The 72,089-nt window shown below is 28.3% G+C and overlaps 1 protein-coding gene and 1 long non-coding RNA gene across 2 annotated transcripts; one reads left to right on the plus strand and one right to left on the minus strand.

Moving 5' to 3' along the window:
• Nucleotides 1–15,507: 15,507 nt before the first annotated feature.
• On the plus strand, nucleotides 15,508–51,545 carry LOC136091491 (uncharacterized). Its single transcript, XM_065819113.1, has 3 exons — nucleotides 15,508–15,643; nucleotides 39,848–39,909; nucleotides 49,222–51,545. Exons 2-3 carry the CDS (start codon nucleotides 39,870–39,872, stop codon nucleotides 51,528–51,530), a joined length of 2,349 nt encoding a protein of 782 aa, XP_065675185.1. The 5' UTR covers nucleotides 15,508–15,643; nucleotides 39,848–39,869; the 3' UTR covers nucleotides 51,531–51,545.
• On the minus strand, nucleotides 33,742–36,618 carry LOC136091645 (uncharacterized). The gene is made up of 5 exons (XR_010644155.1): nucleotides 36,091–36,618; nucleotides 35,293–35,391; nucleotides 34,464–34,622; nucleotides 34,097–34,159; nucleotides 33,742–34,011 (listed from the first exon to the last, which is right to left on the minus strand). It is a non-coding gene; the product is annotated as an uncharacterized LOC136091645 (long non-coding RNA).
• Nucleotides 51,546–72,089: the final 20,544 nt, after the last annotated feature.

The following is a 72,089-nucleotide window of genomic DNA, read 5'->3' on the forward strand; positions in this document are numbered from 1 at the left end:
AAGGCACTTAGTTTTACTGATATTCAAAGAGAGTTTGTTTGATTTAATCCAGCCATTAAGGTTTTCCAGTGCACGATTAACTGTAAAGAAAATTGTTTTTATATTAGAATGGATATAAAATAAAGTTAGTGTCATCAGCCAAAAGAACAAAATTAAGCATGTTTGAAGATAGGTAGATATCATTTACAGAAATAGTAAGGGTCCAGGAATTGAGCCTTGAGGAACCCTGCAACTTATTGTTTTTAACTTTGTATACGTTGAATCATGAGATACTCCTTGTTTTCTATTTTAAGTTAACTTTGCAGCCATTTTAAGTAGCTATTTATTACTCCATAAGTTTCTAGTTTGTACAAGAGAATTTTATAATCAACAGTGTCAAAATCTTTTGCCAAATTGATGAACAAGCCAAGAGTATAACTTTTTTTAGCAAACCCATCCAGATCTTGACTGGCTAAATCAGTTACGATGTGTTAAATGCTCTTTTCAAAAACCAAGCTGTTTGCTGAATAAGATATTGTGTTTTTTAAGATAAATATACAGCCTGTTATATATAATACGCTCATGTAACTCTGAAATACAAGAAAGGATAGATATAGGTCTGTAGTTAGATGTTATAGAAATGTCGCCATTTTTGAAAAATACTAGTTGTTATCGAGAGATTGAAGATAAACAAAAGAGGTAATTTAATAACATTAAAAACAGATTTAACAGTAATATCATCAAACCCGGCCCTTTTATTTGTTTTAAGCGCATTACAGGATGCCTGAAGTTCATTTAGAGACAGTTCCGGCTTATCCATTACATAGTGAATTTTTTAAAATAGGATTGGAATGTTTTATTTTCAGAAGTTTTAACTGCTGCTAATTTTATTCCTATGTTTATAAAAAATTTGTTGAAGTTTTCAGCTATTTCTTTCTTATAAGATATTTGTTTGTGCAAGTTTAGTTTTAATCTATTTGGAACAATGGTGTTTTTTTGTATTGTAACTTCTTTAATTATTTCCCACGCTTTTTACTACTTCCTATTGAATTTCCCTTAAATAGCCCTGTCTTTGGCTCGTGGTTGAGTTAAGGCTAGAAATGGTGTCTCAAAAAAATACTCTTTTTGGGCAAATGTTAACTCCATCCAGCTACTGTATCGTAGAAGGCTTCCGAAGCAAAGACTTTAGGAGTAAGGAGAATCTGCTTACTCCTAAAGTCTTGCACCCTTTTCTTCATCTATTAGGCTGGTGTTGGTGTAAACCTGTATTATTATATTATTTCATGCCTAGGATGATGAATCTTCTGTAAAATATCACAGTATTAATGGTGCCACGAAATGGTGTCCCTGGTAGTGTTTTTGAAATTCCATTGTTGTGGCTACATAAAAAGTAAGGAATTAACCCTTGGTTACAACCTTCGGTTATTTAGCAGGACCAAGGCAAATGCATATCTTATTGCTTGGGATGCTGTGCTCAATTTTTTAGGGTATCAAGTTATATCTATGATTGCATTAAGTACCTCTTTAATTAATCACCTAGCTTTTATTTATCTTTTATCATTCTTTTTTTTTCTTAGGCTAACGTCTTTAGTCTCTCTGCTCCATGGGCTGATTTCTTTTGTCTCTCAGTATATGTGTTCGGCTCCAAACTCAAAACTACTTTGCAAACCCAGGCAGGTATAGAAGCATTTATTACAATCTGTATTACACATAAACATTAGAAGCATGCAGCAAAATTTTGATAAACTTAAAGAATTTTTAAATATTTTAAACTACACGTTCGACATCATATCTATTTCAGAGACTTGGCATGATACAGAAAGTTCTCTTGAATTAAATTCTAATTATATATTACCATTTTATAAACTAATAAGTCAATCAAGAGGAAATGGGAAAAAAGGAGGAGGATTAGGAATTTATGTCTTAGAAAAATATGCTTTCAAGATAAAAAATATACTATGCTTTTCAAATGATAATTATGAAAGCCTTTTCATTGAAATTATTAATAAAAAATACCGAAACATTTTAGTTGGATGTGTTTATCGTCCACCGAGTGGAAAAATAAAAAATTTCGAAACTTTTATCAAAAATACGATTATGAAAATAAATAAAGAAAATAAGACATTATATATAACTGGTGACATAAATCTTGATGCTCTTTCTAACACAAAATTTCCAAAAATAAAATCTTTTTTTGATATGCTTTTTAAATTTAATGTCTTGTCAACTATTAATAAACCAACGCGAGTAACAAAAACCTCTGCAACAGCAATAGACAATATTTTTATCAATAATTATTTAGAAACGACATTTGAAACCGGTATATTTTTGACAGATATTAGCGATCATTTCCCGATATTCATAAAAATAAAAAACTTTAAATCTATGTCTGATTGTCATTCAAAAATTATACATTTAAAAAAATGAAATTTAAAATTGAGTAACACTAATAAATTAACAAGTAGACTAAAACAAGAAACATGGAACAACGTATATAAATGTAAAGATACTAATGAAGCTTACAATGCCTTTTTAAGTACATTTTTGGAGTACTTTAATGAAACCTGTCCAAAAGAGATAATAACAATTAAGTCAAAAGCAATTGCTAATCCGTGGATGGATAAATCGTTATTAAAGTGCTCAAAAAAAAAGCAAAAACTTTACAATAAATTTTTGAAAAATAGAAACAATGATAATGAAAAAAATTACAAAAATTATAAATTTTTTTACCAAGATCTCATTAAAAATGCAAAAAAAAAATATTACAGTAATCAAATTAACAAATGCAAATTTGATAGCAAAAAAACATGGTCCATCATTAATCTCTTAATGGGAAGAGAAAAACTAAATTCACCTTCTCTTCCTAAACGAATTGTTATTGAAAATAACGATATATTTTGTCAAAAACTAATTTCAGAAGAATTCAATAAATATTTTACAAATATTGGTCCAAATCTTGTAAAATTGTACCAACATCTGTATCATTTAAAACCTATCTTAAAAACACGAATAATGTTACCATGCTTGATTATGAATTAGGCTATGAAGAATTAGAGGCAGCCTTTGCCTCCTTAAAAAAAAAAAGGCTCCAGAATTTAATGAGATATCTAGTGATATAGTTATTGCAAACAAACACAGTCTTAATAGACCCCTGTTTCATATACTTAAGCTCTCATTAAATTCTGGGATATTTCCGGATGTACTTAAATTGGCAAAAGTAATTCCATTATACAAATGTAATGATCATTCTGACATTACAAACTACAGGCCTATATCAATACTTTCTGTATTTTCAAAACTCTTCGAACGTGTAGTTTATAATAGAATCTATGATTACTTCATTAAAAACAATTTTTTTTACCCAAATCAGTTTGGCTTTCAAAAAATCTCTCTACAGAGCATGCAATCATTGAAATAGTAAATCAAGTAACTAATGGTTTTGAAAATAATAAATTTACTTTAGGAGTGTTTCTTGATTTATCAAAAGCATTCGATACAGTGGACCATTGCATTCTATTAGATAAATTAAGGCATTACGGAATAATAAATAAAAGTTATTATTGGATTAAAAGCTATCTTACAAACAGAAAACAATATGTAAATAATGTCCAATCTGGAGTATTAAATGTCTTATGTGGAGTCCCGCAAGGATCGATTCTTGGTCCACTTCTTTTTCTAATATATATAAATGACTTTTGTAATGCATCTTTAAAAATGAACTCGGTCATGTTTGCAGATGACACAAACTTATTTCTCACCAACAATGATATCAAGAAATTATATGCAGACATGAATATTGAACTGTGTAAAGTAAAAAACTGGTTTAAGGCAAACAAACTCTCACTTAACGCTGAGAAAACAAAGTATATACTATTTCACAAAAAAACACAAGAAGAAAATCTTCCTCTCAAGTTGCCTAACCTATCTCTAAATGATAAACTAGTAAATAAGCAATCCAATATAAAATTCTTAGGAATCATTGTTGATGAAAAATTATCCTGGCTTCCACATATAATATATATCCAGTCAAAAATCACCAAAATAATAGGTTTGATGTATCGAGTTCGCTCCTACGTCAATAAAAATAGTCTTAAGTTAATCTACTTTGGGCTAATTCATAGCTTCATCAGCTATGCAAACATTTCATGGGCAAGTACTCAAGCGGCAAAGATTAAAAAAATTTATAGTCTACAAAAACATGCCTGCAGAATCATTTACTCAAAAAATAGGCGTGAACACGCTAAGCCCTTAATGAAAGATATGAAAATGATGAATGTGTTTGAAATTAATATCTACCAGCATTTAATTTTCATGTATCGTTATAATCACAATATCTCTCCTATAAGCTTTAATAACAAGTTTAAAATAAATAAAAATGATAGCTATAATCTTAGAGCGAATATGTCCAACACATATAAACTGCCTCGGATAATAAACAAATATTCATAGTACAGCATTCTATATCGAGGTCCAAAAGTATGGAATACTTTTCAAAAAGGATTCAAAGGCACGGTAAATTCGTTAAGTTCCTTCAAGTTTTTAACAAAAAAAGAAATTTTTAAAATATAAGAAATGTTTTTGGTTAATCATACTTTGAATAATTTCTCATAAATCTGTTTTTGTTTTATTTCTACTTTTGTTGGTTGCTTATCAATTTTATTAGCGAATTACGCGTTTTATTACGATATTTTATTGAAATTTTATTACGCATTAACATATTACGATATTTTTTTGAAATCTTGTTATAGGGGCTCTATGAAAAGATTGCGATAACGTACTGTCATCCTCATCTTCTTTGAGCCCCTATCTGTTTTACTTATTTTATTTATTGAAATTTTATATTACGAAGTTGTAAAATCTTATATTATATTAAAACAGAGAAAGAAAAAAAAAAAAAAAAAAAAAAAAATTACTTCTACTTGGATTTTTATAAAGTGTAGCATGAGGATCTACTCCGTCAGCTTGCCTAACATGGTGTAGCTGAAAAAGATGATTAAATCATGTCTTTAGTATCAAACCGTGGTATAAAAGTCATTCTTGAAGGCTTGCAATCTTCATTCTCTTTGTTCCTGTGTTGTTTTTTACCTAAATTAATGATCTTTCTAACAATTTTTTATCTAAAGTAGCACTATCTTTTATCTAAAGTTGATCTTAAACTTGATCTGTCATGCGGTACGCAGATTATTTAATACAAACACATACATACGCAACTCCGGGTAGTCGAGACAAAAAGAGACTAAACTAAGATATATTCTTGATTAAATCCTTTTGATGATATCTAATACAACAATCAATCTTATTCAATACTCGTCTTTAATGTTTTTTCGTTTATTAATTGTTTATTAACCAACAATCAAACTACACTCTCCTTTTCTTTCTCTTCTGTATATATATTTTTATATAACACATGTATCTCATCGTCATCTAAATCTTTGTTTATTCTTTCCTGTCTATATATATTCCTCAAAATTGCTTTATGGTTCATATATCAAAATGCTTCACCTAATTGGTTTGTTTTTAAACACTTTACGTGTGAATAGGCTTACTTTGTAATAGATCTCTTTTTTATAACAGCTTGAGGCTTACAGTGTCTAATATTGAGGCCTAGAATGGCTCAAGAATTTTAACTCCAGCAAAACTTTGTTAATACTGCAAATAATTATCACATATATATTAAACAATTATAACATAATATTATTGGCACTCCTATATTGATTAAAAGTAACTCTCTCACTGAATCCTCTGCTTTACATTTTCTCAGATTATCATTCACTTCTGACCTCTATATATGATGCTATATAAACAATCCATTACAAAGTTAGCACCTGTTGAAGTTTTTCCTCTTTATCATGTTCGCAAATAATCTTCTACTAATTTCAATTTCTACCTCTACAAATCTTTTATTTGTCCCTGTTTGAAATACTGTAATCATTTTAAGGCCAGTTTTCCTAATGACGCCCAAAATCCTAATGATGTCCCAAAACTCATAGTAAGTTTAATTGAACCTGCTTTATCAGCCAACCTTGACCCACTGTCTCATTTTGGTAATATTGCATCCCTTTTTTTATAGCAACTATGGTTGCTGCTTACATAAGTTATCATCTCTAATTCCATTAACTCTTGCTTGACTCCTCATTCAGCAAAGTAGCATTCTTTTACTGTATCTGTTTCTTCATGCTCTAAAAAACTTTTATTTATGTAGTTTCTTTCCTCACACATCAATGCTTTGAAATTTTCTCCCATCTTAAGGGGCTATCCCCCCTTAAAATTTCAATATTTTCAAAAAAAAAAAAAATGTTTTTAACTACTTTTACCTGTGTATGATTATAAAAATTGTTTTAAAAGTAGCAAATTAACCTATAGCTATCTTAATTTGTCTATTTAAATAAACTATCTTAACGTGATATCCCTAGCAACGCCTTAGCAACGCACTTGTTTAACTGTATGCATCCTATATTTTATCTTTATTCAACCCTAAGGTGTGTTATAATAGTCGAGTACAAGCTTGAACAGCTTCTTTATGAATTTTTCGAGAATTTTTGTAAAGGTTGCTACATCAAGTACGACAATTTAAATCAGTTATAGTGTTATTTTATCAGCTTAGTTTTATTAGTGAAAATGGGAAAAGATTATCGAGTGAAGCAACGTACACAAACTCACCGTAAAAGAAAAGGATTTATTGGAAATCTTAATAAATCTGTGAACATTGATAGTTTTTCTGATAATGTTAGTATTGAGTTGCCAACAATTAATTTAAATGCTGCTAACAGCACTTGTGTTTTGGAACAAAATAATGAAAACTCACTTAATTTGTCAGCTTCGTCTCGATAAGTTGAAGACTTAGAAGATACACTTGTTTTGAAACCTTGTATATCTGGTTATCGTATCATTGATGTTGCTGTTTTGATTTCTGTCTTTAGTTCTTTTCTGTGTCCAGAATGTGGTAGTCCCACACTCTCATTAGGTGAGAGATATAATAAACGACATGGTTTATCTTCCTTGTTATATCTTTAGTGTCAAAAAAAAGATTGCAACTATCTTCATCAGTTCTACACCTCTATCAATGATAATAATAAAAAAGGATTTGATATTAATAAGCGAATAATTTATTGCATGCGACTATTGGGCCATGGATATGCAGGCATAAAAAAGTTTTGCACTTTTATGAGTTTACCTAAGCCTATGACCAAAAACAACTTTGAAAAACTACTGAAAATAATTGCAACAGCTGTTAAAACTGTAGCAGAACAAAAACAATGATAAATGCTGCAAATAAATTGCAAAAAACATCTTTGGCACCGACTGATATTTGTGTATCTTGCGATGGTACATGGCACAAACGAGGATATTCATCACTGAATGGAGTCTTTTCTGTTATCTCTACTGTTAGTGGCAAAGTGTTAGATGTTGAAGTCATGTCTAGATATTGTAAAGGTTGTAGTATTAATAAATTCCCATGTTTGTAAGTATAATTACCAAGGTTCTGCTGGTGGTATGGAGCCAGAAGGAGCAAAACGTGTTTTTCAGCGTTCTATTGATAATCGCCAGTTAAGATATATTCAATATTTAGGTGATGGAGACAATAAAAGTTATGTGAATGTTAAAAGTACATACCCTGATATAAAAGTTGAAAAGCTGGAATGCGTTGGACATTATCAAAAGAGAGTTGGAACACGGCTGCGGAATTTAAAGAAAAGAGAAAAAGCCCTTGGTGGTAAAGGGCGTCTTACAGATGCGACAATTGATCGCTTACAAAATTTTGTTGGAGTTGCAATCAGACAAAATGTAGGTAACCTAAAGGAAATAAAGACATGAGTGTTAGCATCGCTATTTCATGTGGCTTCATCGAAAAATAATAGTTTACATTTTCCACACTGCCCTACTGGTTCAGACAGCTGGTGCAAATACAATGCTGATAAAATAAATAAAACAACAACATATAAGCCAGGACCGGGTTTACCAATGGACGTTATTATGAAAGTGAGATATATATTTGAAGAGTTAAGTAAAGACAGTGAGTTACAAAAATGTTTGCACGGCAAAACACAAAATGCTAATGAATCATTTAATAGAATGATTTGGGACCGTATACCAAAACAAACATTTGTCTTGCTTACCCAATTAGAAATTGGTGTATATGATGCTTTTGCTTACTTTAATATTGGAACAAAAGCATCATTTGATATTTTTAAAGAACTGAAGATGGAACCAGGCTTTCATATGATTGCAGGATGCAAAATATTAAATAATGAAAGAAAAAGAAATGCTGAATATCGAATAAACCTTGATAATAAGTCAAGACGGCAATTTTTACGTGCCAAAAAGTTAAAAAAAAATGACAAAATAATTGAAAAGATGGTGACTTGTATGTACCTGGTGGATTTTGAAAGTTTGGATTATTATTTTTACCTATTTTATGAATAAAATATTAGTGTATTTAAAGTTTTTACTTTAATCGGTTTTTTCTCAGAATTGCATTTTGTGGACGCCGGCCAATATATTTGGAGAACGGTATGATATTTTTTTATGAAATTTTCATGAAGTGTTGTCCTTATTATACTCTATGATATAAATGGAATGGATTTTATTTAAATTAAAAAAAAAAAGTTTTGGGTCAATAAATAGATAAAAAATTTGACCTTAAACTTCGGTCGTCCTGTTGAGGTGGTGAGAAAAAGTTATGAAAAATCTGTTTCACTCATATCATAGACCTGCCTTATAAAAACACTATGGTTCAGTATGGAAAGGTGGAAATGACTCAATTTCTTTGTATTTTGGCCGGCGTAAAGTCATTTTTTGGTCATTTTAGGGGTATTTTGTGGTTACCATGGCAACAATATGGACTTTCAAAAAAAAAGTTATTCCATTATTCTTAATTTAATATAAGCATGTTACCAAAAATCATTTTTTGTAAAAATGCTTACATTTAAAATCAGAGGGGGGTACCCCCTTATTGTTTTCCAGACTTGAACTAACGACAACTTTTCAAATCCGCTGTCAACCGTTTCATTGCGCTTAAACAATATTCTTTTTTTCTAGTAGCTTCCAAGCTTTTCAGTTGCAGAAAAAACCTGAAGCAAATAAGGAAGAGATTATACCAATAATCTGTGGAGCAATCGTAACAAACAAGAATTTTAAAGACTTTGAAGCAGTGAATAGTTTGGGTGAAGAGTGTTTGTCATAATTAAGCTATAATGATTCTAATCAGTATTTGTTTCCTTTACTGTATTTAGTAATAGATGCTAGAAAACAATTAAGATTAGATACCAGTCAGCTTCATTTAAAACTCAAAAAATGGGATAGAAAAAGAAAACATGATTCAGAAATTGAAACACTGCGCGAGTTATTAGTAAAAAGGTATTAAATTTGGTGAAAATTATTAAACATTTTCATTAGCAAGCTATTTACTATTTTATCAGCATAGATGATCATTTAGTATTTAACAAGTTACATTGGTGAAGAGTCCATACTTAACAAGCATAGGTGAGCAATGTATGTTTTACTAGCATAGGTACGCAATACATATTTAATAAGTTGATTATTTTAGCATTTTTAGCATCATTACTTTTTTAACTTTTTTATCTTATCAATTTTTTTTTTAAACTTGGATTTTTTTAATGCATTTTATACGTAATATTGATGTTATGACTTTTTTTTCAACAGATAATGCAGCTTTAGCATCCGTAGCGCAGTGGTAGCGCACTTGCCTCAGAAATAAAGGATCTTTGGTTCGAACCCCACCTTTGGGCAAGTTTTGCGTCATCGGTAAGGAACGAGGTGTGAACTTCCAATTAAAGGCTTATCCGCGGTGGTCTATAATAAGACCGTAAGGACTTCTTGGGGTAACTAAGTAAATTAAGGAAAACAAAAAAAACTTTTTTTTTTTTGTTCTATCATAAAGTAGATCAAAATTCATCGACAGATTTCAAATTTCATCAAAAAATCTCTTTTCGTTTAAGATTTATAACAATGCAAAGCCTAAAATTACCCCCTGAAATAACCTTAAATGGTCTCAACTTTTAAACGAAAAATTTTTTTTTGATGTAATTTGAAATCTGTCGATGAACTTTGATCTAGTTTAATATAAAACAAGCAAAAAGTTGAAAAGTGTTTTTTGGAACCATACCCTGGGGAGGGTTATAAGGGGTCGAGAAGGGTTTGCTACAATTATTTATTACAGTAAAAAAAAAAACTCTGATTTTTATGGTTACATTATGATTGATATTTTACATTTCAAAGTCATACTAAACGTTTGTTCATAGGAGATTTAACACTTTACTTTTTACAAACTACAAAATAGAAAGCTACTTTAAAAGTGCTTGTAGTTGTAAGCAACAACCGCGTTTTTCAGCGCCTCTATATAGTTTGAGCTGTGCTCTGCAACTTTTCTCATTCGCCAAAACTGATTGAAATCCTGATGAATGGATTCGAGAGCTTGTTCAGTCCAGTAATCTAAGCCTATAGAACAGTAGAAGTACAAAAGAAATGCAAGTTTATTTCATAAATATTCGTCGTAAATTATGCAAATTTTACGATTCAACTGTTGAAATAGAGTATTTAATTACTAAGATTATAAATTATTTTTAATCAAATTTAAAAGTTATTTATCATACCAAAGACTCCACCTTTCATATTGATAAATTCAATAACATGTTGCTCAATTATGTGTACCTTCAAAGGAATTGTAGCCCTTAGATTTCTATAGCTCGTAGAGAACTCCTCTAGATCTTTAACATACGTGGAGCTTAATGATTTTCCAAAACAACCATGGACTATTTTTTCAAAATCTCTAAGTACCTTAATATATTTGGCAGCGGAAACTCCAAGACTAGACTCTTGAAAAAACAGTTCAAAGCTGTCTATGTTTTTAAGCAATTTATGACAAGCATTGCCTTCCAAACGATGCTGCCATTGGTAGGACACTCTGCAGATGTTATTTTAGACAGATATTGATTAACAAACTGTAACCCACACTCCTTATTTTCAAATAAATTTTTTTCAATCTCTTTTAAAATTTTGTCTACAACACCTAGCAGTATATGTAGTCCAGGAATATTTACAAGTTCTAGTATTTTTTTGTTTTTGTTGCCTGTTAATAAAGGGGAGTTAACAACATTAGTGTATTTTTTAGCTTTTTTAAAATTTGCACCATCAGCCATCCATTGGTCGTACAATGTACACAAAGACTCTAGAGTATAATGATCAGCTTTTTGAAAGTCAGGAGATGACGTCATGCAATACGGACAAGGGTGTTTTGATGTTGCAGTTTGTTTTCCAACCATTTGAAGCAAAATCTTTAGATCTTCAGATACTGTGTAATCTAAGGATGAAATGTTTAGCTTATTCAATATTAACCGCAAGTTATGGTATTTATCGTTCAATGAAGGCAAAATGGCTAATATAATAGTTTTGTGGACGCTTGAATCTTTAAAATCTTTGCACGCATATCCGTCACTCCTGCTCAGTTTCTCTGGAATTTTATTATTTTTTAACTCTGGTTTTAGGGTTATTGACAGTGTAACTTTTAGGAATCCCTGCCCTCCATCTACACCTAATTTGATATCAAAATCATTTGTTTCTTGACTTCTGTGATGAAGTACCATTGCTACGAGTTCTTCAATGTCATTGCAATACACAATAGGAGTATCTTTTTCTACCAACTATACATTCATAAAAAATCAAAATGAATAATACAAATTGCAATCTAGCTATAAAATAACTTTTTTGGAAATAGTTTACTTACTTCTTCGCTTTCTTTTAATTTTAATAGCAATGGGAGTTTATCACAATTGAATAAATTTCCAATTATTTCGTTATTCTCAATCAGTTTAATATTGAAATCGGATTCCACACTTTTTCGTCCTGCCTCACTTCTCAGAAATCGTGCAACTTCAATTATGTTGCGATTACTTATAAATCATAATAAAGTTATTACAAAAATTGGCTTTAAACTCATAACAAATTTATTTTTAAAAGTTTTTTTAAGCAACAAAAATTTACCTGGAATGTAGTTTTAATTGAAGTTTGTTCAATTTATCTAAAGAAAAGAAAGGTTTCTTAACCTCAGTCTTTCCCAAAGAGACAGTGAGTTGCTTCGGACCAAAGGTTTTCAAAACTAAGGTGTTCTCTGAATCATTTGTGCTGAAATCTTTGATAGAGCTGGACAGAACTTTTCCTTGCGTTGTTGGGGATGTTGATTTTACAATGGCAGTCAAATTCTTTTGTCTTTCTAATTTCGTACAGGGATGTGGAATTCCCTGTCCCACTTGGGCATAACAATGTTGACAAACTAGTCTTTCTGCAGGTTTATTTGAAACATCTTCAGCGCCTTGATAAATAAGCTTTCCCGAAACACAATCAACCATTGGGGCCAATATTTTTTCCATTTTTGATTTGCGCCCATTTTCACAAATAAAACTTTCACATTTTTTCCCTCTAATAACTCTGGTATTCAGGTCTAAATTTTATAGCACTTGTATGACAACTATAATAACTAAAATAGCGAAACTAAATTTTAAATGAAGTAAATTAAACATCAATATAGTTATAATTACCTTCATAACACGGCCGCATAATGAAGTAAGGATCAGTCCCTGCAAGCTTTTTTCTACATTTTGAGCAAAGCATGGTAGGAAGGTCAGGATTATCCGCTGAATAATCTTTCCAGAATATAGTTTTGATAAGGTTTGAGTAGTCATTTTTCTTTTTATTTAGATTTAAATAAGTTGTTTCAGGGTTATTTATTGGTCTTAAATCCGTGCCTTTCCTGAAGCAGCAAATGCAAAATTTTTTTACAAAATCACTATGTTCTTTTGCATGTTTAGGCATTTTAAATGAATGCTTTAAATAAAAACTTCTGATATGGATTGATAATATTGGCATGATATATCGGTTATATCAATCAAATGTCAATATAATGCCTATAAACACATGTCAATATAATGGCTAAAAACATGCTTTCAGTTCGTATATCAACGCGTGCAAAGAGTTATTATGCAACTGTTAACAATTAGCAACTGATAACTTTTACTAATTGTTAATAATTAAAGGTTGCTTTGCTTTGTTTTTATTTCAATAAAAATGTAAATAGAAAGTAATAAAAATTACTTATCCGTCTGTAAATTTTAATGTTAAACAAAAATTTTTAAAAACTTTAAAAAATAAAATTGATAAATCTATCACAAATATTTCTGAAAATCTAAATATGGGGCAAGGGCATGATTTTGTGGTGTTCGAGAAGATTCCCCAAATCCCCCCTAGGGTATGGTTCCAAAAAACACTTTTCAACTTTTTGCTTGTTTTATATTAAACTAGATCAAAGTTCATCGACAGATTTCAAATTACATCAAAAAAAAATTTTTCGTTTAAAAGTTGAGACCATTTAAGGTTATTTCAGGGGGTAATTTTAGGCTTTGCATTGTTATAAATCTTAAACGAAAAGAGATTTTTTGATGAAATTTGAAATCTGTCGATGAATTTTGATCTACTTTATGATAGAACACAAAAAAAAATTTACGATTAAAGGAGACGTAGTTCTAGGAAGGGGGCAGTTAGGGATCGGGGCGGGGTTGGTTTAGCTTCAATTACCTTAATTTTTTGCAAGTCATCCTCATTTGCTACCAGTATCAACATACTAAAAATTTGAGTATGCCCCATGCTTATTAGCTACCTATCTTGAACAACAAAATTCCTGGGCACTGCCCTAAAATGTGTGTTTTCTCCCCAGGCCCCCACTAAAAAAAGTTGTCGTTTACATTTTTTGAATGAGGAAATGTTTTCTAATGATAATCAAAAATAAAATCTCTGGGGATGTGTTGCAAGGTCTTAGAGTATGTTCCTATGCACCGTGATTTAATTTGGGTTATGACCCAAATTAAATGGAATGACAAACTTGCGCTTAAAAAAACAACGGTTTTATCGTAAAAAATAGCATACGAAAGCGTGTATACTCTTCTAAGTTTGAAACTCTTTGTTGGTATTGTATATGTTTTAATGTATTTTTTATTATTTATAGTGTGCCATGAAGAGCACTAAAGTGAGAATAAATAAGTTGTTTGAAGACTTACTTATTGATATGAGCAACGCGATTACAAGACCGGATATATAGATTTTCAATCAGAAATCTGAACATCTATTTGTACTCATTACTAATAACGCATTTAAAAAAACAATACCTCTGTAACAATCTTTGTAACAAACATTTATAACAATATTTGTAAAAATATAAAACGATAATTCATGGAGCTTCTTTAATTAGGTATTTTAAGTATCCTCAAATAAGTTATTTTTCTGAGAGTGCTATTAAAGCCAGAAACAAAGGAAGCAAAACTGCACGAGTAAGTCTTGCACGTCTAACTTTCTTGGCAGGAAATGCAAGGGATACAGCTAGTTATGTACTTGTGTCATTTGATATGTACCTCAATTGAGTGTTTTTTTGAATATTATGCTATTGTTAAAAGTTTTGACTATTTTTGTTAGGCTATTATTGTCTTTTTTCTTTTTTCTTTTTTTGGTACAGAAATCTCAATACAGTATATAATAACAATTCAAAGTATTGTTGTTTCTTGTTTTTAAAAAATATTAAAAAAAAGTTTAATAAACTTTAACTAGTAATTAACTAATCTAGAAAGATCTGGTAACTAATCTAGAAAGACCTGGTAACTAATCTAGAAAGATCGATGAACAAAAGATATGATGAACAAGAATGTTATACTGATTAGCTGCTCTGCGTTGAATCTTAATATATATAAAGGGCAATGTGTGTGTGTTTTGTTTGTTTGTTCTCTATAGAAATCCAAACCGCCGGACCGATCTCGATGAAATTTGGCATGGGGGTAGTCCTCGAGGGGGAGAAGGTTCTTAGCTAGGTTTTGACCCCGGGGTCAGGGGGACCATTTTTTGGGCCCATTTTTGGGCCCATTTTTGTGTACAGATATCAGGTAAGCCAGTTTAAATATTGACCCGGGCAACGCAGGGTAACTCCAGCTAGTTTAAATATAAAAACGCCTTTTTTCGAAGCCACATGTTATTAAAAACATCTAATTTTTTTTTTGGTTCAGAAATCTCAATAAAGTTTATAATAACAATTCAAAGTATTGTTGTTTCTTGTTTTTAAAAAATATTAAAAAAATGTTTAATAAACTTTAACTAGTAATTAACTAATGTAGAAAGATCTGGTAACTAATCTAGAAAGATCTGGTAACTAATCTAGAAAGATCGATGAACAAAAGGTATGATGAACAAGAATGTTATACTAATTACCTGCTTTGCGTTGAATTTAAATTAAAAAGTGCCTTTTTTCGAAGCCACATGTTATTAAAAACATCTAATTTTGTTTTTGGTACAGAAATCTCAATAAAGTTTATAATAACAATTCAAAGTATTGTTGTTTCTTGTTTTTAAAAAATATTAAAAAAATGTTTAATAAACTTTAACTAGTAATTAACTAATGTAGAAAGATCTGGTAACTAATCTAGAAAGATCGATGAACAAAAGGTATGATGAACAAGAATGTTATACTGATTACCTGCTCTGCGTTGAATTTAAATAAAAAAACGCCTTTTTTCGAAGCCACGTGTTATTAAAAACATCTATTAGAGTGTTGAGAAACTGTTAGAAACTACAAAGTAAAGAATCAAGCAATATCAGATTTTTTATAATATTAGTAAGTTTATATTTAATGGTATTGTTTATTGTTAAATCGTATTAATGATATTGTTTTTTAATTATAAAAACTAAAAAAGAAAAGGCAGGCTAGACAACTAGAGTAGGGCAAGTTGAGCAATTTTAAAAAAGTGAATATGCATGATAAGAAACTTGTGTGAATAAAACTTTCACAAACATTAAGCGTCTGTTTGATTTATATAAGTTTTATTTTATACACTTCAATGACGTAAGTAAGAGAAGAGAAAAACTTATAAAATAAGAAAGTGTCATAAAATATAAAAGTATTATATTATGCAACATCTTTAACTTTGAAGCCCGATATAAAAAAATTTTGTTACGCATTGCGTAACATTCTAATTCCCTAACTTTCATCCATTAGTCATTTTGTCGTGTTATGGATTGCTTTTAAGATTTATTAATTGCCCCTATGCTCAACTTGCCCTGCTTTACCCTATATTCTATTTTTAAATCTTTAAACTTTTTTTTTAGCATAAAATAACAATATACAAAAACATAGCAATAAATTTTTTTGCATGCATGTTAAAGAAAGCAAATTCGTTTGCTTTATTGTTTTTGTAATTTATTTTGTTAAGGTCCTAGTTGTATATAGTGTTTATATATTTGTATATATAAACTATGCGCTTAAACTTCAAAGTAGCACCAAAAGAGCTGAATAATGACAAAAGGCATAAACGGAACACAATTGTAGATTTTCAAAAAAGATAGAAGCTAGTAGACTTTCAAAAAAGTAGATAACATTTATATAAGGTTCAACAAAGTGAACAAAATGCTTCAAGTCTTTGAAATTGATTTTAAAATGGCGAATGAACTGTTTAGCTATTTCAAAACTAGTTATAAACCTTCTGTCTATTTACATAGAAGGTTTATATATAGTTTTGAAAAACTTGAAAAAAACATATTAAGTTTTGAAAAACTTGAAAAATAAGCAATGATATTAGTGGGCACACACAAGTACTCTGTACAAGTACTAGAAACAAAAAAGAATGAGCAAACGCCAACTAGACAAGTTGGTGTTTATTGAGGAATCAGACTGAGAGAGGACTTCTAGCTGAACTTGAAAGGCGAAGGCAAGTTTAAGTTCTTTTTTTCTTTCGTTTTAAATTTTTTTTCTGCTTTACAATTATGGATTTTGTAGCAATCACATTACACTCCCAAGCACTTTTATAAATCTACTAAAACGCTAAGAGCATTTATTTTCCAATTGTCAACATTTCCTAATGTCTGCAATTTAGATACTACTTCGTTTACATTTTGATTAAAATTAATACCAGTGAAACCAGAAAACCAAATCATCTGATTATCTGATAAAAAAACTTAAATTTACGTTCCCTAATGTCAATGTTACTTTAAGGATGTTTCTTGATGCTGCTTTTAAAAATTATGCTGGAGAAAGTTTTGTTTCATCTTTAATAAAAGCTTTAGATCTAATAGTAGACAGAAACACCTGTTCGCTCTAGCCGTTATTTAGATTGAAAATGTTATTTCTAAAACAAATCATCGTTGAAGATAAGAGTGATTATTTTGCTACCTAATTCATCTACTCAATAGTTTAATAATAAAACCTAAATGAAAACAGTGAAAACCTAAGGGAACACATATTTAGAGAAGCCTGTGTTTCAATTTACCCAACTAAATTGTGTTAAATATATATAAAATACAAAGATCTGATTGTCCCTTGCTTAATCTTCGCATTAGTTTATTATAATCACATTTACTTGATAGTTTTTGGTCTAATGCAGTAACATTTACTAGGTAAGCTATATTTAAAAATTGTGTTCAAGTACGAACTTTTTTTCAGGGTAGCTCATGGTGATGGCCAGAGGGTGGGAGGTGGGATAAGGGAGGCAGTTGGAGAGGCCACAATCTTTATTTTGCTGTGGAGCCAGAAGAAGCTAAAGACGGGCCTGGCTCAGTAAGTTGAATGCTTCTTTATTTATAAGGCTATTTTCTCATTTTGTTTTAGAGCGACGCGTAGTGTACCGGGTGAATCTTGGGAAGATTTAAAAAAAATTGTTAAAAACATATTTACTGAAGAACTCCAAATTAATAAAGAATTATTTTAATATCAATGAAAGAGTGCGCCGATCAGGTTCAATAAAAACAGGAAAAGAGCGAATAATTGTTTTAAAACTATTAAATTACAATGACAAACAAATTATTCTCCTAGTCGAGGACGGAAAAACTGCTGAACAAGTGTTTACATCAACGAAGACTTTGCAAAGGAAATTATTTGAGTTCGAAAAAAATTATAGGAAGAAATTATTAAGTTTAGAAAAGATGATAAGTATGCCGTTTTAATATTTTTAATAATAATAATGCCGTTTTAATAAATGTTTTAATTTTTTTTTTTCGGGAATTATTTTAATGCTATCTAATTTCAAACACAGTTGCCAGTTATATTTCACAGGCAAAAATTTAAAAAAAGTGTTGACCTGTGGATGTGGAGTTGACATGTGGAGGCTATTCTTCAAAGTTTCTTAAAAAAGAAGCTAGAAGATTTTTCAAGTCGTTTTCTCTATAGTTTATTTTATTTACACTTTTTGACAAGTATATATACTGTTTTTATCTGCTTTTTTTTGGCTCTAGCACGTGAAAAAAGAATATTTAGCTTAACAAATAACAATACTTAATACTTGTTTTTATACTAATTTGTTTTTTATATCTGGACTTAACAATTAAAAAGAACATTATCATGTTTTTGATCCTTTTCTTGACGCCATTATGGTATTCCGTTCAATCTACAAAGTTATTTACACTCATCTCAAAATAATTTGATTATAAGATCTAGGGTTATTTAGAATAAACTGATTTGGCTGCGTCCTTTCTCAGGCCGATTTTCAATAAAATCTTTAATTCGGGGTTGTATTGATTGCTTTAAAGTATAAAATACAATATTTAGACTTTATAATTTATAAATATGCAGTTTAAAGTACTTATTGACTCGTTAACTGCTTCAAGAATATTTTTTTTAAATTTGATAAATATTAAATTTTGTAAACTCGATGTTTGGTATTTTCAAAGTTTTCCTGATTACATCCCAACATTTTGCGTTTGCAAATCTTTTAAATTGCTATTAATATTATGATATAATACTGTTAAAACTGTGTATGCATATATGGTTATTCTGTATAACGTTCAATAGCTCTTTTTTTTTTTTTTTGTATATTTCTGTATACAATCTTATAACATACTTTCATTTCAGATATAGGATAATTCCATTATCCTATATTTGGCCATGATAAGTTTTAATTCTGGCCATGCATGAAATGCATAGTTTTTAAAATTATTCACTTAAACACAGATATATATATATATATATATATATATATATATTTATATTTATATTTATATATATATATATATATATATATATATATATATATATATATATATATATATATATATATATATATACATATATAGAGAGAGAGAGAGAGAAAGAGAGAAAGAGAAAGAGAGAGAGAGAGAGAGAGAGAGAGAGAGAGAGAGAGAGAATGACCAATTTAAATTACTTGATATATGTATATGATATAATCAGAGAAACAAAGACATTTGTTTTTAGACAGTTATAACTATTTTATAATAAAATTTTCATGGTGTTTTTTGCACTTTTCTTTATAATGAAAAAAAAAAATAAAACTAAAAAAATAGAAAGTTCAACGAAAATTGAAAAACAGAAGCACACGCAGAAAACACGTTCTATGGAATGATGAATCAAAGATATCAGCAATTAAGCTGTTAAAAATGGAGTTTCACAGAGAGCAGCATGAAAAATTTTAACATTCTAAGATGTTTGTTACAAGTTTGACTTTCTGGTGTAACAGAAATGGGAGCCAAACCAGGACATCCAACTAGTTTAGATGAAGAAGAAGAAAAGAAGTTAATTGATTTTGCATATAATCATGCAGCTTTAGGAATCAGATTTAGTCGATTGCAATTTCTAATATGTTGTTATATGCTGAAAATTTTGCTTTAAAACATAAAAAGCATTCAAGAATAGAACTCCCACAAAAAAATGGTGGCGTGGGATCTGCAAAAGGCACAAAGATTTTTCTGACATCAACCAGAAGATACAGTAGCTCAAAAATATGTTAATGAAAAACAACCTACTTCAGAAACCGCAATACATTTGAAATGTGGATGCAATTTGATTAACGTCCTTGAAAATAGTTTTAAAAAAAGAGCGAAGTATCTACAATGTTGTCAATCAGATAACCGGGAAACAATCAGAGTAATAACTTGTGTCAATGCAATTGGTAACTCTTTTCCACCACATTTTATATTTAAAGGAAAAACTACTAAGTCTCTCTGAAGTAATTAATATGAAAATGCCCCAGAAGAAAGTAGATGGAGTGTTTCGGACAGTGGTTGGACAAAGCGAGGCATTGCATTTCTATGGTTTACAAAGACATTTCTTTCTGGAAATTTTGGATTTTTGTAAATGCATTTGAATTTTTTTACTCTTACAATATTAAAAAGCTCCGCTTTTTTTAACTAAAGTTTATTTTTTTGGTTTTTACAGAAATTTTATTGTCTTTTACTCAATTGCCCCATTTTGGGCAATTGGGCAAACGAGCACTGAGATTCTGATATATATTTTGGGTTTTTATAAATGTTTATGAGCTTGTTTACTCCGACAATATGAAAAAGCACTTGTTCTTTAACTAAATTTAATTTTTATTATTTTTCAGAGCCTTAATTGTTCCCGCCAATCGCCTCGATCGGTGAGTTAGTCCTGAATTTTTTACATATTTTTTTTACATTTATAAAATGTAAATAAATTTGTTCAATCTGACAGTTTGAAAAATCTCTTTTTCTTTAACTATAATTAATTTTTATGGTTTAAACAGAGCTTTTTGTACTCTTAGCCCAATTCACCCAAAAATGGGAACACGTTATTGAGCCCAACATAAATTGTCATAACTTGGGAACCAGTTATTCAAATTCAAAAAACGAATTTATTCTGAAAACGTCTTTATTATCCTTGTACTTTGGTATTAATTATAGCCAGAGATAAAAATAATAGTAAAATCGTGTGAAGTGTCTAGTAAATAAATTATTTTCAATCATCACCTTCAATTTTTAACAAACTAATTATTTTTCATCGGATGAAAACATAGACTCAGACATAAACTATAATGATTTATTTACTGATTACTTGTGTCATTTTCCAAGAAAATTAAAATAGTTTATTTAAATATAAATAAATATATATATATAAATATAAATAAAGTTTTTTTAAATATATATATAAGAAAACTCATGACAAAAATTAAAATAATCGTGTTTTCGGAGGAAAAAAAAAAGATTTAGAGGAGTTTTTAATTTGAACTGTTTCAACGACTTCAAAATTAATAACTTCTATGACTCAATTTTTGAAGCAAGAGCTGTACCCTCAATCAATTGCCCTAATTTTCAGTAAACTCTGCAATTGCTAGATAAATTCATCACAACAGATATCTTTATTAATGATATTCAAAAGGAATACTTAAAATTCTATTTGGTTTTTAAAAAAATAACTCAACTGAGCATTCAATTACTCAATTTAGGCGGAAAATCTCCAAATCTTTTGAAAATACTAAATTTACGTTAGGTATTGTTATTATATATATATATATATATATATATATATATATATATTTTTTAATTCAACCATATTAATAAAGATTTACAAATGCTCATCGTAAATTAATAGAATTTGGTTAGGTGTCACATTGACTAAGTGTAATATATAGTTACAAACTAGTCAATGGGGTGACACCTAAAAAACATACAAAATATAAGTAAGAAAAAAAAAAAGATTGCTAAACAAACAGTAATCATATTTGTAATAATTAGATTGTTAAACAAATAATAATGATATATGTAATATTTATAGTAATAATACAAAATAATAATAATAATAATAAAGTATCAATAATATGAAGAATATTTATAATACAATATAAATTGTAAGTACATATCATAGATAATAATTAAATATAATAATAACATAAAATGTAGCAATATAGACAAATAATAAATAAAGCAAAAATCAAATCTCTTGTTCGTTAAAGAAGTTTTTACCTAAGTTGTCTTTGATATATCAAAGACAACTTAGGTAAAAAAAAAAATTATAAAGAAATTCTGTTTAGCAGTAAATAATCCGTAACAAGGGGATATTTTTTTAGACTCTTTTATTAATGCAGGAATACACTGGTTCCATTGGGAAATACAGTTTTGTTTTATGGAAAAATTACCATATTTAATTGTGTTGAAAAATGAAAAGTATAGCTTACTATTTTCTGTATTCTTGGTGTGATGATTGTGACTTTTATTTGTTTTAATAAAAAAATCTAAAAAAGAGTTTGGTAGTTTATTTTGAAGAAAGTCAAACACAAAAAGACAATTGTAAAACTTTACTAGATCATAGAGTTTTAGGATTTTGAGTTCAGAAATTTTTTTGGGGGAAAACGTCATTATTCTATTAAATGGAAAAAGTTTTTTTTTCATTAATTTTAAATTTAATATTATCAATAGTTTTTTAGGGGAATGAAAAATGATGTATTCAATTTTATTGACATTCCATGAAATACGATTACTATTTAACCAGTTACGTAAGCGATGAAGACCTTGAATAACTTTTTTACAAAAAGTTGTAAGTGGTTTTTTGATATACAAAAGATTTGTATCATCAGCATAATGATTTACCTTAATATTTTTTTATTGAACAAGATAAATCATTTATATATATTATAAAAACAATAACTATCCAAGAACGGAACCTTGTTGAACGCCATATTTAATAACTTTGTGTGGATTCAAATCCATTAATTGAAACGAACTGAGTGCGATCCCTAATATATGAAGAAAATCAATGATTAGCAATACCACGTTTTCCGTTGTAGTTTAATTTTTTATTAGAATATTGCGATTAACCGTATCAAAAGCTTTTTGAATATCTATGAATACACCACAAGAAAAGGAACCACTGTCAATTGCACCAAGAATCATTTCAGTAATGATAATAAGAGCATGAGAAGTGGAGTGATTTGAGCGAAACCCAAACTTTCGAATATGAAAACAAGCAGAACTATTCAAAATGTTGTAAATACAAGAATACATAAGTTTTTCTAAAGGTTTGCTGACATTTGATAATAATAAAATTGGTCTGTAGTTATTACATTCAAGTTTTAAATCTTTTTTTTTGAATTCGGATTACAGAAGCAGTTTTTAAGATATCAGGGAATACACCGGTGATGAATAACAGATTACATAGTTCAGAAAGTACCGGAGAGATATCATTTGCAAGAGCTTTAAAAATAGGTATTGGAATGCTGTTAGGTACCGAAGCCTTGCTTTCATTAAGAGAATGAATAATAGATAACTTCTTTTTTGTCTGTAGGTTTTATGAATATTGATTTAAGATTAGGATTTTTAAGATATTTATTAAAATCAGTATTGGACGAGCGAATCTTTTTCTGTAATTATTCCGAAACTGAAACAAAGAACGAATTAAAAGACTCCAAAATTTTAATAGGTTCATATATCATGGAGTTGTTAGAAGATAAGCAGAAAGGATGTGAGTTAACTCTCGAACTAATGTTTAAAAGATTCCTAATACCATCCCATGTAGATTTTAAGTTTTTGGCATTATAAGAGTAGAACTTAAAGCAATAGTTTTTTTTTACTACGACGAGTGAGAGTAACAAGTAAGTTTCTTTACGTTTTATAAGATTTTTCTAGATCGAGTTTGTTATTAGGATTCTTTGTTTTAAGAAATTTGTTAAATATCTTATTTCGTATTTTAATTGAAGTCAAGATTCCTCGTGTTATCCAAGGTTTGAGACCCCTTGAAAAGCAGCGACTGCTGACTTTTTTTAATGATGCATGTTTACCCAAAAGAGAATTGAAACTTGTGAAAAACTCTTAAAATGACTTAGTAGTATTACCTTCGTCGGCATTGATTACATTAGTCCAGCTAATTTTTGCGAAATCACTAAATAATTTCTCGCAATTTATTTATTTTTTAAATTCCGACGAAAAATGCAGCTTTTACGAGGATTAATTTTGGTTCTATAAAACGGATGTATCAAAAATCGGGGTAAATGATCTGATACCGTAGATGTAATATTACCTGCAAAAATATTTGCAGAAGTTGCATTTGAAAATGTGTTATCGATTAGTCTTGGAGTGATTTGTGATTCTTGTTTACATGAAATAAAGGGATGAAAGAAATAGAATTATCTGAGTTTGTTGATAAAAGATCGACATTAAAATCGCCATTAAAAAAGTAGTTTTGTCTTTTTCCATAAATAGATTTTCAAAAAGTGGAATTAAATATGATTTAACAAATTCTGAAATATTCATATTAGGATGGCGATAAATGTAGCCGAAAATGATGTTTAATTTTTTAGGAAAGGTGATTTTCACTAACACAGATTCTAAAAGCTTTGGTTAAAGCATACTGAGATTGTTTCGAAGTTTGTAAATTAATGTGTTAGATATATAAAGTAAAGCTCCTCCAAAATAAGATTTTGGAGTGTGCTCATAAACATAACGGGTAAGATTTAATGGGATAGTTGGTAGGATGTCATTTTTTAGTTTAGTTTCAGTTATTTCAATAATACTGAGTTCCGAATGGATTTATTTTTAGTTACTAGTATAATAGGGACCACGATATGAAATTGAGAATTGGATAAGTTTTTTTTTTTGAATGGCTTAATAATCTTTCCTGTTTCTCTTGTGTTATATTTATTAACGTTATTTGTAAAAAAGTTATTATAAAGTGATATTGTACTTGACCTAATTTAAATTTTAGCATAAACAATATATTTTAATAAATGTTAATTTGATAAATATTAAACACATTCATTTCTTTAAATTCAGCGTGAGTAAATTTTTCTTTATGGTAAATTATTAGACTTAAAGCATGTTTCTGACGTCGATATAAAACTTTCAATTTGGTTATACGCGTACTCGCCCAAGCTCGCGTATTCGCTCATATGAGGAAGCTAAGTATAAAAAGAAATGTATAATTTTTAAATTACTTTGGGATAAATTGGTCTTGCCTTATATATTAGACCTATGTTTTTTGATATTTTAGTGTTTAAAGCATTTATGTGATCTTTCCAAGATAAGTTTTCATCAATTATAACTCCTAAAAATTTACTTTCATGAGTTCTTTAGGGAGGATAGAATATTTGGTGGTGTGTTTTTTTGGTGATGTGTTTTTTTGGTGGTTGGTTTTTTTGCTGACTTAAATCAAATAAAGAGTATTTTTTTTTTCTGTTTTTAATGATGGGTTTATTGTTTTAAACCATATATTTAATTTTTGGAGTCTATGCTTACATTTTCATTCAGATCCTTAATTTTTGTCGAAGAGTAAAACCAATATATATCGTCTGCAAACATAATAAATTCAAGTTTGCTTGAAAAATTTGGAAGATCGTTTAAATAGATTAGGAAAAAGGATAGAACATTAGGGAATACCGCATGTTAATTTTAATTTAAAGTGGTAACTATTATATCAAGTAACACACTGTTGTCTGTTATACAGGTAACTTTTGAAACACTGCGACGTTTTTTTTTTAGTCCATAATTTCCATTTTTTAGGTAGGATTTCATGATCTATTCTTAGGAACGCTTTTGACAAATCTACAAGTTAAAGATCTTGTTCTTATGTATTCATATGATCTTGGTGAAGACAAGTTTTTTGATGAATTTCGCCACATTTCGTCTGTTCGACGCCATCTACAAACAAATGATCAGCCCGAAGATCTTCTGAACAACATTTAGGCGAAGAGATTTGAAGAAAATATCCCCCAAATATCCATCTGTCTTGGTATCTTTCTTACTTTGTTAATTAGCTCTCTTCAAGAACTTTCTAAGAGCTACCATGGAGCAGGATTGTCTTAACGACTGTCTTTTTCTTTTAATCTAAACAGATATTGCAAAGAAAGATATTTGCATTGTTGTAACTTCTAACTTTGCTGCTTGAAAAGCTCGTAAGGTCTAGGTGTATCGTAAGAAAAACCTGATACCAAGTCCACAAGTGTTCTTTTTTTCTTTGTTTTGTCTAATTGTTTGATTCGTGAACTGTCTTGAATAAAGAATTTTTCAAAATATTTTGTGAATACTCTTATTATTTTTATTTTGGTTGTGGTTAGAAAGTGTGGGTGGGGTCATACAGTAAAATATTTTTAGAAAATGCCCTGGGCATCATGAAGTCTCTGTGCGCCTCTGGATGCTTATTTACCTGTATGTTACTTTATCTATGTTTTTGTTTTTGTCTGAACCTCTTTCGTGGTGTTTACTTACCCGTTGTTACTTTATGAATGTTTTTGTTCTATTTAAAATCTCTGAGAAAAACTCTAACTTGAAAATCTCCTATCATGGGGCTCTTGGATGAGCAAAGGCTAGAGGTGGTGTCTCCATAAAAGTACAACTTAGGCAAATGATAACTGCATCCAGCTACTGTCTTTAAGGAGGCCACCAAAGCAAAGACTTTAGGGTATTCTTTTGCATTTCTTAATTTTTTACTCAGTTAATTTTTTGATTCGTTTTCAAGACAACTCTAATCACATATCTTCTCTCCTTGGTCGGTGTCTTGTCTATGACCATAACTGGGTTCATTTTTAGCTTTTTCTACTTTTGGTGATTCTGGAAACGCAATAATTCCTGTTAATCTTTTGTCTCATACTTCTTCTTTGAACTCACCCTTTCATCGCACATTCTACTAATTTAAAGCTGACTGGGATTCCTTCCATAATTTTATTTAACTCTCTCCGCTTATAAATGCGGTATCATTGTAAGATGGCCACAGATTCCATACAAGGACGGTTTTGAGATTTAGAGAGATAAAGAACCGAATCTTGAGTAGGAAAGTGGCGAGCACAATGAAGAGATTCAAATTGAGCAGATACTCATTTTGCAATTGATTTGATTTATGCTTTTCAAGAAAGACTGGAAGTTAGAGTTAGTACTAGAAGATAAGGGCTAGATGACTTATCAAGTACATTACCGTTCATAAATATAGGAAGATCTAAGTTATTGCTATAGTTATTAGTAATTATTTAAAAAAATTAAAAAAAACTCAATTTCAAGATCAAGTTAAATAAAACTTCTAGTTAAAAAAACTTTTGCAAGAACTTTTAGTTTTTTTTAACTAAAGAATATTGAAAAAGAATTTTTGATTATAATTAAATTATTTATAATTATTTATCATTTCAATTAGTTAAAAAAAAACTGAGTTTAATCAGAGTTTGAGTTCACCAACAACTGAAAGTCCCATACTGTAACAGAAGTGAGATCTTTTTTTAAGCTCAAATGCCCCCTCCAAACAATCAGAGAGTGTTAGCTTTTTATCAAGACAAGAATAAATGGCAGTATCATTAACGAACAATGCTACCTTAGATGTGAAAATTTCTCAGTGATTGTTAATGTAAATTAAAAAAATTATTCGGCCAAGAATAGAACCTTGAAGAACCCCTGATGTTAAAGGATTTGAAAAAGAGTGCTCTCCATCGAAGGCAAATGTTATATTAAAATTGGTAAGGAAAAACTCAGTAATCTTAAAGATGTTACTTGATACACCAAAAGAAGACCAGCATTCCAAACTTTATCAAAAGATTTAGAAATGTTGAGAGCGATAGCCTCAGCCTCTCCACATCTATCTAATGAAAGAATAAAACATATCAGTTACAACCATCAACAAATCAGCAGTTGGACGGGATGTTCGAAATCCGTAATAATGATCAGAAAGTAAGTTATTAGGTTCCAGATGAGAGGTTAAGTGTTTGTTAATTAAAGACTCAAAAACTTTGCTTTTGACTAAAAAACCTTGGTCTATAAGTTATGATAGTCGCTTTCCAAAATATTTAAAAATAGGGATAACAAATGCCACTTTCAAGCAGGTTGGAAAATAATACTCTGATAAGTTCTTGTTAAATAGTTTTGAAAGTATAGACGACAGCTCCTGAGAATACTTTAAGACTATAGCAGTGATGTTTTCCCGCCACATTTGTAAAAGTGTGTAAGGAAGAAATCACTTCAGGTACGGAAGCTGGAACGATACGTAGGTCAGGCATTGGATTAACTTTTATTAAACTAATAATTAAATTCTTCCAAGGAAGAAGCTGAACTATTTTCAAAGAACTTTTCTTCTAATTTGACTCTTGAATTTTATGACCGTACTCTTTCTGCCAATCCAACTAATCGGGTTAACCTAACCGATTAACCCATTGTTACACATTCAAACCACTCCAGCTTTTTTTACCATAGTCATATCTTAATTAAACTCTTCTGCTAGTTATGCTCTAGACAACATTTCTATTTTGGTCTTTTAAAAGTCTTTTCCAGAAACTTCTTTAATTTTCTCTAAACTATTTAATATGCACTTGACTGGGTCTTGTTTTCCTGCCTGCTTGAAACTGGAATTTGTGATTCCAATTTTTAAAAATCCTGTAAACGTTCTGACCCCTCAAACTATTTTCCGATCAGTTTTCTATTTGTAATTAGCAAGGTCTTTGAGTCTTTGATCAAAAAATATCTAACGTTTAACCTTGAGTGAAATAACTTACTGTCAGACAATCAAAATGGTTTTCAATTTTTCACACTACAGCTGCTTTGATAACTGTTGTCACTGAAAGATTTTATAGTGCATTAGATTGAGACAGAAAAGCTAAGACTATTGTTTTTGATATATCTAAAACTTTAACTTAAGTTTAGCATACTGGTCTTCTTATTAAACTTGCTTTGTATGGTGTATTTGGGAAATTTTTGACATTATCAAATTGTTTCTTTCTAACCGTTTTATTAAAGTCATCCTCGAAGGTCAACACTCTTTATCATTCCCAGTACTTTCTGAGTTACCTCAAAGTTCTATCCCTATCTATTGGTCCTGTTTTGAGTATTATCTACATCAATGATCTTCCTGATAATTTTAAAATTCAAAGTGTCTCGACGTGTTGATCTTTATATTCCTATCTCGATAAAAGAGGTTCTTAAATCTTATTTACTTTCTGATCTTTATATTCCTATCTCGATAAAAGAGGTTCTTAAATCTGATTTACTTTCTGTAACAGATTGAGGCTCGCAGTGGCTTGTAAATTTTAACTCCAACAAAATTTTGTTAATTACTGTAACCAACTATTGCAATACTGTAGACATTTCTTCATTGAGGAATGCCTACCCTTTCACCAAGTCTTTACGTCTTCCTCGATTATTGTTCACTGCTAACCTTATATGGAAATCATAAATACAATCAATTTCTAAATAAGCAAAGGTTTGCTAAATAGCTAAGTTTGATAAATTTTTTAAGGTTGCTTCTTTTTATCATACTCGCCATTATCATACTTTTTAAAACATTCTCTACTTCAACAAGTCTCTTATTTGCCTCTGTATGGAACACCGTTTTCATGTTTGGGTCGATTTTTCTAATAATACTTTATCTTTTCTGGACAATTTCCAAAAACGTATTTGGACCTAAATATAGTTGGACCTGCTACATCTGCCAAGGTTTAGTCTCTTTCCAATCGTCGTAAAGTTGCATCTCTTTTTCTTTTCTACAAACACAATCATGGTCGCTTCTCAAAGGAGCTATCATCTCTAGTTTTATCAGCCAAAACTTATTCTCTCTAGACTCGTTTTAGTAAAGTCTTTTTTTACTGTATCTATCACTTTTCAAGTCTTTTGTCGTTTTCTTGCTCCTAAACTTTATTATTTATTTTTTTTAAGAAATAGTGGCTGCTTGCATGTTTTGCTGGGAGTAAAACTGAATAAAAAAATAATATGTTTTAAATTCTTTAACAAATGATTATTGATATAAACACTTGAAAACTTATTTTTGTAATCAAAATACTCTTTACTCTGTGTCCTAATGGCTTTTGGATTTGACTTTACTTGCCAAAGGGTATTAGAAGTTAACTCTGAATTAAAACACCCTTTTGCAGGTATTAACTTCATATGGGTACTGCCTTGTAGAAGACCGCCTAACAAAGACTTTAGAAGTGGGTAGTATATCTCTAGTGACCTGCCTCAAACATCTTCATGATCTATTAGGCTGGCGTAGATGTAATCTTGTGTTACATTCATTCTTGTCTAGGATAAATGTTGATTCTACTTATCAGTATTTACTAGTACTTTTTTGTTTGTGGTCGTGCAACGTTTCTAATTTCTGATGAAAATATACAACTCTTCCCGTCATCCTATCTTCTAATAAGTTTATTGCTCTAAAACCTAGTTTTAGGGTTCTAAGGCTCTTGAAAAAAATTAAAGGTTCTTATCTTTTGCAAAACTCACCAGACCTACTTTCTTTTTGTGAGACTAATCTAACACAGCAAAAAGGGGTAATAAAACAGTTAATAATTACAAAAAGTAATCCTGCTAGCAATACATTGAATTGAAAATTCGCTTAAATGCATTAGGTATTAAAGCTAGTTTTTAATTATAACGTGTAAGATCAACAAAAACACATTTATTTACTCCAAAAACGCCAACTACCAACACCATAATTGCTTACTGCAATAATACTCTAGAATTATTTGATGGAGTTTATTGAATTGTTTCACCAATAATTTAATTGTGCAAAAAATAATGCTTAAAACATTTATTTATGATATAAATGTTTTAAGCATTATTTTTTGTATTTGGTTATGATCATTTCATTGTAGCTATACTTGCATTTTTGTTTCTCATAATTGAGAATGGTAGTTTGACTTTTTTTTGGTATATATAAAAAGTAATTTTACATACATAAACAAAAAAAAAATGCCCAGGAAAGGCTTCGTTTAAGAAAACCATGGATGCTCTTATGTTCCATGGTTTTCTTCGTTTAAGAAAACCATGGAACGCAAGCGTGTCATCAGGCAATTCGAGAAGGGCCCTACACGCGACCTCACGAGCATCGAAGTCCAAGGAATCACTTCCTTGGCGACAACAATCTTGTAGGGATGGAACTTCAGTTCCTCATGAAGGATCCGTCTAACAGAACGAGCTGATAATCCAAGAGCTGATGCGGGCAGATTGTTAGGGAGACCTCAATATGGATTGCCGCGCCGCTTCGACGTTCTGCGGAAATCTTGCAGCCCTTTGGAGACCAGGCTTCTTCTTCTTCACATCTCCAGATTCCATGAAGTTTTTCACCCACAAAAAGATTGGCTGTTGTTCTCGAACACGGCCACGAGGTGCAACATGGAAGTGCCAACGAAATGCGCGCTGTGTTGCGATGATTGATATATATATATATATATATATATATATATATTTATATATATATATATATATATATATATATATATATAGATATATATATATATATATGACTTAGTAAAAACACTTATCTAATTTTTGAGTAAAAAAAAACTGTTTTTTGGATTTTAGCGCTCAAAGACTCTCAAGTTTTGAAACAAACTTTATATAACTATATATATATATATATATATATATATATATATATATATATATATATATATTTATATATATATATATATATATATATATATATTTAAACAACTTTAAAATGTATTCTACAGAATAGAGTGCTCAATGTTCTTAAAAGAACAGAGCAATTATATATCAGTAGAAAATCACTTAACAAAAATTGTATTTATGTATGATCTTAGTAAGAGCTGTAATAGAACTTATAAAGGTATATTTTACTTTAAAAAAGATTCTTTACAGTCGTATAAGCTCGTAGATTCGTAGAGAAACTTGAAAATACATAATCTGTGCCATAGTCATAAATACAATCTGTCATTATGACTAATTAATACTCCATATTTAAACAATCGTCGTTCAAGCGATCATTAAACGTTTACTAAACATTTGCAAAACGTACTTGTGCCCACTGGCTTAGTTTGGTTAATGACCGAACGTTATTTCGGTTACTAAACGAACATTAGTTTGGTTACTGACAAAATTTTAATTTGGTTTCTGAACCAAGCTAACATTCTTAACAAATTTTAACCGAAATCTTGATTTAGGTTTATTTTTTTTCAATTAAAGTTTTTTGTAAAACAGTTTGGTATTTTTTATTTTATTTTATCTAAAGATTAAATTCTCAAATTTCAATGTTTTTTTTTAAGTAATTGTAAAGAGTGTACGCTTACGTTTTTATTTTGAAAGTAATATAAAAAAAACTACACCAATCTTAAGTTTTTATTTGTATTTTCTTAACGAAATACAAATAAAAAATGCGTTATTTCGATAATACAATAGAAAAACAATTTCATGCTGTGACTACTTAAAAAGTATTTCGTTGTTACTAACGGAACGTTAGTTTAGTAACTAACCCAGCGTTAGTTTGGTTACTAACAAATCATTAGTTTGGATTCTCAACCAAACGAAAATTCCTATTAAACTTAAAATCAAATCAAAAATATTTTTTTATACATAAAATCATTCGTAAAACGTGTACTTTGGATTTTAACATATCTAAATAACAAATTCTCAAGTTTCAATAGTATTCTTTTAGAGTAAATAAAAAATGTACCCTTATGTATTTTGAGAAATTTGTGCATATAATGTGTAAAAATTCATGTTATTTCAAAACATCGTTGCTCATAAAATATTATGTAATGTAAATCTATCCCCAAAAATGCCTTTTACTAGATACTATTTAAAAGTTTCTGAAATAAAACTGAAACGCCGAAACACCCTTTTGCTGCAATCTATGTAAAAATGGTATACCCAAGTAAACTCAAGGTTTGTCACTTATAGAAAATAGAAAATGACCATAAAATTATTATATAAAACCATAAAGATAATTATTATAAACTACACTGGTGTATAGTTTATTGAAATTGCTTCAAATGAAGGAATTTCAAAAACTATACACCAGTATTTTATAAAGAGAAGAATAAAAAATGTGTAGAGGTAGAGACTCAAAGTATGAACGTTAATAGAATCAAAAGGTGGAGAACGGACGGTAAGTAAAAGCAAGTTTAGCAAATTCTATCTTTTCAATTTATTGTATTAATGGTTTTTATGAGAGGTCAGTAGCGAATAATAATCTAAGAAGAGTTTTGTTACAGTAACAATTCACAAGGCACTACCAGTCCCAATCTGGTACAGAAGTGAGATTAGATTCGAGAATGGCTGCTTATTCTAATGGGTTGAAAAAAGTAGACTTTTTATTAAGACAGGATTATAAAAGTTTTCAGGAAAGAGAGCCACTTTAGATTTAAGATTTTCATAAAAAACATTTCTGGCCTGTAAAAAACGCTATTTACCCCAAAATTTGCACACAAAAATTTATCGATGAAACTGAAATAAAAAATTATTTTGTTACAAAATTTTTAGGAGTGGTTCTCGACAAGAACATTACATGGAAACCACATTTTGATTATATTCAAAATGTGGTTCAAATGATATGTTCAAAAACATCTAAAGTTAATGGAGTGATTAATGGAGTGATTAATAATTCCAGATTATATCTAAACAAAAAAATCTTAACCTAAATTTATCACTCATTTATTCACAGCCATATAAATTATGCAAATATAGCATGGTGAAGCACTGAAAAAACTAAAGTACTAAATTCCTCTACTGCCGTTAAAAGCATGCGAATCGCTTGATTTATTTTGCAGATCGTTTTACTCTTTCCAAACCATTATTAATGGAGACGAAAATACTTAGCATTTACAAACTCAATATTTATAACGTTTTATGCTTTATATACGTGTTTAAAAACAAGTTAACTTTACCCAGTAGGCACAGCGACGTGACAAAAACGTGAATTTCACGTTATTTTGGCACGTGACAATTAGGTGACTTTTTGGTCCCCATGAAATGACCAATTCACGTGATTTATGGACGTGTTTTTCACGTTACTTTTGGCACGTGATATTTAGGTGACTTTTTGGTCCTCATGAAATGACCAATTCACGTGATTTATGGACGTGTTTTTCACGTTACTTTTGGCACGTGATATTTAGGTGACTTTTTGGTCCCCATAAACTGTCCAAAAGACGTGCTTTTTACGTTAATTTTGGCACGTAATATTTAAGCAATAATTATGCTTTATAATTACAATTATAAGTGTTTGGATTCGTGTAAAGAAAAGAAACTTATCGTCGAGGAAATATTTAATACGTGTTAAAATACATGGTTTTATTAGTCAGTATATTAGTTCTTGACATAAAAATTTTTAATTTGTAATAAAAGCTGCACTTTTGTTAAAATATCCTCCTTATATCCAATAAGTAATAAGTACGAAGTCGTAGATCTGCAACTTACGAAGAGCACGCTTCAAACTTATATATCTATTCTCCCATAAAAGCACGCTTCAAACATAATCTAACGAATCAGTCGATATTTTCTTCTATAAGAGCACGCATCAAACTTTATCTAATGAATCAGATTTAGCTAAAAAGAAACGAATAAAATCTTAAATAATAATATGATTATTTAATAATTATATTAAATCACAAACTTTTAAAACAAATCTTACTTTGAGAGTTGCTAACTTCTTTTGGCAACAAGATTTTCTAGTGTGTTATTTGTTTTCTTTTATCTAAATCATTAAATAATTTTAAGAAAACAATACTACATACAGTGTAAACAAATAAAAGTCATTTGCCTTCTAATTTTATACTCTGATTGCTAAAAAAGTAAATAAGTATTTAATAAAAAAGATGTAACAAAAAAGTCGACAGATGATTAAAAAAAAAGAAGTACATAATAAAAATTACAAGTTTAAAAAAATATTTTTTATATATATATATCTATATCTAATATCTATCTATAGATTTATCTATATCTATATCTATATAAAGTTAATAACTGATGGGCGTGATTAGAAAAAGACCTGTACTCACCTTATGTGATAACATCTGTGTACTATGTGATAACATGATAATTTGTTTACTTTGTTTTCCATCTTCTTATATTTGCATCTGTTTCTACATTAACTTGTTCATACATTAACTCACTAGATGCAAAGGTGACAGCCCACGAAGTTGCTTTAAATGAGTAATCTACAAAGTTTTGAACAGCATTAAATGTTAGAATGCACACAAAAATTTTAGAATGCACACAAAAATTAAAACAATTTATAAAAATGTAATAGTTATCACATAACCACAAAGCATTATAGTGGGGATTTTATATCATGATTTTCCTTATCCATGGTCAGATTTTCACCTTGAGGCTCCTTTTGTTGTGGAAACATTCACCATGGCTAAGGAGCCTCATCTACCCCTAATTATATATAATATATTAAGTATAAAACTAAAAATATGTATAATAAAGTATTATCAAATTAGGTCACCAATAAATACAGAGTGCTGAAAATTCAACTCAGAATCAAGTTGCATTCTCCAACAAGATATGAATTAAATCAAATTCTTACTACAGAGTGCGATCAAAAAAGAAGACAAAGAGAGGGAAAAGTGAAATTTAAAGTCAAACTTTAAAAGTTAAAAGGTTATTGGGTCTTACTACAGAATGATATTCCTAGGCAATAACATAACAATACCATTGGGTCTTCCTTGTCAATAATATTTTGTGCAGAACTTATCATTTGTCATGTAGCTTAACAAATTTAATATTAAATAAGTTATAATAACTTATTTATTATCAAATTAATTACATTGACAAATTTGACAGTCTAAAATAATATACAATATGGTAGAAAAAAAAGTATACCTTGTAGTAGGGTTTGATCTTTTGCGTGTTGCAATATGATAATTATCTGCCATAACGTTACACAATTTTGAACTAAGCTTTATAATATATTTATTAAACCTAAATTGATAAAACTTAGTTATAAGATAATATGTTTGGATAAAATATAATATATATGTGACATTTTATTTTTGTCAAAAATGCATTGCGGAGTTATAAGATATCTTACGCCCTACTTTTTAAATTATTATAAAATTACAATGCAAAATAATTACATTATTATAAAAGTAAAATAAAAAGTAATTACAATAATGATTATATAAACTACATATTTCATGTAATCATTATATTTAAAATATCCTGAAAAAATTTACGGAAAATATCCTGAAAAAATTCAGAACATTTCCCCCCTCATTTTTCCCATAATTTTGCATTCAGCCAAGTTGTTTCTCAATTTTTTAAAAACTTTTCTTAGTTTTTGTATGAATGATGACTAAAACAACATAAAAACAAATAGATGAATAATATATACTTGTTATATGTTGTAATATAAGTTGTATGTATGGAACTTGTAATATAAGTTGTATGTATGGAAAATTTTTCGGATATTTGGAAAAAGATAAATTTCAGAAAAATATCTGGTATTCCGGGAATATCCCGAATGAGATAATCCCGGAAACTAAATTATAAAAAAATAGTAAATAAAGAATATCTTTCCAAGTTTCTAATCACAGGTTTTTATTATGAATAAAAAAAGTTCCAAAATACACAATATTTTGGCAACGTAACATTCACGTTTTAATCAAGTAAAATTGTCACCTGGACAAGGTCACCTTAAATATACATGATTGAAACATGAAGAAGGAAACGGGGTAAGAGCAGGCATTAAACTTTATCTAATGAATAAGTCGATATTTTCTCCAATAATAGCTCACAACACCAAATTTAGCTCAAAAGAAACAAATAAAAACTTAAATAATAATATGAATATTAAATAATCATCTTAAATCACAAATTTTTAACACAAATCTTACATGGTGAGTCACCAACTGTTTTGGCAACAAGATTTTCTGGTGTTGCTATTTCTTTGATCTAAATCATTAAACAATTTTTAAAAAAGCAATGCTATACTTGAGAGAAACTTGCTTTACATATTGGAAGGTTGTTAACATTGAAAGATAGGTAAAATGCAGTTTCAAATACAATAGCATCATAATTATCTTTTTGTGGGGAAAACATCGAACAAATCCGTGTTAATAACCTGTTTTATATTGTACATAATAACAATAGTAATAAAAGTCATATAATATATATATAATAATAATTTCATATAACTCGAATATATATATAATATTCATATAATATTCAAATAATATGAAAAAAGGAAATAAATAAGTATTAACCCTTTTTAACAAGTAAAGCACGAGATCAAGATGTCATATATTATAAAAAGATAAAGTATTTAATAATAATATATACATATATCAATAATAAATAACATAACACATTTATTTATTGATATTATCTTGGATAAATTCTTTAACCTTGTTGATAAAAACCAAATAAAGAAAGAAAATCTATTTTGGGTTTTTATCTAAACGACTCTTGAGTAATAATGTATACAGAAGTTCTAGAGACATTATTATTGCTCAAGAATCAAGAATAAGTTCTGCTACAACTTATAATTTGTCCATGTAGCTTACTTAATTTAATATTAAATTCGTTATAACATAACTTATTTCGTACTAAATTAAGTAAGCAAAATGGACAAATTCGCCAGTCTAAAATATTATATCATAAAGTAGAAAAAAAGCATACCTTGTATTTGAGCTTAATCTTATTTGTTTGGCAAATAGGGACGGCAAACAGGGTACTAATTTAATTAACTTAATTTGATATAATTTAGATATTAGATATTACAACTTAGAATATATTGTTCTTTTTAGTTCTGTTTTAAATGCATTGCGTTAAAAGATATTATATAGACCAAGTTTTTTTTTTTAATTATGATAATACTACAATAAAAATTAATTATATTATCATAGAAGTGAATAATTATAACTAATATAATGAATACAAAAACTATACTATAAAAAAATAATTAATATAATAAAAAATATTATTTCACATTTCTTATGCCAGTTTTTTTTGAGAATAAAAAAAGTTCCGAAAGACGAGATATTTTGGCACGTAACTTTCACGTGACTTTCACGTAAAATAGTAACCTGGACGAAGTCACCTAAAATAAAGGATTGAAACGTGAATAAAACGTTGCGTGCCTACTGGGTACCAATCTTTGAAGATCTTTTTTCTCTAAATCCAGTTAATAAACATACACTTTCAAATAACTGTTTTTTTATGAAAAGTTTGCAGATCAAAGTTCAACAGATTTCGCATCATATTTCATGCACCACATCTCAGAAATAAAATTGTTAAATCTAATTTTGATATATCTAATACTTTTTTGACATTTTAATTGTAAATCTTTTATTGCATTTTTCTCATTCTTATTATAAATAGATGTCTGTATTAACGGTGTTAACTTTCAGGGCTGTCCCGAGAAGGGGGCGTAGGGGGTGTCTATCCCCCCCCCCTACAACTTGGACACTGGAGTCGGCAAAATTGTCCGTCAACAAAAATGTCGGCCAACGAGGACCCTTTTTTTTTCAAATAAGTTAGTCGAAAATTTTTTTTTTGGCTTTAGTCGGCAAAAAACAGATACGTAACTTCCCTCTCCCCCACCCCCTAAAACCCATCCCTCTCTTCGGATGGCCCTGTTTACTGTATTTAATTTATGTATGTATTTATATTTTTAATTTATATGATATTTGCGCGTTTATTGGTTCTAACAATAAGATCCTATTTTATAATTAAATATATCATTTGGTATCCTCTTAAGATTTATATTTTTAATTCGAAAAATGATTTATTGCAATTTTTATTCTTGTTTATGTTCTCATGTAAAAAAGTTTTAAACTGGTAAAAGATTCTGATGATAAGACCATTATGATCTTATTTCAGAAGCCTTGTTTATTTGTTTTTGTAAATGATGACAAACGTAAACAAGCCAAAAGATAAAAAAAAAAACTCATTTATTCTTAAAGCATCGTAAAGCTCAACTTTCTATGGTTAGGACTAAGAGATTGATAATTTATGAAATAAAAATTTACTAAATTTTGCTTACTAAATTTAAGTTATAAAAAATTTACCTTGGTTAAAAAAATGGCGAAGACCGGGTGCTGTGTTTAATATATTTGATGAACAATAGGTGTTAGATCCAAAAAATTGCCAACACCGGGAAGTTATATATATTTACCTTACATATATAAAACTTTATTAAAAATTTTCTCTAATTAATCATAAATACGAAACAAGACATTCAATAAGTAATTACTACATTCCATTTTGAATTGAATATGTATACGTATAAATCGATTTGTAAATTGTAGATATCGATTTGTAATCTTTTATATTTACGTTATACAATACGTCATTTTTATATTTAATTTATATTACGGTACGTATAAATAACGATTTTTAATTTTTAAACTTTAAACGATTTAATTTATTAACTTTACAACTTTTTTTTCAAACTTTTTAACTTTTAAATTTTTTTATTTCTTTTTAAACTTTTTAGTTTCACTCTTTTGTATAATATTAGAACTTGTCAAATTATATATTTCACGAGGGGACTTGATGATAAGACAATTTGTCTTCTACTTGCCCAAGTTAGATTGTATTTATATATACATTTATTAGATCTAAAGGATAAAATTGTAAAATGTGTGCTAATTGACGAAATAAAACTAACTACTACTAATGTTCACAAATTTGGTCATGATATATATATATATATATATATATATATATATATATATATATATATATATATATATATATATATATATATATATATATATATATATATATATATATATATATACATATATATATGCAAAAAAAGTATTTATACTCTAAACATATATTTTATAACCATAAATAATTTCTTTAAATACTTACTCTTTGAATAAAAATGTTTTTTATCAACAAAAAAAGAATAAAAACATCATGAAATTAACAAGTATTTAACTTACTAAAAAAACGTTTAAAATTTTATTAAAGAATTAAAGTAGGGTTATTTAAAGTGGAAAGCGTACTAACTAATAACAATAAAGTCCCTAGCCCAGTTTTATGTTAAATCACAAACGCAGCAGCCAGTTAGGTTTTTTTTTGTTCAAGACGCTTATTTAGTGTATTTAAACCACAAAGGATTATGCAGAAGTTTTTTCTCACTCTCTTATTCTTTATTTTTGACTTCACGTGATTCAGAGCATATATTGTAATCACCACAGTTGGGTAATTAAAAAAAAACAATATGCATAGACAATTTGTATTATATTCTTTTAGATTAAGTCAATAAGAAGTTCAAAGTCCCAATATAGTAAACCTTTTTCACGTAAGTAGGTGAAATGACTAAATACCATGAATATATATATATAATTTTAATTATTTATAAGTTTTTGTTTTTTTTATCTAATTTTAAAATACTCATTAATACTTTATAATAACCTTTTAGAATAACGACTGTACAAATTTAAATGGAACCAAATCAAGGAGATAAAATTAGCTTTTTTAAAGGTAATTTTTATATAAATGTCCATTTTTTAATTCTTTCTTTCAATGATACTTAGTGATAGTAGTAGTAGTAGTAGTAGTAGTAGTAGTAGTAGTAGTAGTAGTAGTAGTAGTAGTAGTAGTAGTAGTAGTAGTAGTAGTAGTAGTAGTAGTAGTAGTAGTAGTAGTAGTAGTAGTAGTAGTAGTAGTAATAAACAACCTGCAGAAGAATCTTCGGTATATTCGAGTAGATCTGACATTTATAAAACTTTACAAAACACTTAAAAAAAGTTAGTAATAGTATTAATACAAAGATTTATGTGGATACATCAGTAAATGTAGCATTATTTTGGAGCTTGGAAATTCATTTTTAATCAAATTTAGATTTTAAAAAAATCTAAAAAGCGTACTTCTGTCTACCTACTTTATTTTTGGGATCAATTTTATTTTACATGGAAGATATTAATTATATTAACTTTCATAGATATAAATTCTTAACATTATTAAAACCAAATGGATCTATATCCATTCGGTCTTTTAAATACGCTATTTACCCCAAAATTCAGCCAAATTTTTTATTGATGAAATTGAAATAAAAAGAGATGTTGTAGCGAAGCATTTAGGAGTGGTTTCTCGACAAGAACAATAAATGGAAACCACACATTGACAATATTTGCTCAAAAAAGTTTAATTGTAACGGAGTCTTATACAAATCCATATCATATCTTAATAAAAATCCTTAACTCAACTATATTTCTTACTTATTAGCAGTTATGTAAACTATCAAAGTATATTTTTGGAAAGCATTGAAAAAAGTAACAAAAACTTAACGTAAATTTACTTTTACCGCCGTCAGAAACATGCAAACCGCTTGATTAATTTTACAGATTCATTTACTTCAAACCATTATTTATGGAGATAGTACATAAACGTAAGAAAAACAATAAAGTGTTTTTATAAACATTTATTAAGTTTAAAAATAATAAATTTTTATTGTAAAAAACTTTATGGCTGTATTTACGTAATTTGAGGTTTAGAAGATAAAATAGCTGGGTTTAGTTCAAAAAATAAATTTGATCCAAGCCCAGATATGATTTACTTTTTAGTCACAAACTAGCACAGATAAGCACAATTGCTTATCTGTGTTTGCTCGTGGACATCCTTATCATTGTAAACAAGGAAATCGTCATGTAAACCTCAGAGAACTTGTGTTGACAGACCCAATGTTGCAGAGCAGAGTTCATCAACTGTGGTTTCAGGCAAAGATGCATCACCTAGAGAAACAGTTCGGATCAAAATATAAATAAGATAATTTTAACTTATAATGTAATTTTTAGGGTCATCAGCTTCCCAGTAACTTTTTTTTGGTCCTTTAAGTGTTCAAAATATGATTTCAATCCAAGAGAACATGGGGCTTTCAAATACCGGAATGATGAAACTTGGATTTGCTCTCAACCAGATTAGCCTAGTAAGGCTAGTTGAAACCAACTTTCAGCAAAAGGCATTAAGAGACTACTTCACCATAAGAACTTGCTGCCAGCTCAGAAGATAGCCAGTTTGTGTGGAAAAATCTTACATTTTCCACATCAATTGCTCTCTCAGCGCCTTGGATATTGCTATCTAAGCTCGTTGTTTTTCCTTCTCTTTCATTTGCTTATGTTTTGAAAATCAAAGGTTTTAAATCCAGTTTTCTGAAGCTTCAACTGAAAAAAAATTAGCCTGGGACTGTATAGTAAAAAGCCACAAAAGCTTTACATTCTTGTTTCAAATGTAATTGGGAAAGATACAAAAGAGATGCTTCTCATCCCAATTACTCTCATCAGTTCCTAAACTGTGTTGTTGAAATTAAATAAATTGCCAATTTATCTTACGATACTTGCCAATTTATCTTACGATCAATTGATAATTCGCGATTGGGATGCAAAAAAAAAGCAATAAGTTTTATAATATTTGTCATTAATTAACTCAATTTTATTTTCATTATTACTATGCATATTTAATTTAAACTCTTTTTAAAAATGGAAGAAAATATCTTATTTAAATCTTCAAATGAAAATGATATCATCAATGATAACGGCACTGATTTAAATTATTTTAGTCACAAAATGCTAGAAAGCCAATACTATTCAGTTTCTGAATCATCACAATATCTAAGAAAAACTAAAAACACTTTTTCAATTTAAAACATCAATATTCGAAGTTTAAATAAAAACTTTGAAAATTTAAAAATATTATTGGATACAATTAAACACGATTTTAAAATTATTTGTCTGACAGCAAACTTGGTGTAAATGCGGTGAAACAAATTATGAATTTGAACTAATTAATTACACATCAATTCATCAAGCACGTGAAGTAAATGCAGGTGGGGGCGTTTGTATTTATATCCACAATTCAATAAATTTTGTCTTACGTAACGATCTCTGCATCAATGAAACAGATAGTGAGTTTTTGTGCATTGAATTAGTAAATTCAATGCACAAAGACTCACTATCTGTTTCAAAGCAGAAAGAAACACAATTATAAATACTACTTATAGACCGCCATCTGGAAACTTAAAAAAATTTAAAACTCATCTTAAAACATTTCTAAACAAAATTATAAATAAAAAAAAACATATTTATATGGTCGGAGATTTTAACATCAACCTGATTAACTATGCCTCAAATATTAGTGCTAAGAATTTTATAAACACTTTTCTACAAAATAACCTTATCCTAACAATAAACAAATCTACAAGAATAACAAATAGGTCTTCTACTCTTCTTGATAACATCATAACTAACAACTTTTATAATAACCCTCATTACACAGGTATAATACAGACCGATATTTTGGATCATTTTCCAACATTCTTAGCTACAAATAACCTTTTAATAAACAATATTTCCACAAAATCCACCTTAATTTGGCAACAGATCAATGAAAACACCTTAAAAAAATTTAAAAACTGTTTACAAGATTGCGTTGATTGGGATCTAGTACTGCAATCAAATGATGCTAATAATGCATATGAATTGTTTCTTAATCAATTTTGCAAACAATATGAAATAGCGTTTCCAGAAATAAAAAAAAGTATAAATAATAAGTCGCTCCAAACTCCCTGGATGTCTAAAAGTTTACTAAAATCCTCAAAAAAAAATTATAAAAATATATTTGAAAAAACCAAAAAATATGTGGAATGTAATTAAGGATTTAATTGCAAAAAGTAATTACAACAAAAGCACTTAAATAATTACAAAAAATTGTTTAATTAATGGAAAGTTAGTTTATGAAAAATCAATTATAGCTGAAGAACTAAACAACTACTTTGTTAATATTGGCCCAAATTTGGCCTCTAAAACTCTTAATAATTCCATTCCATTCGATTCATACTTAAAAACTTATAATAAATTTACGGATGAAACTGATTTAAAACTGAGTGAGTTGAGAACTGCTTTTAGCAGTCTCAAAAGTAAAAAAAGTGAAGGTTTTGATAGAATTAGTGTCGGTATTGTAAAATCAGTATTTGACGTCATTTAACCTTCTTTATTTCACATTTTCAACCTCTCATTAAAGTCAGGTATTGTTCCTGATAAGTTAAAAATTGCTCGTATTACACCAATTTTTAAATCTGGAGATAAGTCAAATATTTTAAATTACAGGCCTGTATCAATATTACCATGTTTCTCAAAATTGCTTGAGAGAATAATGTATCACAGACTTTATAATCATATAACTGAGAATGATAAGTTGTATTGCAAACAATATGACTTTAAAAATTAACATTCTACTGAACACGCAGTAGTTGAAATTTCCAATCAAATATCTAACGCCTTAGATAATGACTGTTTTACATTAGGAGTTTTCATTGAAGCTTTTGATACCGTAAATCACTATATTCTAATAACAAAACTCGAAAACTACGGAGTGAAAAATAAAAACATACTTTGGTTGAAAGCTTATCTGACAAACAGAAAGCAATTTTTATACTATGATCAAACAAATATTATTCCATACTCCATAACTTACGGGGTTCCTCAGGGATCTATCGTAAGACCCCTTTTATTCCTGTTGTACATAAACGACTTATACTTATCAACAAATCTTTTAGACCAAATTTTGTTTGGTCTAAAAGATTTGTTGATAAGTATAACTAATCTTTTTTTTTCTCACAGAGATGTTAAATTACTTTTTAAAATAGTTAACGAACAGCTATGTAAAGTTAGTAAACGGTTTGAAAGTAATAAACTTTCACTAAATGCGGATAAAACAAAATATTTACTTTTTCATAAAGTAAGTAAATCTGAAAATATTCCTCTTAAATTACCAGATCTTAAAATTAATAACACTTTTATTAAAAGAGAATCATTCATAAATTTTTTAGGAGTAAAATTGGATGAAAATTTACAGTGGTATTCACATATAAATAGTATTGAAAAAAAATCTCAAAAAATATTGCAATGATGTTTAGGGCTAAAGTTTTTCTAAATATATCATCCCTGAAAAATCCTTGTATTATGCCTTTATCCATAGTTATTTGTCTTATTGTAATATTGTGTGGGGTAGTACTAACCATGTAAAAGCTAAAGAAACTCTGCAACAAACAAAAACATTCGTGCAGAATAGTATTTGGAGCCGACAGAAGTGTTCCTTGCGAACCACTCAGAAGTGTTCCTTGCGAACCACTTCTACGTGTGCTCGGTGTTTTAAATGTGTATAAACTTAATTTAAACCAAGTTTTAATATTTATGTTTGTAACAAAAAATGGATTATCTCCAAAAATATTTTAATCTTATTTTAATAAAATTAACCATAAATACTCAACAAAGTTTTCAGATAACAATATTATTGCTCCACAATATAAATTAAAATTAACTTCCTATTCAATTAAATACCGCGGACCTAATCTGTGGAAAAAGTTTCCAGATATTGTTAACAATAAACAGACTACATTAAAGCAATTTAAGGACGAATCAAAACGATTATTATTATTCATGGATATATTCAACTTTAAATGTTTATTTTAAACTAAAAACAATCATATAAAAAATAGATTTAATTGTATCAGTGATTAATATAAATTAATACAAAATATTTAAAATAAAAAAAATATATATAAATATCACTGATGATGTTAATAATTTATCTAGTGATTATATTAATTATGAAATTTAATTTCTTGTTTTCTCTTATCCTCAAGTAATTTTATTTTTTTGACTTTTTTATTTTTTATTAATATATTTGTTAAACATTTTAGCAATTGTTTTCAACACTTCTTAAAAAATATATATATATATATTATTTCTAATTATATTAGTTATTTTCAGTTTTCATTTCTATTTGTTGTTTTATATATATTTTTACGTTACGGTAATGTAGAAGTTATTGCTATTGATTTTTTTAAATGGGGCTCGGCGATAAGGCTTAATACGCCTTCTTCTCGCTCCAGCCAATAGTTTATATAAATGTATTTGCAATGTAAACATTTTTAAATGGCAAAATAAATAATTTCAAAAGAAAAAAAAAAAAAAAAAAAAAAAAACAACGTGTCTAAAATAGCAAATGATAAAACTTAAATAGACAAATTATAACAATCAAAATATAAACTTTGCTCTAACTAGCATAAATAAGTACCCACAAAAAAAATGCAAGTAAACATTTTACAACTGATTTATTTTACAACTGATGAAACTTACAGTGTGATATTGCATGCCACTTGTCTAAAATTAATATCTAAATCTAGCTCTATGTAAACATAGCTGCAACTAACCTAAATAATGATAACTAATAAAAGATATGTTAATATTTTTAATTTTACAGTCGTCCCCCGGTTAACGAACTTAATTCGGAGTACGAACTAGTTCGTTATCCGAAAAGTTCGTTAACCGAAACGCGTTTTCCCATAGGCCGCCATTAAAAAATTTTTAATTGGTGGATTTTGCCGAAATAATGGGGGAAAAAATTCAAAAAATTGTCCAACTTGATAAATAAAATAGGCAAAGGTGAAATGATTGAAACCTGATATTTATGCACTTTTAAAAATTGAAACAAATTGAAATTGTGCATGAAAATTGCTTGTCAAAGTTTTAGAAAAAAATAAAAATTGAACATGAACATTGCTTATCAAAAAATGAAAATTCAACAAGAAAATTGCTTGTCAAATTTTTACCAAAAAATTGAGAATTGAACTTGAAAAATGCTTGTCAAAATTTTACGAAAAAATTGAAAATTGAACATGAAAAATCCTTGTCAAATTTTGAAAAATCGCAAAATCGAAAAAATCGCAAGTGGGAAAAAAACCTAGAAAAAAGCACAAAAATGCATGAAAAATATTAGTGAAACAAGAAAAGAAAAAAATGAAACAACAAAAGCACACCCAGCACAACCATTCACCTCCCAGGCTTCCATGACACTCACAAAACTGAGGGGGAAATGCTGGATGGCGCGCCCGACCTTCACGCGCGTGTGCACGCCATTTGGCGGTCCCGGTTCGTTAACCGAGTTCCGGTTCGTTAACCAGGGGAGGATTTTGGGCAAACTTTCGGTTCGTTAACCGAAAGTTCGCTAACAGGGGGGTTCGTTAACCGGGGGACGACTGTACAACTGATTTAAACTTATATCGTAAACTACAACATGTCACGTTTAAAATAGAAGAATATACAAGAATATATACAAGTCATATAGGTTATATTATAGAAACAATTGTTCAACTAACCCCTTAGTTATCATATAAAGCAAATGGATAAACACAGTTTAAGTTACACTCCGTTATTTGTAATTTTGAAGGTTGTTAAACTTATTTTAAATTTTCGATATAAAGTTTATATAAAAAATTTGCTATATAAAGTTTATATAAAAAATTTAAAATATAAAGTTTACATAAAAAATTTAAAATATAAAATTTATATAAAAAATTTAAAATATAAAGTTTATATAAAAAATTTAAAATAAGTTTAACAACCTTCGAAATTAAAAAAAAGCAAGTGGATAAATACAATTTAAATTACGCTTTATTTAAATAGCTTTTATTCACATTTAGTCGAAATGTGAAGCTATTTAAAAAATGGCAAATTAAACTTACTTCAACAAACGTTTTATATACGACTTAAATGTGGTTTGAAAAAACGCCTTCAAAAACTATATCATTTATAAATAAAGAACTATAATATATTGACAAATCTAAAACAAACAAACAAGGTTTAAAAATATAATCTACAGAAGCAGCACTTTATAATTTTTTATGGAAACCGTTTTGGAAACTTTTTAATAAAAAGTTTAGTTGTTTTTTAACGGGTTTGAATATTTAATCCGATGAATTAACGAAATTTTGAAGAATCCGTTTAAAGTTAATTTTACCCCGTTGGTTTTGTGATTTTTGGTTACGAATTACTTCGTTAATTTAACAGAATAAAGCAATCCGTTGTTCCAAATTGTTTTTAGAGTGTAAAACTAGTGATAAAATTAACTACAATATTTTTTTATCAAAGTTTTCAAATTGCTTGGTGCCCCGGCCCCAAGCAATTTACTCGAGCTACAGTGATTATGTGGTTTAAATAAATGAGCTTCTTCAAATTCAACAAAAAGTAAAGCGCAAAGGTTTTGCTGGGGAGCTAATTGATTTGATAAACATGTTACGGGATGAACAGAGGCAGAATGAGGAGAGGAGGCAACATTTTGACGATTAGTTTTATTTCACATTTTTGATTCTGTGATTGGTGGACTCACTGCTCGTAGCCATTCGAGACATTTTTGCTAAATTCTTTTTTTTTGTGGGAATATTAAAAACTGTTTGAACCAGAAATCAAGAGTGCCTGCTCCCATTTTTTTGCAGAAATATTCATGCGACGAGACTGAAAATGAACTGACTTAAGAATTACTTCATATGAAACAAATTCATTTGGCAAACTTTGGAGAGAAACCTCTTGTCTCATTCGGCTTTTTAAACGAAATTTCTGAAATAAGGCTGGGGGGACTTTTCAAAAAAATGTAGTGATTGCACTGCGTTTCTTTAATTCAATAATTGAAGCTCTTCAAGAACTTTTTGCGCAAGAACAAACCAAAGATCTTGCTATTTTAAGTAATAGGTTTCAATTAGTTCAAAACATTGACTTCATGATGTGATTAAAGAGTTTGTTAAAAATAAGCAAGAAAAATAACATTGTACGACACAAAAGCTGGACTACTTAATTATACTTATATACCAGCAGTATAATCAAAAAAATTGAGCAGGCTTTTTTTTTTTGGAAAGAAGGGGGGACCAAATTGAAGGATACTCGGGGCCCCTAAATCCTGTGCACGGCCCTGGGTTGAAATCAGGTTAATTAATCAACATCTGAGGTTTGACGTGAAAAATATGAAGAACTTTAAAAAAATGGCTTCAAAATATTGACCTAATTTTAACATTGAAAAAACGGAAAATGCTTGTTGGGCATGTGATCACTTTTGACTATAAGAAATAGGTTCATCAAAAAAAAGTTATCTAGATATGTTGGATATATAGTTCAACTTAGATTTGAAAAGCTCTTTATTTAGAGTCTCAAAGAAGAAACTAATAGATATCATTCTAATGCATCTATTTGTACTTCATTTTCCAAATGATTATAAACAATGATCAGAAAGTAAATCAAGAAACTTTTTTTGAGTATTCTAGCTGCAGTTTTATAGAAATATTGACTATAGCTTTTAGGTTATTTATCATAACCTGCGCAAGCAATCTTTCAACCTGATAATTAAATCTACCACTACTTTGGTTAGTTTTCCTTAATTTAATTCAAAAATATATATTACATTTATTAATTAACTAATTTGTACAAAATTTTATAATTCGAAAATGAAATAAACAAGCAAACATAAAATAGAAATAGAAATTTTATAAAAGTCCAAACATTTGCATTACGGTTCGGTAGAGCACAAGCTTTAAAAAATGTGTTTTTTTTTTAATGAATTTTAAACTCAAAAACTCAGTTAAAATTTAAATTTAGTAAAATTTGAATTAAAAAAAAAACATCGTTCTTTTGGTTGAATTCTCTAGAGTAAATTACTTGATGTTTTTCAAATTGTTAAGTTTACATAGTATATTAAGTTTTGTTCACAAAAACGTTCTCTTAATATATAAAAATACTGTAACATGAGACTTTATTCAAAAACATTTTTAAAAGTAGTATAATTTTATAATTTTTTTATATTAAAACTTTTTAAACCTGGACTTAATACGCTAATAAATAACGCGTCACGTTTGAAAAAATTGGAAAAAATTTAGTAAAAAGTTAAAACTTTTTACTAAAATAAATGATATTAAATTTATTTTAATTGAGAGAATAAGTTTTTATAAACTAACCATGCGTTCATTTTTAGAAGTTCAACCGTTTTCAGAAAATTTATTTTCACGCGAAAAACTACTTCGTGAATTTCGACTTTTTTTACATGGATCAAACAAGTCAATTTTAATATTATATGGAATGTCCGGTGTTGGGAAGACACAAATTGCAAGAAAGTATTGCGAAATTTATTATAACTTCTACAAAAACTTTGTTTGGATAGACGCAGCATTTGGAAAGTTACAAACCTCAATGAGAAACCAATGTCAACTATTAGGATTCGAAGTTCATGACACGAGAGGTGATTATTTGAATATAGAAGTGATTGTTGAAAAAATTCACAACCATTATAAAAATGAAAAAATTTTGTATATTTTTGACAATGTCGACGATGAAAGTGTTAAAAACCTGACCATGTATATTTCAAGAAAACCAAATTCATTTACGTTGATTACTTCCCAATGGAGAGCGTGGTCGAATAACGTAAACAAAATGCTAGTTGATGTTTTTACTTCAGAAGAAGCAATCGCTTATGTAAAAAATAATATTAAAGAAAACGCCGATGAAAATATAAGAAACCTCATTAAAGAACTTGGTTATCATCCGTTCGCTATTACTCAGGCAATAAAATATATAAATATTCATAGAATTTCGATAGAAAAATACGTAGATCGATATAGATCGAAACCAGAAATATTAGACAATAACTTTCCAACAGAAGAAGAACCAAAGTCTGCAATAAAAGCAATTAACTTAGTTTTAACAAAATTAGAAAAAAGTAAACATTTTCCATTTAAAATATTAAACTGTTTATCTCATTGCGACTATCAAAACATAAGTAAACAGTTTATAATCCAAATTTCAAAACAAATGGAAATAAATGAAGAATATGTAATAGATGAAGCCGTTGGGTTACTAATGAGTTATTCTTTACTAAACTTTGATGATAACAAATATTCAATGCACGAACTGACACAGCTGACGTGTAGATGTTTTCAAAATAGAAATTCAACTACAAATACGTATTTTAGTTTAATTGAAAAATTATTTAGATTTGAATTGAATGAAGTAAAAGATCACGTGGATTACGGAAACTATTTTGTTTTCCATTTTATCTGTATGTTTCGCACTAACGGAATAAAAATTTCAAAAACATTCCATAATATGACGACATCTATTCAAAAATTATTAGTATGTAAAAGTTTATTTGAAGAAGCAATCGAAATATTAAAAAGTATTCAAAGTTTTAATACGGAAACTTATGGCGAAAATAATAAATTTACGCTTTATACAAAAAATAATATCGCAAGATGTTTATACGCTATGGGAAAATATAACGAAGCTTTAGAAATTTATTATTCTGTTGATAAAATACGAACTGAAATTTTAGGTATCAACCATCCATATACAATGTCAACAAAACATAATATCGCAAACTGTTTGAACGCTATGGGAAAATATAACGAAGCTTTAGAAATTTATTATTCTGTTGATAAAATACAAACTGAAATTTTAGGTATCAACCATCCAGATACAATGGGAACAAAAAATAATATCGCAATCTGTTTGAGCAAAATGGGAAAATATAACGAAGCTTTAGAAATTTATTATTCTGTTGATAAAATAAAAACTGAAATTTTAGGTTTCAACCATCCAGATACAATGAGAACAAAAAATAATATCGCAATCTGTTTGAGCAAAATGGGAAAATATAACGAAGCTTTAGAAATTTATTATTCTGTTGATAAAATACAAACTGAAATTTTTGGTATCAACCATCCAGATACAATGTCAACAAAACATAATATCGCAAACTGTTTGTACTCTATGGGAAAATATAACGAAGCATTAGAAATTTATTATTCTGTTGATAAAATACAAACTGAAATTTTAGGTATCAACCATCCAGATACAATGTCAACAAAACATAATATCGCAAACTGTTTGTACTCTATGGGAAAATATAACGAAGCTTTAGAAATTTATTATTCTGTTAATAAAATACAAACTGAAATTTTAGGTATCAACCATCCAGATACAATGTCAACAAAACATAATATCGCAAACTGTTTGTACTCTATGGGAAAATATAACGAAGCTTTAGAAATTTTTTATTCTGTTAATAAAATGCAAACTGAAATTTTAGGTATCAACCATCTAGATACAATGACAACAAAACATAATATCGCAAACTGTTTGAACGCTATGGGAAAATATAACGAAGCTTTAGAAATTCTTTATTCTGTTGATAAAATACAAACTGAAATTTTAGGTATCAACCATCCAGATACAATGCGAACAAAAAATAATATCGCAAACTGTTTGAAAAATAAAGAAAAACAGTAAACAAGTTGTTTAATTATTTGAATATTATTTTAGTTTTATTATATGTAAAGTGATATTCTTAACTTATAATTGACAAACATTTTTCTATAAAAGTTGTAGAACTCCGTTCTTAATTCTTATAAAAAATTTTTTAATATTTGTTATCATTCGTATAGCACATTTTTTTAAAATAAAACGAAAGCTCATTTAATTTATCATTTATTTACATGTTATAAATTGTATTTATTATTGATTATAAATTAAAAAATGAAACTAATTTAAGGTTTTTACTAATTTTGGTTATTTACTCAAATAAATAAAGTATTTAAATTAGTTTAGTTAATTTATAAAAGTCTAAAGTATTTTAAAAGCAAAAATTTTGTTATTGCGTTATATTTATATGTATATATATATATATATATATATATATATATATATATATATATATATATATATATATATTTATATATATATATATATATATATATATATATATATATATATATATATTTGTTAAAAGTATATTTAAATGGTGAACCAAAGAATTTGATTCCCTTAGGAATTATAATATAGAATGTTTAAAACAGTATATGATACATTTGTAAACTCTCACGATAATAATTTTCTTTACGTAAGTGTTGATGATTTAATTCTTCTATTCTTATTAGTTTAAATTAGATAGATGTTAAATAAAATTTATCATCGTTTAAAAAATTAATAACAATAAAAATATTGTGATCTTAATAGATTGCTAACACGAATAAGAGTCTTTATTAAACATGCCGTGTTTTGAGATTGATTTCGTTTAAAAAATATCATTACATTATGGACATATTTTGCTGACATTTATATTTATTCTGTATAAATGTTGCAGTATGTTAATTTCGTATATGTGTATATATATATATATATATATATATATATATATATATATATATATATATATATATATATATATATATGGGTAATTCCATTTTTAACTTAGGGTAAAATAGGGCAATATGAGCACCTTGGTAATATGAGCATACTTAAAGATTTTCATATATGTAAGTGGTGAAATTAAAGCTGCTTTGTATCTTTTGAGTCAACTTTATGTGGTGATAACAGGAATCAGTACACTTAGCGAAAATGCAGTAATTAGCGGCCTGTGGCGTCCCGAAGAGAAAGGATAATTAGGAAATTATTGTCTATAAACAATAAAATAGCTTTATACATCAAAACTTCTCCACTTTATCCTGTTACATTAGCTAACATATATAACATGAATTATAATTTTAAGTAGTTATAATTTTCACATTAAATGCTATAGGGGAGACCGGGGCATGTTGGCCCACGGGGTAGGTTGGCCCATTCGAGTTTATTCAAAGGCTAGACGCTTTAACTAGCTGGGAATCTAAGTGAAGGTTGTTAGTAATTCAATCCTTTTTTCAAAAAAAAATCATATTTATCGGACCATTTTTGAGTGTGTAATGCCGTTTTAATAATTTTTCATACATCAAAGTAAATTTTGAAAAACTTGTTTAACGTGTTTATACTCACTGACGTTTGACAGTACAGCATTATTAAAATGCCATTTTTAAAGGTTATAGTGTATGGATTATTTTAGTATATAATGTTCCACAAAATTAGTTGACAGTTTAAGGCGAAAGTTGTTCATACTCTAAACATGACAATGGGGCAGATTGGCCCCATTCAACCGGGGCACGTTGGCCATGTGGCCAACTTGCCCCGTAGATTTTTAAAATAATTCGGGTAAATTTGTGACGGAAAAACTGTTTTTGTTATAAAAGTATTAAAACTTGTAAAACATATTAGTTCAGAAATTAGCCTCATAAACAAATTGGCATTTGTTTTTATACGTTTTTTTGGGTTTTATACGTCGATTATAAGAAAATATCACTGGAATGCACAACCCTCGGAATTAGGAAAAATGAGGTCGGCAATAATTTGCCGACCTTAAACACTTTCAGGTCGGCAGTTAGGTCGGCATTGCCGAATGCCGACCCTAATTCCGAGGGTTGAATACATTAGATTTAAATTTAAATAAATTATCTCATTATAAAATGTAATTTTATCTTAGATTTACATATGTCTAAACTTAAATATTGTATATATTTATATATTTTTATTACATATATTATTTAACATATAATATAACTTATATATGTAAATTTGGTTGATATTTAAACTTTTACATACTAGTTATACTTAAATATATAAATTTAATACTTTTTATACAATGCACTTAACTTTTCATGCTTAACACTTTCATGCTTAACAACTAGTTATACTTAAATATATAAATTTAATACTTTATACAAAATGCACTTAAGTTTTCATGCTTAACACTTAAATTTGTATATGATGTATAAGTTTAATATGGCATGAGTTATGTAAATTGTTAATGATTAAAAGTAAATAAATATTTTAAAAAAGAATAATATAAAATGTAATTTTTTAAATATATAAGTATGCAGGTATATAAATAATTAAATAAAAAAGAAATACTTAAATACAAAACATGTAATAAAGTAATGTACTTTTGGTTTTTGCATTTTTTTTAGACCTACCTAAAAATAGTACGAAATTATATTTGCAAGTCACAACGTGGAAAAGTGTCAGAAGAAACAATGTTCGGAAGATTTTGCATATCTAAAAGGTTGCCATCTACATCTAATACTTCAGTTCAAACTGAAGTAGAACTTGATTGCCAAGTTATTCTTTCAAATTCTAACAATGATAATTAACTTGAGTTTGATGTTACTGCAACAGTACATAAACCTAATGCAGAACATACGCCTGATAACGCAGCTATAGGGAGATTTATCACCTAAATTAGATTAAAAAAAAACCCTGGCACAAGTTTGGCTATGCCAAAAGATTTCAGGTATTTATATTTTCTCCAACAAGTTTGAATATAGTTTAGTACTGTAATTTATTTAAACATTTTATAAGATACTTCAATATAAAATACTGCTTTGATATATTTAAAATTTTGAATTTTTTTAGAGACTGGGACAGATACTTAATATGATTTTAATGTTTACGTCTAATGGTAATATGTATTTTATATTTCCTTAGGTATTTGAACCTGAGCAGGAAGTTTTTCTTGAAGAATACCAAATGAAAGCAAGTGATTTTTACTATGGTCCTTCTGCTAAAGAAGTTCGACGGTTTGCTTATACATATGCTGTTGCTTGTAGCAGGAAAATTCCTCACTCATGGATAGAACTTCAATCTGCTGGTAGTGATTGGTTCTCCGGATTCTTAAAAAGGCATCCAAAGGTTTCTATTCGCTCTCCTCAAGCAACAAGTTTAGCTCGGTGCACAAATTTTAATAAACATAATGTAAATTTATTTTTTGACAACTTAAGCAATGTTTTGAATAGGTTAAAATTAAGTGCTTCAGACATTTGGAACATTGATGAGACTGGAATCACAACAGTGCAGCGGCCTGATTGTGTTGTTGCACGTAGAGGCTTTCGCCAGATAGGTCGTGTAACATCAGCAGAAAGTGGAGCTTTAGTGACTATGGCTTTGGCGGTTAGTGCGATTGGCATTAGCATACCTCCATATTTTATCTTTCCCAGAGTTAATTTTAAATCTCACTTTATTCGTGATGGACCAATAGGATGTGATGGATCAGCACATTCTTCAGGATGGATGACAGAGACAAATTTTCTTAAATATATCAAACATTTTTCTATCCATGCACGTTGTTCCAATGATCACCCTTGTCTGGTAATGATTGACAACCACAGTTCTCATCTTGATGCAGCAGTACTTGATTTTTGTAAAGAAAATGGTATCACACTTTTATCTTTTCCAGCACACTGTGGTCATAAATTACAACCATTAGATAGAAGTGTTTATGGTCCTTTTAAAAAGTTTGTGAACTCAGCATGTGATGCATGGGTTACTGTAAACAAACGACCTATGACTATCTATGACATACCTGGTATAGTAAAAACAGCACTTCCTAATGCTATAACTCCAAGGAACATAGTTAGAGGTTTCCAAGCAACAGGTATTTGTCCATTTAACAGAGATATTTTTCCAGAAAGTGATTTTTTGCCATCATATTTAACAGATAGACCAGACTCTAACACTAAAATGTCATCTGTGGATTTTAGCATCACTAAACAAACACCTAGAAACGAAGTTTCATCTGTGGATTGTAAACAAAAATTCAAAAAATTTAATTCAAGTGAATCAAAATCTAAGAAAGGAAATTTACCAGATTTAGACAGCACATCAGGTGCTACTCTAAACTCTTGTGAGGCCTTTTGAAAAAGCTCAGCCGAGAAAAAACAATTTAAATAAGCTCAGAAATCGGAAACGAATTTCTGCTATATTACCTAATAGGGTTAGGGTTAGGGTTAGGGTTAGGGTTAGGGTTAGGGTTAGGGTTAGAAAAAGCCTTATTATTAAAAAAGCCTTGCAACAGGCACAGAAAGCAGCAAAAGAAAAAAAACAGAAGGGCTCAAAAAATAAAAAACTATTTTCTATCAAAGAAGCCGGTCCAAGTAACTCTAAAACAAGCAGGATTTTTGCCAGTCAACCTGTAAAAGAAAAACGCAACATAAAAAACAAAGATGGTAATGAGGAAGATGTCTTGTGTCTTAGTTGCCTTCAAACAGCCTTCAAGGTGCTGTGTGAATACAGTGTTCAAGCTGTCAGCGTTGGGCCCATGTGAGTTGTGTAGAAAAAGATGCAAAGGGATTAGATTATAAATGTTTATACTGTTGTTAACTAAAATGTTATTGTTGTATTTTGTTTTTACTTCTTTTTTTTGTAGTTTATTGTTTAAAAGTTGTTTCAATTTCGTTTTATCAAGTTATAAAGTTGTTTTTGCTCAATGAGCGTTTTCTCACTTCAAAATCTGCCATAAGGTGTATGTGGGCCAACCTGCCCCAATATTTGGGCCAACCTACCCCGATAACGGGGTAGGTTGGCCGATATGACCTAACAAAAACAGTTTTTAATGTGTTATAAAGTTATTATGAACTTTTATTAATTTTTCCGGATAGTCTAAGGACTAGTCAACCTTTTTCCAAAAAAAAATAAACTAAAAAACAAAAAGCTAAAAAATTACACATCAAGGTAAAAAAAGCGGGCCAACGTGCCCCGGTCTTTCCTACACCATTTGTTACACCTTTCAAATTTGCACCATTGTCATAGCTCTGACCTCTTATGTTTTTCACTGACAAACTATTTTTTACCTGAGTGTCAATAATCTCATTTGATAAATCAAGTTTCGTCGAACCTTAAATTAAGTGAAATCCAAGAAAACTTTTATTAATGTGAATTTTGTTCTTATTCTCTACATCGACATATCGAACCAGCATTGACGTTTGCCCCTGGTGACTGATATCTGGTGTACAATCAAAAACAATTGAAAATACACGGACTTTTGGACATTTAAGCAAATTTTGAATTTAATGAATTTGCCAATCCAGTCAATAATTTTATTCTGAATATCTTTTGCCAGATAGTGCACAAATTTTGTTTTTTTTTTGCTCTCAACAAATGTATTTCCATAACTGGATCATATTCAGCCAAAAATTCCTAAACTTTTTGAAAGTTTTCATTAATATCTTTATAGACTTTGTCACAAGAGCCTCTGAGGCTCAATCAAACTTTCAATTGTTTGAATAGTGTCAATCTTTCAATTGTTTGAATAGTATCAGTTTCAATCAATCTTTCAATTGTTTGAATAGTGTCAATTCAATTAATAGAGTTAGTTGATTTGCTTTCATGTCCAGAATCAAACAGATCTTGAATTGTTGGACTTTCTTCGGCCATTTTATCATGATGAGCTTTTAATAGAAATTTTTCTAAAGATTTAAATATCTTTAGAAACATTTAATTTCAATTGTTCCTCTTTTTGTAGGCGCTTTTGTTTAAACTCCCAACCTGAAAGTTTTCTTTTCTTCATTATTTCTTTTAAAAGAAATCAATAAATTATATATAAAATTTTATAGCAATAAATAGGTAACTTTATATCAAAATAAAAAAATAGTTGAAATTCTCAAATAAGAGCGCTAAACCACTTTGAAAACGAAAAATATTTAACACAAAAAAAACTACTTTTAAAGCTTTAATTTCTAAACCAATATATAAAGAAACGCTTTTTTAATTTAAAACGGTTTTCTAAAATTTTTTGTTTAGGGGCTGTCTATGAATTACGTCAACAAAATAGGGGGAGAGGGATTCTGATTTTAAAATACAGGGGAAGGGGGAAGGTCAAGATAAATTGATGCCAACAGTTTTCTTTTTAAATATACTTACTTAAAAAAAGGAAAATTAGGCAGCGCTGGCAGTCTTATGTTACATAGTCGCTTAACCTTCAGTATTTAAATAAATATTTATATTTATTATATTATAATGTTTATAACCATACTTTTTAAAAACTGTTTTGTGATTTAAAAAGACTCGACACCTACAGAACTAAGTAAGCACACACGAGATGTTTACTCGTAGCACTATTAATTTTTCAAAGTTGTTGTTGGTTGGTCTGCCATGCAAATAAAAAGGATTTATGTTAGTAAATAATTTGAACAATATAATGAAGACCGTTACAATAATTTAAGTAATACAATGCAGACCGTTTAAATAATATAATGCAGACCAAGGTCTATATTATATTATTTAAACAATTATACCAGAGGTCGGCAACATGAGGTTGATGCGGCTCCTAAGCTCCATACACAAATATTAATATAGTATTGAAATAAACGTAGATAATTTAAAAAAAATTTGAAAATGAAAAATAGCTTTTTAAAAACTGTGTTTTTAAAGTGCTACATCTTTTTCTTCATTATTATATTAATAATCAAGCATGGAGCTAAAGAGGCGCATCTTGACATTGAAAGAACCACGCAAAGGTTGCAAGCCGCAGGTTGCCAACCCATGGTACAAACGTTTAAATAATATAATGTAGAACATGTACTTATATAAATCTTTTTTGTTTGCACAGCAGATTAAAACTTTGTAAGTTGCAACTTTTGGCTTTTCTGTCTCAATAGGTTGCCGATCCCTGATGTATACAGTTTGTTAAATGCACTTTTCTTTAAACTCTGTTAGAAATAATTGGTTTTTACTATGAAACTGAATTAGGTCTAAAGTTAAAGTGAGGAGGATTGTTACACTGAAGTGTTGCATTAATTTGAAATATGTTTATAATTTAAACGTGTAAAGTGTACATTTTCGTGAACACTTTAATCTTTATTTTTTGTTAGGAATAAGTTTTTGTAGTTATAAACTGGAAATATGTTATATGTGAAAATCACCCGTTGTACCCGCCTACCGTACACCTGATTAAAACCATGTTTCAACAGTAAGCAAACTAATAAGGCAATGGCAACTGAAAAAAAAAAAAAAAGTTATGTTTAAACTTAAAAAAATCATTTCTTTATAGGATTATTATAATCAGTTATACGAAAATTTGATTCGTAAAAAAAATTCATAAATAAGATTCAAAATGTAGTGACTAATTTAGAGCTAAAATATGTATAATAAATCTGATAATAGTTTAATTAATAATAGTCATAAAAACGTTATTATAAAAATCTTTTTCTTATCAGTCGTGATATCATAGAATATCTGAAAGTAATGAGAAAGTTGAGTATAATATAAAGTAGGTATACGTAAGCTTGAATTTCAATTGAAATATAAATTTTAGAACTTATCTGATGTGTCCAAAAAATTATAATTGGTAACTTTGAAAAATGAAAAAAAATAAGGAAAAAAAAAAGATTTGTAGCTTAACAAATTCTAGTATTTATATTTTGATACTGATTATAGTACGATTTATTCTTAGTCTTAGTTCCAAAGTGTCTTAAGTAAAAAATAATTTACAGAAACTAAAACCACCCGGCACTATATAGTGTCAAGTAATACCACAACTTAGTAACATCTCTTGACTGGCAAGGATAACAATGTTGCTTTACACACTGCAATGTAACATCGCTTTTCAACTTTAAAAAAAAACAGAATATAAACATATATAAACTTTAAACACATTTTATAAACTATTAACACTTACTTTATTACACATCAAAACATGCTTATCATAAACTTTTAATTGACAACATTTGAAAATAAATTTTTGTACTTTCTTTTACCACACATCCTATATTGGGTTGCAGACAAAAGTATTCAAAAAATTTGGTTTACCAGATCTTTTTTTACTTTAAATTTTTAATTATAGCCATAGCAGATTTTTCGTTCAAGACTTCTTAAGTAAATAGAAAATTATAACACACCCTTGTCTAACGTTATAATTATTACCAAGGTAACAATTATAACGTAAGACAATGGTCTTTTAAACACTCAAAAGACGTCCAAACGTTCTAAAGACATTCAAAAGGCGTTAAAAACGTTTAAAAGACGCTCAAAAGACGTCTTTTTTATATCCCATCCCGACTGGGTTTGGTTATTTATATGAAAACAAGACACTGCTCTTCAATTTTAAAATATGCATCTGCGGCATATATAGTGGAAATAGTTTCTTGTCATAAATTACACAGGTCAACAAAAAAAAAATTTTCTGGTGCCGAGAAAACAATTTGCTTTTTGAATAGCATTTCTCATTTAGATTTCAAATATGCAACTCATTTTTCACCATCATGTCAAGTTGAAAAGGTATTTGGTTTCAAATATTAAGTTTTTGGGGTAAAATCCCTAATATTGTCAAAAAAATAAAAATTATTCAAAAGTATGTAAACCTGGGTCTCAACAAAATCTTTCATAATTGGTATTTGAGAAACAAGTCAAGATTTTTAATTTAAATATATATTTGTCGAAGATATGAACTGCAAATCCTCCGCCTCTTTTCCCGCTGGCTCTTGGTTTGCTAATTAATTTTTGTGTCGGCAAAGTATAGATAGAATTTAACTAAGCCGAACTTTCAGATTCTTGGCAATTCTCTGTATTTTTATTGTTTGGAGTATTCACTTCCATTTCAAAAATAAAAAGATAAGATTATAAAAAGAAACTCTATGCGCACGTTTTATTTTAATATCCTTTTCCATTGCCCAGTGAAAAATAAAACCGCGTCCCACATGGGTTCCGCGTGGGTTCCGTGTGGGATTGATGGGATTTACGTGGGACGGATTTTCCCATGTGGTATCCGTATGGAAATTTGTCACCTTAAACCCATGTGGGTAATCCCACATGGGTTGCATGTGGGAACCATATGGTATTTACACACGTGGGAAATCCCACGTGGGTTTCCTGTGGGATTTAAATGCGAATTAATATGAAAGCTGGAAACTAAAAAAAAAACTTTTTAAAAAAAAACTAAAAAAAAAATTTTTAAATCGACATTGCATTGCGTTACGTTTATATTGTGTGAAAATATTTTATATTAATATAGAGAATGGCAAGCAAGTATGTAAGTACCGCGAATAATGTTTGTCTTTCTTCATAGATATAAGATTAAGATTTGTGCAAATAGACGTATTAGGAAAATATAATAGTTATTTGAATATAGATCTTGAGTAAATTATTTGCAAACAATTAACTGATGCAAGTTGAAATGTTGTCAAAAACCAATCTTGCATGCATGGGACACTGCAGTGTTCCACAAAGAAATGCAGGTTTGAAAGTCAAAGAATTTCCAATTTTCTTTATTAAAAAAAGAAAAAAATAGGATGGAGATGGGTTTTTGTAACTTTTTTTATGCTCCAAAACTTTTAACTTTAGATATAATAAGGTCCTTAAGACTTAAGGGACTTACGAAGTACATTGAGGAACAAAAACAGGATATTTACAGAAACTTTTCAATTTTTAATCTGGAGTACCACAGTGTTATAGAGAATAAAGCCTCTGGGTCCAGTTTTCAAAGTAATATGATCTAAAGTATTGTTTAAATGAAATAATATGCTTTAAAATGCATATAGTTATACATATAACTCCTGATAGTTAACTATATGTATAACTAGTTATACATATAATTTGTTATAAAAACTTATTTTTTAAGGTTATGCTTGAACAAATTAGTACCAATTAATTCAAATTCAAGATTTAGTTAAAGTTCAAGTTAAAGTTCATATTATTTATTCATTGTTTTTGTTAATTTTATATTTATTTGTTCAAATTTATCAGTTAGTACTATTTTTTACTACAGTAAGAATGTTTATCATTGTTGAACGTGATTTTATTAGTAACTTAATTTTTATTTCAACATATTTTGACAACACCCTTTATATTTTAAATGTTGACAGTTTTACTTTTCTATTGATGTTAAATTTATTACGTTTCAATAACTCAGATTGAATCTTAACTTAATTATTGTAAGCTTTGTAGGGGTTTGTTGTATATCAAATGGTGTTGTAAATAAAGTAAAAATAATATATATATATATATATATATATATATATATATATATATATATATATATATATATATATATATATATATATATATATATATATATATATATATATAATATATATATATATATATATATATATATATATATATATATATATATATATATATAATTCATTTTATAAAATAGAGACTGACAACTGATAATTAATGGAAATAAATACAAATTATAAAAATCATGTAAACTTCATTTATTATTTCTAAATTCTATATTAATGTTAGTCTACAAAGTTAAAATCAATTTAGAGCATTGTTATTAGTTCTTTTGCGATTCGCACTTCCACTTCTGCCTCTCAAATTTATAAAATAGGTGGTCAAAGCTTGCTCAATAGGTAGGTTCTCAGCATAACAATGCTTTTTTCTTACACTTTCTAAAGAGAAATATGGCAAATTGATTACTTATTTTACCTAAATCATAGGGTCATCTATGCATAATGATGTCAGATGATGACCCGCTTATTGAACACCTTCACCCTTTATCAAACTCAGTCAATTTTTTGCCATTTCCCATTGAAAATGATGTCAGTTTTTGTTATCATATTATGATGGTATATCTGAATTATTAATATAATATAAAAAATGCATATATTATCAATTTTTTTCTGGTTCAATTATACATTTATTCTCAACAGTACTACAAGTAAAAAAAAAAACATAAATTGTTCTTTCAGATAAGCAAGCTAATTTCTGAATTTAAATTGTTTTTCCTATGATCCTCTACAGTTTTAAGCAACAAAGGCAAGAAGTTTTTAGACCACATTGTTGGTGTAAATACCTCTAAAACCTGCTCATAGCTAGCATAAATTGTTTTACTTTTTTTTTAAATAAAATATGTTACTTTTTTTTTTAATTCAATTTTTTAATTGACATTATTTTGGTCTCAACATCCCCTCCCCATTGTCAATTATTGTTAAACTCACACTGCCCCTCTATCTACTGGCATCATTTATGGATGATCCCATAGCCTAAATACTATATATATATATATATATATATATATATATATATATATATATATATATATATATATATATATATATATATATATATATATATATATATATATATATATAAAAATAAAATATATAAGTAAAATATATATATATATATATTCTTTTACTTTATTTACAACACCATTTTGATATACAACAAACCCCAACAAATAGGGTTGCCAGATGTCCCGGTTTTACGAAGGAGAATTCTGCGCCAAATATGTAAAAATAATTTTTTTACTTAGTTCTCCTTCGTAAAACCGGGACATCTGGCAACCCTACCTACAAAGCTTACAATAATTCAGTTAAAATTCAATCTGAGATATTGAAACGTAATAAATTTAACATCAATAGAAAAGTAAAACTGTCATCATTTAAAATGTAAAGGGTGTTGTCAAAATATGTTGAAAGTAAAATTAAGTTACTAATAAAATCACGTTCAACAATGATAAACATTCATACTGTAGTAAGAATTAGTACTAGTTAACAAATTTGAACAAATAAATATAAAATAGTGAAAAAACAATGAACAAATAAGAACTTGAACTTGAACTAAATCTTGAATTTCAATTAATTGGTACTAATTTGTTCAAGTATAACCTTAAAAAATAAGTTTATATAATAAATATTATGTATAACTAGTTATACATATTGTTAACTATCAGGAGTTATATGTATAACTGCATGCATTTTAAAGTATTTTATTTAATTTATATATTACTTTAGATCATATTACTTTGAATACTGGACCCAGAGACTTTATTCCCAATTACACTGTGGTACTCCAGATTAAAAATTGAAAAGTTTCTGTAAATATCCTGTTTTTGTTCCTCAATGTACTTTGTAAGTCCCTTAAGTTTTATGAACCTTATTATATAAAAAGTTAAAAGTTTTGGAGCATAAAAAAAGTTACAGAAACCTCCCTATCTCCCCCCTATTTTAATTTTTTTTTTTTAATAAAGAAAATTTGACTTTCAAACCAGCATTTCTTTGTGGGACACTGCAGTGTCCCATGCATGCAAGATTGGTTTTTGACAACATTTGAACTTGCATCAGTCAATTGTTTGCAGATAATATACTCAAGAACTATATTCAAATATCATATGAACATGTTAGAGAATATTCATATGATATTTGAACATCACAAATTTAATAACATTGTTGTTATTAAATTTGTGATGTGGTCACACATATTATATTATGTGTGACCAACGCCTTCTATAATAACAGGCCTTGACATCGCACAACAAAGTTGTTAAACTGAAGGCCAATTCCTAAAACTGTGTTTACATTTTCATCTTTTAACATTAGACGAAAGTTTGTGTTCATGCTTTTTTAATAAATCTTTAAAATTTGATTGGTTTATAAATTAGATAGCGCAACTTCAAGACGATAATGTTGTAAAGTTCAAGGCGTTACATTGTAAGATAATAATATTGTCAAACTAACGGTAAGTTTTTTTAATAATTAAAATGCCTTTAAAATGCTGTGTATCTCTTTGCAAGTCGAACTATCTCAACTACAACAAAAATATCAATTTATACAACTACAATATCAATACTCAACTACAACAAAAATATCAATTTATAAATTCCCAAAGAATCTAGAGGAGAGAAAAAGATGTAGTGAAGCTATCCCAAGAACTGGTTTTGTTGTTACAGACTATACAGTAGTATGTCAACTTCATTGGCCAAATGAAGCACCTTTTGAAAGCAAATATGGGAAGCAGCGACCTTTAAACCCACCATCTGTTTTTAAAAATATTCTGCCTAGTTGTTTAGCCACACCAGCAAGTAAAGTTAGAAAAACTGTAACTTCAAGCGGTTTTTGAAGCATTTTACCAGATGAGTTAAATGATTTTCTAAAAGAGGATGAACTTATATTTGACGATATTCAATCTTTGTTAGGTGATAATAATGATGTTATTGTTTTCCAGCTTAATAAAAAAAGTTTACACATACAATCACAAATGTACAAATTTGGTGTTCCATTATTTATTTTAGTAATTTTCAATGATTATTTATTTGTAGCTAACCATAATGGCACAACTTGTAATATTTCATCTTTAGCTGTAAACAAATTAAAGTTAATAAAAACAAAATCAGCTTTATTTGAAGCAGTTAGATTTTTAAAAAATAAAGAAAGTTAAATATTCTATTCGAACACCTTAATGCTATGAGAAAAGTTAATGTTGGTGAAGTTTTATATACTTCAGATATTATATGTAGAGCATATGAGTATTTTGCTATGCGACGAAGTTTATATGATTGTTTGTGTATTGATTACAAGTTGTCAAGTATAAGGACTTTAACACGATTGACTTCAAAAATAAGCTCAATGGAGGACCTAAGTTTCATAAATAGTATTTTTATGAATTTAAATCCATTGAAAAGAACTTCCATACTACTAATTGATGAGGTCTATGTCAAAGCTTCATTACTTTACCAAAGAGGTGCTTTGTTTGGTCAAGCAGTAAAGTACCCTGAAAAGTTAGCTAAAACATTTTTATCATTTATGATTTTTTTGGAGGTCCAGAATTTATATGTAGAGCTCAACCTGTTGCAAATTGTTCCTCTGAATTTCAGTTTGCTCAATGTCAACAAATTGTTCATACGATAAATAATATTCAAAATAGTAAGACATTGGTAATAATTACTGGTGGTATCCATGTAAATCAAAGATTTTTTGGAATGTTTAAAACAGTTGATAGTAAACCATGGTTAACAAGATCAGGTATATATTTATTTTATGATTATGTGCATCTCTTAAAATCTATACAAAACAATTGGTTGAAAGAAAAGACTGACGAACTTCAATTTTTAAACAATAAAGAACTGGCTTTGGCTAAGTGGAGTGATTAAGAAACTTTTCTAAATCACTCCACTTAGCCAAAGCCAGTTCTTTTAGTCTTTTTCAAAATTTAAAAACTGAGTGCAATAGTCTTTTTAAACTCTCTAAACTTACAGCTAAATCAGTTTATCCAAAACCAATAGAGAGACAATCTGTAAAGTTTTGTTTGTCTGTTTTTTGTGAAGAAACAGTAGCTGCATTAAGAACGCATCTTGAGATTGAAAATAAAGCATTTGAAGGTACTGCTCTATTTATTGAAAAAATAATTTTTTTTTCGAATGTTGTTAATGTCAAAGCACCTGGTGCTGGCATTCGGTTTAGAAATGAATTATGCGGAGAAATCCACTCAGTTGGTGATCAACAGTTACAACTGCTACAAGATATTGCTGAACTGTCAAATTTTATAAAACCTACAGGTAAGCGTGTAAAACAGCTTACGCTAGATACTAGCAATGCAATAGCGCATTCATGTTATGGCTTTATTGATCTCGTAGAAACTTTGTTGAGTAATGGAGCAAAGTATGTCTTATTAGGTTGGTTTTCAACAGATCCACTTGAAAAAGCTTTTTCTAAGCTTCGACAGGGTTCTGGAGGTACTTACTTTATAAACGCTAAATCTGTAATTGAAAAAATTAATATTCAACATACTAAATTGATATTACAACTTGACATTCCTGTTGATGGTATCAATGGTCATACTTGTGACATATGTTTTAGAGATATTTCTACTGATGAAAAAGAACTTCTGGATAATATACATGATCTTGAAAGCTCAGTTAATAAATCTACATTAGTGGCTATAGTTTACATAGCTGGCTATGTGCAAAAAAGCGAAATAAAAATTTATGATGATTCTACCAATTATTATTATAAATATGGAAGTTATCTGTATAGCCTAAACAGAGGCGGACTTGAAATTCCTTCTGATACTTGTCTAATGGTCAATATTTTGCTTTTTTTTTTCAAGGTGCTACTGACCCTTTATGCAGAACATTGTGTGTTACTCAGTTTTAGTTCATTGCTGCTAAATATAAATTTAAAATCACAAAATAACAATGCAGAGTATATTCTAATATTCTGCTAAAGAAATACTCACTAATTACCACTCCCAAAATACTAAAGCTATCATAATTTATATGAAAATTGGTTTTGTATTTTATTATACTATTTACTTGTTATGTTTTTTATTTTCTCATTAGCCTATATGTCTTTCAATATGTTTGGATTTGTAAATATTTACCCTGTTGAGATATATTGATAAAACTTTTTTTTTGCTTGAATCAACTTTTGTTGGTGTTTTTTATTGTTGGTAATTTTTATTGTTACCATTTTTAGCAAAAAAATTAAAAATACAGTTATCTTTCTAATATATAGATATATACTTTGTTATAGTTCTGCTTGTTAATGATACTATTTAACATTACATAAATATTCTTAATGAAATTTGAAATACGAAAAATATGATAATCTTTTAACAATTTTTTGGTTTTCTTTTTATATTTCCGTCTTTACTAGAGATTATTATTAGAAAACATAGACTGCCATTACACCCAACCTAATATAAAAATATATCATATAAGTAAAAGTGAAAGTTTAATCGGCCTTCAGTTTTTACGGCATTTTGCGCGATGTCAAGGCCTGTTATTATAGAAGGCCGTGTGTGTGACGAAAAAGTAAAGATACTTTTGCATTCAATGGCTATTGCACCCAAGGTCTACATCATTGAAAAAGTAGGTTTTTACATTTTTGTTTTCGTTTTTTTGTTTAACTACTTATCCTAATTGATCACTTTTTTTCAGGATTCTCCTCATGGGTTCAAGCTCATTACGCATAAAATGTTCAATTACCCATAATACGTTAGTCATTGCAAGTAATAAATTAGAAAATAATTATTTGTGAAATATTGTAGTCATTAATGATTTCAACCTGGCTAATAATTAAAATTGCTCGACTAATAAGGTTCCTTATTAAAATTGTTCTCTCTCTCTCTCTCTCTCTCTCTCTCTCTCTCTCTCTCTCTCTATATATATATATATATATAAATATATATATATATATATATATATATATATATATATATATATATATATTATATATATATATATATATATATATATATATATATATATATATATATATATATATATATTTATATATATTTGTATTTTTTTTTTTTTTAGAAAATGTTTGAAGAAAGTTAGAAGATACTAAAAACCTTGGTATTATGCAAGCCGAAGCGATTTAATTAATTCAATCGATAAAAAACGACGTGTAGATCGCAAAAGAAAAAATAATACTTTTAATATTCATTTTGGATGTATTGATTAATAGCATTTATTTTAAAATGAATTCATTTTGCAACACGTTTTTTAATTTTATAAAATTTCGTAATAATAGTTTAAGGTAAATCCCACAGGTTATATGTGGAAAACATCACATGTAAAAGATCAAAAATGCTACACATTTTGAATACCAAATTGGATAAAGTAGCAAATACCAGATTAAGTTAAACCTCCCTGAAAGCTTCGATGATTAATTTTAAATTACTATTTAAGTAATTTTTAAATTAAAAGAATTTTAAAAATTATCATAGAAGCATTCAGACTTTCATTTGTCTAGTATTGACTACTTTTATACCATTTGGATTAAAATATGTCATTTAAGATCTATAACATGTAGTATTTTCCACCTATATCCCATGTAGGATTTACCACATAAAACCCATGTGGGATTTACCATATGAAACCCACATGGGACAAAATAATAATCCCCATATGGGTTACATATGGTAAAAACCCACGCGTATCCCATTTGGGATTTACCATATGGAATCCATGTGGGATTTACCATATGAAACCCACATGGGACAAAATAATAATCCCCACATGGGTTACATATGGAAAAAATCCACGCGTATCCCATGTGCGCTTTTTCACTGGGTGGGTAGATTAGGATAATATAAGCACCTTAAGCGATAATTAAAATATTTTAAAAGATAATTATGCTGGATCCAAAATTTTTGCGAATAAACAGTTTTTAGGGATACCTACTCCTGATCCACTTAGATGTTTGGGCACCTAAAATTTTTTCTTAAAAGCACAGAGGTTTCAAAAAAGTAGCAAAAGTGCTTATATTACCCAGACCACTTAGTAATGTGAGCACTTTAAATTAGCTCAAAAAAAAAACAAACCATTTAAGTAAAAAAATAGCAGCCTGACAATAAGAAACAATTTTTGGAGTATAATGATTCTTTATTAGCAAAACTTCATCATTAAAAAATCCACTTGCGTGGTGATAATGTTTTAAGATCGCAAAAAATTTAACAGCGCTTTAATTAGATGATAGCCGCTAATTACTACATATAAATTTACGCAAATCAATGGATTCCTGTTATCATCACGTAAACGTGATTCGAAAAATACAAAGCAACTTTAAATTGACTGTTTACATCTAAGAAACCTTGAAGTATGTTCATATTACCATGGTGCTCATATTACCATAATCTGCCCTTTATAATCTATTACTTTCACAAAAAAGTTTTTTTAACTTTTTGTTTAGTAAGTTCCCGTTCGCATATTTTGAAACCCTATACAGACTCAGAATAGGTAGAGATATGCGCAATCTGATTCGCTGATTTTGAAAGAGAGGCATTTTGCGCGTATGTTTTAATCAAAACAAATGTCAAAAAACATACTGAATAATAAAAGTGAATAAAATAAGTTTGTTTTTCTAATTGTTTTTCTAATTCTAAGATATAAAAAAGACAACCATTGTAACAAACTATAAACCAGATGGCGAAACTTGACTATGCTGTGATTCTCATACAATAGATTTTTTAAAACAGTTTTAAAATTTATTTACTAATATCAATAGACTATAATTAACTTGGTATAATTTTTTTCAAATTAAGTTCCCATTTATCCAATCATTTAGCAAGAAAAGTATTTTGAAACAATAGCCTAAATTCTTTTTAGAACTTTACACTTATTACTCCTATATATAAATTATATACAACACTAAAAAAATTTGAGAATATTGCTTATTGGTTGTTATAGCTAGCCCAGATGATTTGCAACACTCTTAAATTAAAAGCAATTGTAAGCAAGAGCAAATTTAGATATCCTTTGGTAATGTATAGTAATAAAAGATCACAAAGCATTGTAAGCTATTAGAAAAAATCTATAACCTGATGTCCACAAGTGTGTTTTGATATAGGAATTTGATTACTGAAAAGCAATAACTCTCAACTTACCACACCTTTATGAAAAACTAAGTGTAAAATGGTAGAAACAAGAAAGATTGCAAACATGCAATTTCATGTTGTTGTTTATTTCAATTTCAAAACTCAATACATTTTTGTTGATATATAGCCTTTAACCTGAACAAAATACTCATTATTGTATTCTATAATTAATATAAAATGTGTATCCTTTAATAGCAACTGATGGTAAATAATATTAAATAAAGCAGCAAACTTTGATAAATTTTACATATTTATAATGCTAATAATTTATTTTACATTATATACTCTAGAAGAAAAAGAAAATATGTCTGCTCTAAAAAAATTAGAAAAAAAATCTTAAATAAAATGTACTCCATATTTACCAATTTTATTTATAGTTTTATTATATAATTTTTAATATAACCAATAAAAACAAGTGTTCTTTTTTCAAATTTCAGTGAATATCTCTTGTATATTAATATAAAAACAGAGATGCGTAATGTTTTATTTTGATGTAATATTAACAATTTTTTTGAAAACTTGCTTCTTCAAATGTAAAAGCTAATTTTGATGAAGTTATTTTTATTACAAAAATTGCCATAATTCACCTTTATTTGGTTAAATTTTTTGAATTTAATACTCAGTAAAGTTTTAATGTTCAGTGTAAAAACAAACATCACTTTTTTTGTTAAATTTTCCAATAGATTATTATCCAATTTATTATTCAAATTATTTACATTAGATTAATATCCAATTTTCATCCTATATAATATATAAAGAAAAATATTGATGTACGCCTTATCAGCCTTCTTAAAATTTAGGTTGAACAGTAACTTCTTCAGGGTTCGTAGATTTATATGAAGCATGTAAGCTAGTTTGGCAAAACATCTGTAAAAATTATCTTTTTCCAAAATTTTAAATATAAAACTGTTTATAATTAACAAGTTGGTATAAAGATGCAGTAACGAGCTTAGAACAACTTTTACCTCAGCTTAAAATTTATACTTTGCATATTTTAAGTACTTTACCAGTAGTCTGGTGCAATTGGATATAAACTTTGTATCGAGCATGCTTTATAGAACACGGACATTATATTTGATAAGAAACACATTTAGAAATCTTGCAAAATTGCACACATGCAAATTCAAGTGAAATATTTCAAGAGTTTATACATACAAAACACATTTTATAATAGCAAAAATATTCATAGCATGACAACTTATTTTGTTCTTTTTTTGATAATTTTCTTTTCTTTTTTTTAATACTCTTTTTTCATTAAAACGATTGATTTTAACCACTTAGTTTAGTTTTTTAAATCATTTATTTTTTTCAATTACTGCAATACAAAAAATGCCACAATCATTTGCCATAATCCACTTTTATTTATGCCATAATCCACTTTTATTTGGTTAACTTATTTGACTTCAATACTTTTTCTTGCTTTTAATGTCAGTCTTTATATGTAACTGTTCAAAAATTACTGTTCTGTAGACAAACATAAATATCACTTCTTTTGTTAAATTTTCAAATATATTATAACTTAATGTAGTCTGTCTAAATTTTGTTAAATTTTAAAAAAGTTTTGAATGGTTTAACACGATGTTTTATTAAAGTTACGTAATAAAAAAATATATCAGCCTCCTCCAAACTATGGTTGAAACAAAGCATGAAAACAAAATCTCCTCAGAGCTCATATAATAACATTGAACATGTAAGCTAGTTTTGCAATAAGTGCAAATTTTCTTTTTTAAAAAACTCTAATTTTCAACTCTTTATAATAAACATGTAAATCAGTTTATAAATAAAGTTCTTCACCAGTAGTCACATAAAACTGCATATAAACTTTGTATGCAAAAGTGCTTCACTATTAGTCTCGTACAGCATACTTATATAAACTATGTATTTGAGAATGCTTTAAGGCCAAGAGCATATTTTAAGAGAAACACATTTGTAAATTTTTTCAAATTTACTTCAACACATTTTTTTTTTTTCGTTTCTTAAAATTAAACAATAGATAAAATCTTCATCACCAAGATAAACTTTATTGAAATTTTTACGAGTGAAAATTCTCTTGTACAAATAGATTTTTGATTTTAACATTTTAAATACTCTGAAGAGTAC

The sequence above is a fragment of the Hydra vulgaris genome, chromosome 15 (genome assembly GCF_038396675.1).
Source record: "Hydra vulgaris chromosome 15, alternate assembly HydraT2T_AEP".
NCBI classification, from domain to species: domain Eukaryota; kingdom Metazoa; phylum Cnidaria; class Hydrozoa; order Anthoathecata; family Hydridae; genus Hydra; species Hydra vulgaris.

Coding starts and splice junctions, on each gene's coding strand:
- LOC136091491 (XM_065819113.1), top strand. CDS start 39,870: ATGGAACCAAATCAAGGAGATAAAATTAGCTTTTTTAAAG. Junction 39,910..49,221: donor TAAAATTAGCTTTTTTAAAG/GTAATTTTTATA, acceptor GTTCATTTTTAG/AAGTTCAACCGTTTTCAGAA.